Genomic DNA, 63,040 nt, shown 5'->3' on the forward strand with positions numbered 1-63,040 from the left:
GTTAATTAGCCGCTTAAAATAAATGTCAAACGACAATAATTTCTAAATGAAAACATTTTTTGAAAGTTGTTATCTATGTTTTCTTTTTAATTGACGTAGTATTACAGTTTCGATATTCGTACAAATAATTTGGATTTTTTTGATGTTTATCATAAAGTTTATGTCTATAATGAAATAGTTGTTTTATGTCCAGTTTTTATTATACGCAAAATATTTGAGGGGAAGTAATTTCAAATTTTAATCAACATACAGCTCATGATAAATAATAAGTGATAAGGATATCATTTTTACAGTTAACCATCATGTACCCTAATTAAATCGAGTGAATATAAGTTAAGTTTATTAATAAATAAATAAAAGCTCTTATAAATGACTCCAAGGTGGATAAACATCATTTTTTTTCTGAATATTTTATTTGTCATTTTTTATTTATTTTTTTTTTATAGACTTAGAAATTTGTGTTTAAGATCTCGTTGGAAATTCAAACAGTCATGGTACTTACATATTTATAATAAATTTTATTTCTATTATTTAAGGGGTTGAATGAAATAAGTTATTAACTCGCATTTTTAAACATTTTTTGAAATACATTTTTTTTTATCATTTAAATATGTTAATTTTTGCTTAAATGTATGTTTGAATTATTTTTTATGAAACAATCAATTTTTTCAAAAATAGTTTTTAAAATTTTTATTCCCTTAACCATTAAATTGTTTTAAGTATTTATAATATTAAACATGTAATAAATTATGAAACTATTAATTTCATTAAAAATAGAAATATCTTCATTATTCTAAAGAATAAGTCAATTAAATTTGTTTTAAATCAAATTTCTTATTTCAAACAATTAGGACCAATTAAATGATAAAATGAAATCTCTTCAAGTATCTAAATCTGAATGTGAAGCGATTAATTCTAAGGCTATTGTTAAATATTCATCTGTACTTCGGCCTGCTAATTTTGCACATCTGCAATGTAATACAGACCTTAATTTACCACCATCTAATTGGTTGAGCAGTGCAGCTGAATCATATGGATTGCGTCATGTGCCATCTCATTCTGATGGGTTTTCAAGGTATAATCAGTCTTTTGAATACAGTAATAAGTGTAATGAACTTTCATATTGCTTATATTATTTTAGTTTTCAAATGGCACATATGTTTCCTGACTGTATAGGAGAAGTTGATGTTATTTCTGATGCTGAGAATATTAAACGTCTGTTAAAAATACCTTATAGTAATAAATCTGTAAGTATATTAACTTTTTGACTCTTGCTTTATCTTATATGTAACAGCAAGAGTCAAAAGGTTCGTTTATATTATATTTTAACAAATAATATACTTTATTTGTTATTTTTAACAAAAAATATTCTGATTTGTCTAATTTTTATCTATTTAAATATTATAGGTTAGTATGATGATCCATAGAATTGAAAACACACTCCTCATAGATGAATTTGATGTTCACAAGTATCTATTAGTAAAAACTGAAGATGATTGGGAATGGTTAAGGAAATTCTTCTTCAAAAATATTTTGGAATCATTGGAAATGAAGGTAATTATTAACAAAATTAACTTAATAATTAATATTAAGATAATATGTCATATTTATTATTTAATATGTATAACAGTAAATGTAGTTAGTAATATTTGGTTACTTTTCAAAAGTTAACTACTCATATTACTGATCTAAAAAAAACTGTTAAAATAAATGTCATTTATATAACTACAAATAAATTTAATAATTTATTTACATAGGAAAAATGCATTACTCACAAAATAAACACATTTGATGTTATACAACAAAGAAGTTTGAATTCAAAGTTTTTGCATTACAGTATAGCAGATTCATCAAATAGCAATTGTGATAGTCAACTTCCTATTAAAATTTTGCCAAAACCTAGTTCAACAGTAAGGTCTAATTAAAATATCAATAAAATAATATAAATTTCATTTTTATTTCTTTTTTATTTCTTTTCTAAGTCTATTCCACCTTTACCAGAACCTACACCAGAGGAAGAATTTCCTGATGATCCAAAAACCCACAGGTTATTCAATCAAAATGTGTTATGGAACTTTGAAGACTTGCAAATGCTTTTAGGTACAGACATGCCAATTTTTGGTGGTGGAACTCATCCCTGTTTAAGTTTAAGACTTAGGTTTGTATATTAATAATGACATTTTATTATTGGGGTTTTGAATACTATAAAATTAAACACTTTTAGCTAGAAGTTTTATAAATATTTTTCACATGCTCTCTCAAAGAGAGAGCAAAAATTTAATATACAAGTAACACATTGAGAATTTTTGGTGGCCAAATTGAATGATTTTTTATGGAACATCATGAAATATTTGTTTTATAGTAAAAAAAATGTACATAATTAAAAAAGAAACATTTTCATTTTCAAAAGTAGAGGTTAAATCCTCTCCTTCAGCTATACTATTGAAGAAAAATGTATTTTAACTTATATATGATAATCATAAAATTATAAAATTAATTTCCTTATATTTGACTAATTATTTAATTTAATTTTAGAGATATGTCTAAACCCATTAGTGTCTTAACTGGTATTGATTATTGGCTTGACAATCTCATGTGTAATGTTCCTGAAGTTGTTATGTGTTATCATTTGAATGGAATTGTACAGAAATATGAACTAATTAAGACTGAAGACTTACCCTATTTAAATGATTCAAAGTTTTCTCCTAAAGTTATAAGAGATGTCGCACAAAATATACTATCTTTCTTAAAATCAAATGCTACTAAAGCAGGGCATACATATTGGTTATTTAAAGGTACAATACATGTTTAGGGCCATGTACATAGTTTAATCCTAGAAATCAAGTTATTTTTAAAAAATAAACCTAAGATAATTTATTGGTTAATTGTCATACTATTAAACTTTATTAATCATTTCATTTTTATAATAATTTTGATATTTGTAATTTTTATAAATAATTGACTATGAATATGGCCCTTGTGTTAAATTGTATTAAATATTCATTAATATTTAATAATTATTTAGGAAAGTATGAGGACGTAGTAAAATTATATGACTTAACATCATTATGTTCTGAGTCATTAGTAGAGGGGAGATGTGAAGGTCAAAATCCATTTACTATTCCAGTAGCTATGTTGTTGTATCGAGTAGCTCGTAATTTGAAAAATAATCCAGTTGATGGTCAGCCATCAAGTCCAGCTACCATTCAAATTTTGTTGAATAATTGTTTAAATTTATTAAACAAAACCAAGTATCCTCAAGTATTTAAAAATGTTACAAAGCATTAATTAAAGTGTATTAGTAAATAATTTTTTTTTTAGATTGTAACATCAGTTAATTATATGCTATCTGATCTTTATATTCCTGTTAACACAAATCCAACTTCACCCAAATTAGAAGACTTAGTAAATAAAGAAGAAGAAAATAATTTGACATCACCAGATATTACTGATGATGAATCACCTGATTTAAATGAAATGCAGCCAACATATTCTGTAGATGTACGAGATTTATGTTTATCCTACAAAAAGGAAAATAAAGCTAAACGTAATTTAAAAATAATTTATATTTTAATTCATTATTCATTTTTTTAAAATTAATTTTTCATTAGAATCTGAGCACTCTTCACAACCTGTAGTTCAAACTGTGGAAGAACGTTGTAAAAAGTCATTATATCATGTTGGTTCTGGTTTAAGTTGCTTACAATACTTTAAGACTTTAAGACAACAAGAACATAATGTGGTAAAAGTATTAATAAATTAGTTATTTCAAAAATATGATTGTAAAATATGATTTTATTGTATTTTCTAATTATAGAATGTAATGAATGATGAACCTTTTATGGCTGGTACTTCAGATGCCATACCAATGCCTTATAATTCAACTACAATTGAAAATAAACCAAAAAAAGAAGATAAAGTAATCAGTAAAACTTCTAAAAATAAAAACCGCAAACGCAATAAAGGAAATTCTATCCTTAACAATGATGACGACATAGACACATGTGATGTGTATGTACTATGATTTCTTTAGATTATTTTTTATACTTTTGCAGTCCATTAAGGGCCATAGCATCCTCCTGGAGAGGAGATTTCTTAACTATAGATACCTTTGGATGGGTGGTTAATCTATCGTCGAAAAGAAGGGTAAATAACTCTAATTACTGAACTCATCTCTTGCTAGCAAATGAAGTTGTCTGTGACAGGGTCTCGAACCTGAGACAGTGCAAATCAGACACACAGTCCCTCTTTTCATCTTTACATATTTATTTATTTTTTATAAATATTAAAAAAATACCATTTTTTATAATTATAGTCCTGGTGCATTGCTTTGCAAATCAATATCTGAGACTATGCCAACATGGCATAACCCTCCAGATGCCAAAGATAGTGAGTCTTGGAAGAAACATCTTAAAGTTTTACTCTATGAAAAAGCATGTTTGTCTTATGCAACACTCGCAGAGCATGATTTCATATGTGAAAAGTAAAATTAAATTTCCTTTTATGTTATATATTCATTTAAATAATTAAAAATAATAAATTTTTATGTCAGATATGGATATGCATTAAAACATTTTCGTTTAGTATTTGAATGTCGATTGTGCATCGTTAACACTAACGTTAATGAACTAGTGGTATATTTATTAGGAAGATGTGGTGATTGTTGTTTGATGATAGCACAGAATTGGAATAAAGTTAAACAATATACATTAGAGTTAGAAGAAGATGAAGAATATGATAAAGAAATTAGAAATACATTACAAGATGAATGTGCTGTTTCTACACGTGATGGTATGTTATCCATATTATTTTATATTTTATATGTATTATAAATTTTATTTGAACATTTCATAGATTTTAACTTAATTCCAAGTATTTTTCAATCAAAAGAAAATATGTTAGATGCTGCTGCTAAATGCTATACACGATCACTGGAAATGGAAACTAATGATAAAAATAAAAATAATCTTAATAGACGTATTGGAAATGTGTATAATGAAATTACTTACTGCTATATAAATGAAATTGCCAGTCAGTATTATTATAACTTATATTATTATTACTTCATTATTAATTATGAAAAAAAAATTAGTTGCTTTACAAGAAGAAGTAGAATTACCTTTATCGAGGTTACAATGGTTGTTACATCAGTCTGAAAATTATTTATCAATGGGAATAAACAAATTTGAAAGTTCAGATGACCACATCAACCTTGCTTTGTTATACTCAAATATGGGTAGATTATTTAGACATGTTGCATATTATTCATCACTATACACAAATTCATATGGGGACTTAGTAAAGAATAAAGATTTTACTAATCAGGTACAGTATAAATCAGGAGTTGAATTGAACATTTTTTTTTCATTTAACAATTTAATGTTTTATAAAATTATCTTATAATTGAATTTAACACTATTCAACATTTAAACTTTGTACAATTTTTAAGTTTAATTTTTTCATTTAACATTAAAAGGGTTTGAAACAAAATTCACTGTTGTAAACAATTTTTAATATAGATAAATATAGATAGACTACTTTTTTCTTACGTAGTAATTTTTTAAAAATAACGTTTGAAAATAGTTTTTTTATTATTGATCTATGATGTAGTTATATTGACCATTAACTGATAATAGTCACTGAAACTGAAACTATTAATCAATAATAAAAATATTATTTTCAAACGTTATACTTAAAATATTTCTATGTCAGAAAAAAGTAGTCATTTACCAATATGAAAATAATTTATTTTTATTTTAATAAGAATTTTTTAAATTTATAAATAATTTATTAACATAATACAAATATTGTATTATGTTTGACAATATTTTACATTTATTAATATCATATATTATTGGTTATTTGTTATTCATTTTAAACATTATAACTATAATGTTTTCTTTCCCTAGTATAAATAATATTAGGTAACACAAAATTGTTAAAATAAAATTTTTTCTAAAAACAGTACAATTTTTAAGGCTGTAGAAAGTTATACTAAAGCATTAGCAGTGTTAGGTAATCGTCGTTATAATCCTCAATTATGGGATATGGTTAGTTGGGATCTATCAACAACAGTTTATAATTTGGCTATACAATCACAAGATGATCCATCTATGTATGAAGTAAGTAATATAAATACATAATTATTTAATAAAAATAATATATGGGTTTTTACACTCAGGACAGAACAGAAGCTGAGAAGGAAGTTATAAGTTTGTTATTAAAAGCATTAAAATACTGTGATTTAGAAAATGACTCATCTAGAAGGTTATTATATGAATTCCGTGCTGCATATATACATGATCGATTAGCATCATTGTATCACAATCGTTTAAGGTATATTTTATATTTCTGTAAAACAGAATTAGACAAGTACATACACTATAAACTATCCAGAGAAGTTTTATTTTTAGTATTTTTATCATTATAATTTTGAATGTAGAAAAGCATTATTAATTTAAGTTATTAAATAATATAAGTTATTTTTATAAATTTTAAGTAATAATTTTAATACATTAGTATATTAAAACAATAAACCCTAAAAGAAACTATTTTTTCACTTTTCTAATATAAGTTATTTTAAATATTTTATTTTATTAAAACTTTACTTATCATTTATAATTAATGTAGTACATTAAATTTTTAGGTGTTTAGAAGTTGATGCAACAAAATTCAAAACAACTCTACATCAATGTACTTCTCATTATAATAAAGCTTTTGATATGTTTATAAAAATGGATCGTCCATTAGAATGTTTAGAAATACTGATTAAAACTATTGCCTTAGATGAACTACAGATGGACAGTAAGTTATAATCTGTAATGTATAACATGAGTAGTATTAACATTTGTAAACTTCTTATTTTTTAATCTCAGATGCCACAAATACTTCTACCAAAGTAAAATTCATTGTATCTATTTCACAAACTCTTGGAAAATGTTGTTTTGTATTAAATATGCTGCTAGAAAATTATGACGAACAAAAAGATTTCAAACCAATAAATACTGATGATATATGTAAGAATAAAGAAAATATTGATGATGATAAAGACACAAAGTTAAAAACAAAAAAGTTGCTTACATTATTAGAAGAAAGATTGCAACACATTTTAAAAAATATGATAAGACTAGCAATGGGAAAAGTTTCTAAGTAATTCAAGATTTTTTTTCTTTTTCATAAGAAATAATTTATATTATTTATATTTGTTACTATGTTTAATTTATTTAGGTTAGCTAATAAAATAGATGAATTAAAATCAATTTATAATGAACTCCTGAGGAAAAGTAGTGATGCTAAGGGCTATCATTATTTACTTACAGTTATAACTCGTATTAATGAATTAAAATTATGATATTTTTTATCCAGTATAATTGATTATATTAATTATTGATTTATTTTACATAAAGTAATAAATATTGCAAAGTAATAATATTATAAGTTATAAGTATTTTAATTATTTTGTTAAAATAGTGGTATATCATCTGAAATCAAATTTACCTTCTGTTATATTATATTTTTTTGTAAAAGAAAGTTATAACAGTTTAATAACAAAAACCTATTAGAAAATACTTTTTTTTAATGTTAATGAATTTTTTTATTTATATTTATTTAACTATTAAAAAACATATTTAAACTGTAAATTAAGTAAAATTAAATTCATTTATTAATTAATTAAATTTTATAAAAAAGAATTGTTTTTATTTTTAATTATATGACAACTAAATAATTCAATTATTTTTAAGTATAATTCAGTTTTTTCAACATTTGTGACAATATTGATATTAAACTTAATAATAATAATTGACTACAGTGTTTTAGGAAACAGGTTTTAAAAGAAAATAATGTGTTTACAAAAATATGTTAGATAGTATTAAAAGCTATTTCTCTTTTAATTTGTAATTAAGCTTTACATTTATTCCGTTTGGTTTTTAGGATTGTATTAATAAGCTAGATAGTCAAGAGATAGTAGTATCAGATTTTAAATTGCGAGCTAAATTTTACTAAAAATTCTGTTAAATAACAAAGGCGGATAAATATTGGTTGACTTCTTGGAACTAAATTTTTCAATTTTTTTGTATTATTTACCAATTATAAAATCTAAAACGTGAATAAAGTATTGTAAAAAACACATTTTTTACAAAACTTAACAAGGTATTAAATAATAATTAATAAACAAATTTTTAATTGATCTTTAAATGTAAATGTATTTTTGGTTATAGATTTTTAAAAGATCGAACAAAAAAATTGTATATATTTAAAATTAATATAATTTTATATTTTATTACTTGAAAAATTGTTATTTATTGATAAACATAAACTCACTTTTGCAATTATTATAGTAATTATTATTTATTAGGAACATAATATATAATCGAAAGTATAATACCTATTAAATAAATATAAATAATAAATTTAATTAACAACAGTTAACAATTATATACTCTTTTTACAAAAAAAGAAAAAATATATATCATCTATTTAATCGCCCTACTCAGGAGACAGAGGTTCCACCTTAAGTGATGTAGTTGGCGCTATTAACAATGCTGGATTAGTGACTGCAATAATATTTCCTCCACTTGAGGAGGATATGACCTAAAGTAAAATTTCATTAAATAGTGCTATTTATTTGAAATGAAAAAAAAGTAACATAATTACTAAGATTAAGTTACTTGGACTTTATCGCTGAAAAAAGGTTCAACAACATTTTTATCGTTTGGACTACAGCAAAATTCTTCCGTCTCATTTTTATCTGACTCGCGAATACTAGAGAAATTACTCTGAAATAAGAACAATTGTATATTAGATATAAATATTATTTTTTCCTTTATTACATCAAAGTGATTAAATAAGCTGCAATCCAAGCAAAATGTATGCAAATTATTAAATAATTAAAATTTGTAAAAAAACTGTTACGTACCTGATTTTAACAATAAACATAAAGCAAAAAAACTAAAACAAACATAAACTGAACAATATGTGGTTATTAAATTTTAAAAAAATGTGTTAATGTATTATACATGCCTAGTAAAAAAATTAGTTATGTACATAAAAAATTTAATATCTAAGTTAATAACCCCTATTTTGATACCTTAGTTAAAAATTTTAATATTTAAGTTAGGTCTTTTAAAGTCACTGTATCACAGTGTTCCAAAATTAAAAATAGGTTTCTGACGATTTATATATTTTGTGCGCAAAAGACTACTTTGAAAAATCGATAGTAAAATAAACTAGTTGTGACAAAATTATATTTTGTACATTAATTAAATTAATATAGTACACTAATAGAAATATACTATGATAAAGGAAAAATTAATTGATGAAAATAAATTTTAGTCAACTTTTTTACATTTTGATATACCACCGTCCATAGGATCTTTAATGTCGGACAATTTTCATTTTGAATTATAATCAATACTCAAGAAAAATTAAAATTAACTGTAAATTTAGGTAGGAGATTCTGTCTAAAAAATAAATTATAGTCCAAGTAGATGACTGATTTATGTCCACTACTTCTATATTTTGCTAAATTGGTACGAAAACTGAAAGTATTTAAGTCATATTTATATATTACTTGTCCCATAAATCGTTTGTCCTATTATGATTAAAATGTATTTTAAATATATACAATTTGTAGCAATATATCTAATTAGAAAAATAGTTTCCAACCAAAATATATATTACTTCACTTTACTATAAAAAGTCTAGAGACTGGTCCAAGCTATAATTTCAATTACTAAATAATTTTAGTTAATTTACCGAGATTGTCGTTTGACTATTAAAAATCTTACTTGAGTATGTTGTCATTTTAAACGATATATTTACTTATCTGAAAATATAAGAAAAACGCCGACGACATAGTGCTGTTTATTATTTGGTCCAGAAATGATTACAGTAATTTTATGATTTAAACGAATTTTACAAAATCAATAATTATAAATATATATCTTATAATTACGTAAAAACTTCGAAAAAAAAAAACTGGGAAAAAGAATACAAAAAAACATAAACGTTTAATGAAAATGCACTTGACGAAATGAAATTAAAACTTTTGTGATCATGCACTGAGCACTGAGTCAACGATATTGATTTTTTGAAGGTACCAAATTATGATTTTCTTTTTTTAGAAATAATATTGTTATCGTTAATTATCAACAATCTCGGTTCTTTCATTAGCCAATGGATGTTATTTTAAATATTAGATTAAGTTTTTGTGACCAAAGTTTCTCTAAAGCGGACTGGTGCCGCATGCATATTCATCACCGCACTCGCCATCACCGCCGTGAGCACGTTTTACCTGATTACCGGTTGTATTCTGCGAGGATACTTTGCCGTCGTTATTGAAATCCATACTCCTAGACATTGAATCCCTCGAGTCGCCGATATCCTAGAAATAAGTTACCCAAGATAAGTAATGCCCTTAGAGCATACAGAAGAATTATCAACTAACCTGTAATGGTGAACTGGCGTTGCTATAAGAAAGTTGGGAGTCCGTATCGTCTGTGTCAAAATCCCTACAGCTCGTACTATCTCTTCTCGATGATCTGTAACAATAGGAAAATGCATTACAATAAGCGATCAAAGATTTTTAGAGGTGCTAATGAATTGTTGTATAATACTTGTTCTGCTGCAAGTCGTTTTGTTCGACCAATAGCTGAGCTTGTCGATTTTTGAGAGTTTCCAGCTGATATTGTACCGCCGGGTCTTCTTTAGATTTTTTATTTAATTCGTCTCTACGCGAGTTCATCGTAAGCAACTCTTCCGCTATTTGTTCCAAACGTTCCTAAAAATTATAAATTGTAAAATTAACCGTAGGCTTCAGTACGAATGAAAAATTTTGCATACTTGACGCCGGATCTTGTGAAACTCGTCTTGATCGTCCAGTCTTTGCCTCTTGGATCTGTACTCATCACTGTTAGAACTCAACGCTCTATAACTGTGAATACTCCTATAAACAATAATAAGTGGCATGGTAAATGTTATAATTACTATCGAAACTTCTTATTTTTAATATTAAAAAGAAAACAATAAAAAAATACTTAGAATGTCCTTTGGAGTAATGATATCCCGAATCACGAACCACTTGTCTAGCCAACGGAAATAATTCATCACGTCTCGTCAACAGTACTGGTACCAACTTACAAATTTGTGCGGCAGCTTCATTTACAGAGATCTAAAAGTAATTAAATAATGACTATCACTAAATGATGATTTTATTGACTTGTGTGTTTACTTTGATTTAAAAACATTAACTGTATTTGTAAACACNCGGCAGCTTCATTTACAGAGATCTAAAAGTAATTAAATAATGACTATCACTAAATGATGATTTTATTGACTTGTGTGTTTACTCTGATTTAACATGATAAAGTGTTTTAGTTTTGTTATAAGTGTCACTTATTATGTACTTTTACCTACCTCGTGCAACGTCAAAGGTTTTTCTGGTTTTCTTTTGCAGTCAAATCGTCCGTATATAGCAGAATATTTTCTTATTGCTTCTATGCGCTTAGGATCTTCTTCTGACATATTCATAATAGTCTGAAAAATCATGTATAATTTTTAATTTTCATCTTCATTTCGCTTATTAAAAATGAACTTATATTCGACCTCGAGCTCTTTGTTCATTTTTCTTTTAGCAGTTTGCATTTTTGGTTGGTATTGTGGTAACCTATGTACTAGTTGTTTTGCAGACGTTGCTAATCTACATATTTGCGATTCATCCAAAGCTGGAGATAACTGTAAAGGCGATCCTGGACTTTGAGCTGGACTATTGCTATCTCCGTAATTTTGTCCGGCTGAAGTGGTTGCTTCGCTGGTTTGGGCAACCTATCGGTAAAAAATATTTGTGTTTATAATTATATATTATTAATATGTACACACCGTATCTTCGTTTGCAAGACATACATACAACTTATTGAATAATCTTGCATTGTAATGACAATGCTATCGAAATGTATAAAAAGTGAAATATACCTGTGGTAATTGGTTGGTGGAGCTAGGTAATGGCAATGGTGAAGCGGGTGGTTGATAACCATATCCCAAAGGCGTGTAATATCCATGATGAATGGACGTCTGAATTAAAGGATTAGGACAAGCACTGAGGTAAGGACGAATAGGATTAGAAGGAAGAACTACTGTGGAAGTGGCGGTGGATACTGGAGACGACAAAGGAGTCTGGAACATGGCTGTGGAAAAAAATATATATTGTTAGTAATATTGATTATTGATTAATTTTATTGTATTGTATGAGTATGTTCAAATTTTAAAGCTATTGAACTCCAAACAATTTTTTTCGAACTTTAAGTAAACTTTTCATGATGCGTGTTATAAACATAAATTTTACTTAAGTAATTATCATTCACACGAAAAAACAAGTCATAACGCAGGCAAGTTCTGTGCTGTAAATTCTTTAGTGCGCATTTTTTCTATTGCTGCGGGAAAATTGATCGAACTAAGTTTTCCCTGCAGTTATTTTTCTCGTTGCTTTTTATACGGTTTTTTTTTTTTACGTTACAATAGGCCGTGTCGTTGAACACGGTACATCGACGAAGTAGTTTTGGAAAACAACGAGGAAGTAGGAGCAGAACAACAGGATAGAGGGTTTTATGATTCGGATTTTTTTTCTGTCTTGCTCATACTGAGCGATTTTTCTTGTACAAAAAAAAAAAAAATAATAAATAGAGGAGAAACACCAGACTTTTATCGTACTATGCATTGCGATATAGATATAGTTGATAAAAAACCTTACTAATAGGAAATCCTGATGAAAATCTACACCACAAAAATATTTTATTTGCAACTGTGAAGAACAGAATGGAGAGGAAAAATCGTATATATTTTTTTTTCACTCAAAAAAAGTTCACCTTGAGATTACAGTTTGAACTCATGAGTTAATGCATGTAATCATTGTATGAATAAACTCAAGATTATATTTGGGACAAAAAATGAAAATATCACTGAAATAATATTCATTTTTTCAAACGCATGATAACAATTAAATAATTTTTTTAGTGTACGATATTTGAAAAGAAAAGAAAAATCCCGAAAAATTTTTTTTTTTAATTTTAGGGTATTATTTATTCTCAGATATTAAGTAGGAAATTATATTTGAATTTATTAGAATTATGACTATAATTATAATTATAATAATTGATCAAGTTAAAATTAACTGTTTGTGTAGTTTTTTAATAGGTTTAAATTTTTTTCACTTAAAACATTAATAAATAATTAGTTTTCTCGTAAGCTTTGAAGAAACCATAAAATTCAATTAAGTTCTATTTTTGTTTATAGTTTTTTTTTTTTCATTAAAAGAACATCATAAGAGACAAAACATTAATGCACTCTTTTTATATATACATATATAGATCCGATTTGTCGGTAGCAGATAACACACGATAAAAGCAAGGACTGATCACAAAAGGGTTAACCTAGTGGCTCACCAACTGCTCTCGTACCGATGCCTTATTTTTCATTGTCATTCTCTGATGCCACTACGCGTATTAAAAAAATAAGTGTGCTGTGAAGAATACGACATGATAGTAATATTAGCGATTATTAGTCGACCTACATTGTAATAACATAATACATGCACACAAGGTGGTTTATATACGCTCCACGTGTATCGTTCTCGCATAATGACGATGCTCTAGGTAACCCTTGTAGGAAAGGTGGGCTTATAATTATAATAGTAATGACGAGCCGCGACATTTGGTCAATGAATGCATCCGGAATCAGCGATCGATAAAAAAATATCACGTGCCTGTTATTTAATTTAAACATTTTTTCTTAACAGAAATCCGGTCCATTGGCAATCTGATCTAACTTTGTAATTACAAAACATTAACAGTATTAAAAAAAAAAAATGCATTTAGTACCTGGATTGCTGACCCACTCGTGGAGTGCTTTTTGAAGGCGTCTAACATGCAGAGGTTTAGATGCCATGCCTACCAACGCCATTATTTCCAGAAATTCTTCTTCACCTGCATCGCAAAGCTGTTGAAGATCATCACCTCCTGTTCACAGAAAAAGCTTTTTAGTTTGAACAACGAACAATTTTAATAAAATACTTCATATAACAAATTCAATGACAAGTATACATGACTTATACACTAAGGTAAACTATGACAAAATAATAAACTAAGAAATACAATTTTCAAATTATATATCTTTTCATTAAAGATAGAATATTTTAATATCACTAGATTTAAACTATCAAAATAATTTAAACACATGTAACCTTACCCATTTCCAAAAGCGTATCATAATAAGCCAATAGACTCGCTTTTTGCATTACCCTGTAAAGTTGTAATTCAGCCTCGTTGCTTGGGTTAGACGTCATGATCACTAAAAAAAATATATTTTATAAATATAAATATCAACCAAAAATTCTTTAATGTATCACATTTAAAGTACGCTGTTTATGTTCCTTAAACTTTTAGAGCACAGCTTTAGGGATAACGGACAATAAAATCTAAATAGCTAACATTTTATTTAAGTTTTTATTTGGCTGTGAAGAAATAAAATTATTTTATATAATTTTGAAATTTTCATAACTGTGTAGTAACACTTAGAAGTCATGTCACTGATAATAAATGTGCCTGTGCACTCCTTAAATTCTTGATAAGCGTTTATACAAATTGATCCGTTTATCATAATCCACTCGATTACTCGCAAAATAAATACAATATTGAGAAAAAAAATCTTAGTTTTTTAGCTACAATTGTTTCTTGATATAACAGTTGTAACATTAATTACATTTTGGCATCATCTTTTACACCTTATAAGTGTAAAAAAATATTTATATTTAATGACAACATACATGTTTAACTAGTTTAAATAATAGAAAATTACTTAATTAATAAAATGATAGGCTAATTATAACTTTTCGAATCAGTATTTGTAACTAATAACGTTTTAAAATGTAGATAGGCGAGGTTATGAATATTTATATCATTAGACATTTCTTGACCGCTTATCTTTCGCCCAGATATAAAAATGTTAATAACTTCCAAAATTGTATATCGATCAGTCATTTTCTTAATTAGATAATTTCCTATTTTATAAGCTAATTAAATATACGTTGTATATATTGCCTTTAAATAAATAAAGTTGGAACTCTTATAAAGTATAAGGGATGATGATACAAACTAACTAATTGCTGACAAATCAAGAAATATATTTTACTTAAAAAAAAAAACAAACATTTTTTTCTCAATATTGTAATTATTTTGGGTGTAATTGAATGGTTTATGATAAACGGATCACTCTGTATGTATGTATACATATACATTTTTTTTTTTCGTTATTGAAACCAATATTTTATATTATAAGGTCTGTGGAGAGTTTCTTTTTTTTGCCTTAATATTCTTCAATCTTATTAATCTTTAAAAGTCTTTAAAGAAACTACTCGAATGTTGTACACAACGAATGATGCGACAAAAATAATGGCATTAAAAAAAGAGGGCAAATAAAATGTAGCTGTTATTTTTTTTTAGTTCTAAACGCATAAATATTGTAATGACGTCATAAAGTCGTGTAGCCGCTTGCACTTGCATTATACGAGCCTATTGGAAGTTTTAACTTATTCAATGGCGCCAAAATAATTTTAATATACCAAGAATGATGAAAAAGTCAATTTCAATTTAACGAAACATAATTTTTACATAATTATTTGATTAAAAGTTAAACTTCTTCGAACGTTAGTTGTTTAATTTTAAAACATAGATTGGAAAAAATTCTGTTGATATTACACGTCAGAATTAAAAAATAAAAATTTTTTTATAAAGGTGATAAAATTGGGAAAAGTTTTATTTTGTAATTATAAAAATTCCAGTATATCGTCAACTGAAAACATTTTTATTTTGGGTATTGCAACATTTTATATAAAATTTATTTTAAAATTAATTGTATTATTATACTAAAAGAGGTACAAAGAACATATCTTAACTTGACATTAACATAATGTGAACCAAGACGAGTATTATTCACTCTAATGGTTATTTTGTTTTTTTGTCCGATAAAAGGGTTGATGGTCAGAACAGTGATGGTTATTTTTTTCACAAGAATGCCGGGGAAGGAAGGGTCTCCTTCTGTTTACAAACCTGCATGTGTCTTACGCCTGTTTTATATTCTATAACGACTTCCTGGGTCAGAGTGACCTGGGGGCCACAGTTTGATGTAATTATTGCACAACGCGCGTTGGACAGCAGCTGAGGGTTGAACTCGTTTTCAAGGCTGCATTACATACGACATCCACCACTGTATATGTGTTATTTTTAAAATGGACGAACTAAAGTGTTGAACTGTTCAAAGATAAAACAGTTTTAGGGTTGTTTTTCTGTCATTAATTTATAATTATGTAGGGTTAAATTAAAAAAGTAATTGTTTTACAGCTTTACATCTGTACTAGTGTTTTTATATTTTGTAAATTATGTGTGATTAAATAATGTATTGTTTTTTTTAAAATCATTTTTACTTTTTAGAAATCTATTTCAATAAGATAAAAACTTTTTTTACTATTTAATCTTTGCTATAAAAAATAATGAACTAGAGGACTTAACAATTTTCTGAAAACATTTCCAGTGAAAAGTACAAATTATAGTTCAGGGGTAAATTATTGAATAAGTATATGTTTATATCATTAAATTCAAATGAGTATAGCTTAAACCAATAAAAAATAAAGTGTTATTTTTATGACTTGTTGTTCAGTTTAGCGTATTTTGCAAGATTATTTTAAATCTAAAAATTTTTATAGTCATAATTTACACTGAAAATAAATAAAGGCAAAGTAGAGTAGAAGAAAAAACAATTATTAATTTTCTCCTAATTAGAAATAAATAAGCTAGTTTTTTTAATGTAATACGATTTATTTTTTATTTTTATAAAATATTAGAAGTTTTTAAAAATTTTAATTACTATCAAAGTTTAAACTGTCGATAGATCGATTCAATTCTATTAAAAAAATAATATAATTACAAAATTACTTTTATTATTGTATTTCAAATTCCTTAAAAAAGTAAATCCGAATGTAAAACAGCAGATGTATGACATGATTTTGACAATAAACGTCGTCGAGATATTGAAAAAAGACAGAATAAAATCTTTTAGACCATAACGTAAAAAATCATAGGTATATATCAATTAGGGTGCATCCATCTGTCCTCGTAGTACTATATAAATGAACGTTTTTTATGGCCTCAGGGTCATCTTCGGGTATACGATTTGATGCGTTAACTGATCAAATACTATTATACAGGCGTTTTATGACGCGAGGTCAACAGTCTGGTTAAAATAAAACACCTTTTCGTAAGTAGATTAAAATTTTTTGATAAGTAATTGTGGTCGAGTAAATAATAATATTCAGTATAAAGTAATATAATATTTAATCTACGAGATTTAAATAAAATGTGCTCATTTTATTTATATGTTTATAGAGAACATAAAATAATTGCTTATAAATATAAGTCTGTGACTTTCATTTTCTTTACCAACACATTGCTAAACATTTTTTTTATTCAGAATAATTCAAAAACGTATACGAATCTCATGGTATGACAATTAAACAGAAAAAAAGTTGTAAAAAAAAACACCCAGAATATGTGAACCCTTCAGGCAGAACCGGTGTTTCTTTTTGTTTTGTTTTTTTTTAGACCGAGGCCATTAACATCAAAATTTTTTATCATTTGAAAGTCCAAGAATATCTTTATGTGTGGGAAACAGCAGAAAAAATATATTATTCAGACAGAAAAAAAAAATCAATATAGGCATACCTGTGTTGTTCTTAGGAAAAAAAAGATAACTAAAATAGGGTCCGGGTGTCTTGGCGGTACACTCCGCTGCATAATAATGAGTTTTAATAAATTAGTTCCAGCTGTTTTGATGGTGAGTATTTTTTTTTTAATAGAAAAAATGTAGGATTATTTTCTACTCAGATCATATTGTTTTAACATTTCAATAAAACACTTTTCGAATAACTTTAAGAAATTTCTAAATTTAAGGTTAAATTATAAAATAGTTATTATGGATGAATAATTAATTGGAAATAAAAAATTTCTTTTTATATTTCGTATCAAATTTATTAGTTATAAAATATTTTAAGTTAACTAAAAATATATTTTTATTAATGAAACAAATATTATTGTGAACATATCAAAATACTAAGTATATTGAATATTGCACGTTTTTCTGAGACAAGACTATAAAAAAACATGAGGTTACGATAATATCTACTTGGAGAAATACAATAAATAATTATTCATTTTTCGACAAAATCATCTTAATAATTTAATGACTATAAAATAGGTTATTCACAAATTATTTTCAGTTAGTAATTTTACTGTGTACAACCCACCAACTAAATAGTAATTCAGAATTATCGTTGCCTAAGTATCATAAAGTAATAATACTTATACATTTAATAAACTATTTTCATTCATTTATAATTATTATTATTTGATAATATGCATCAGACTATTCTACTTAGCATACGATAAATTTTGAGTATGGTTACCTTATAAATACGATATTGCACCATAATAAGTGACTTACTATAACTATAAAAATAAGTATTATCTTAAAAACCATTTGAATAACATTGTTGCAGTACTAGTTAAAATCGGTCTTTCATATATCATGAGAACTTATTTTTTGAAGAGATCCCAGAACCAAAAAAAATATTGACCAAAAAAACCAACTTGAATGTTGTTCACGTACATGCAAATATCTTTTTAGAAATATATAGCACTAAAAAAAAAAGAGTACTATCTAATTTTCATATTTCAATTTTTTTCAATCTAAAACAATACTCAGCTGCCGGCAGTAGTGTACAAGAAAACAGGGCGAACGCATGAGAACGTGAGAATATATTCACAGGTGTTTTACATGGATATAATCTGCCTGATGCATGCAAATGCTCGTCCACGACCAAACATTATAATATATTATGTAGTAGAAAAAAAATTATACCCTGCGTGAGATCCGCACAACAGTGTATTGTCTTTATGAATTTTTTTTACTCTTCAACCCTTTCTCAGGTCATCTCTTCAAGTTAGCGCAAAAAAGAACCCTTTTGCATAAAAAAAAACTATAATGAAACATTTTTTTGGCCACCCACCAAAAAAATTAACTCTGGGGTTTAGGTAACAGGGGTCGGCGCTTCAATGGATCACTGTCGGTGAGGTTGGGTTTTTTTGACCCGTTCATACTCGAATAATTAAGGGTGAGCGCTACAACGAGGGTAACGTCCGCCATTTCGCTACCCTCTATCGGTATTGTTTAGGGGTGGATGCTATTTTTTGTTGTTATTTTTTTTCAACGACTCGTCTACTCTCCGGACGGCTTACCCGGTCCAATGGAGAAACGGCAGGGTGAGTGTAATATTATGGTTGGACAGTATCGGTTGCGGGATCAACGGTTTTTGTAACGTTTTCGCAACGGTTCTTGGAAAAACAAAAATGGACGACTTAAGCGTCAAACAATTTTTTTTTTTTATTTCAAGTACAAAGAATGTTTTAAAATTGTTCGATAATTCCTACGATGCTTTTCCATAACAACTGTATTCATTATAACTGATTAGTAGTTATCCGCAAAATTAGTATTGTTGTAAATCCTTAAGGAGAACAAAAGGCCAAGTGATTCAGTTTGAAAGTAATTTGTTTTCTTTTAAGTGAGATAGTAAATTTTTTTAATTATTTAACAATCAATAATATAATTTAAATGTAATTCAATGTATTATCATACGGTTAGAACAATACCACATGTAAGAATTTTTTTTACAATGAGTACATATTTATAACAACCCTAACTTATATGGTTTGTTAAATATCCAAAGTATACTTATTTAGTTAATAATATAATAATTGATGTAGATAAGAATCGTTTAAGTTTCATAAATTATTACATTTTTGAAAGAAACATAAAATTTATTTCCGGTGTATTCTTAAAATCTATATAATAAATAAAGAAATGAAAAATATTCTTTTAACTTAAGTAACTAATATTTATGCAATACTATTATTGTATTATTTTACTGTATTATATTATTATTAATGCTATGGTATTAATAATGAAAAACTGTTTTTATATTTTAAGATAATGAATAGGGTTGATATGAGAACATTATTAATCAGTTAATAATTGATATTAATGAAATCCTGACTAGCAGTGTAAATCGACAGGAGACTTTTGTAAAACTTAAGCGCCTGAGGCAAATATCATTGCGCGCTCAGATTTCTTTTATTATGACTGAAAAAATACTTAAGATACATCAACCGATGCCTTGAACTACAGGAAGAAAGAAAGTAGGTCAAATATAAAGTTCATAACTAACTTTTAAACAACCAATTGTTATTACTTGTCTCAAAGACGTTTTGTTTTAGAAGAAATATTTGATTACAATGAGAAATCGCTGTTGTTTTGACTTATTAGTTACATCTGTTTTTACAGTATTGGAAGTTGAAATTTTAACCATATTGTTTTGATGGTATATTTATTCTTTTGAAAGCTAGGAATATTAAAATTTAAACATCTAATAGAAAAATTATATTCGTTGTAATATTATTGCATAAAATAACAAATAATATTCATCAACAATACACCATTAAAGGGGTTTTTTTATTTTAAAATAAGATATAATGTAAAATTATTTAAAGAAAACTTTAAATTTCTTGAATTTATATAAAAAAAAAAATTTAGCTGCGTTCAATCAGAAAAAATCTTAAATTTATAAAACAACATTTATAATTATTTTTTGAGTTTCATAATGTTTAGTATATGTTCTAAAAAAATTAAACAAAAATATTTCTAGGAACTTTTTAAATATCACCGATATAATTAAATTTTTTTGTACTGATTGTTACTATCAATTAAATATAAGATACAGGTCACTTGACATGGCATTTCTATAAAAATGATTTACATTAAAAGCATTTTTCTCCCTTTGAGCATCCTGAATAGTAAAAAAGAAAGTTCATTCTAAAAGTATATATTCTAACCATTTAATTTTATGTAGTTATTGATTACTCGATAATTATAAAATGATCAGATTGTTAATACTGAATACAATATTTAATTTTTCAGTAAAAATTTTTCTAGTTTATTATTATTATTTCATTATATTAAGGAAGATTTGTTTTAATGCTACTAGGAAGCCATACATTAAAGAATATTTTTAATAATCGAAAATGGTGGAAAATATTCAATTAATGATATATTTAAAATTTATTTTTCCTTGGCGAAAGCTGAACAAAATCAAAGTTTAAGTCTATAAAAGTGGCTAATTTATTAACCTTTAAACGGCATGAACAATTTTAAGTGTTAAATAAAGCAATTTTACAAAACACTTTTAAAGAGCTATATTACTGGTTCAATTTATAATTTGATTCTACTTTTTGGTGCTAAATTTAGTATACTCAAGCATTAGTCGACTGTAGACAATTATATACTTGTATATAATATAGACGTATATTTAGTAGTAGATTTTATTAAGTTTTTCATTCTTACTCAATTTAATTCATTACATTTTAAAGTTTAAATAAAAAATAGATATTGTTGTTACATGTGTTTTAGTTTCTCTTGTCAATTTAAATTATTTCTTAAATACATTAAACTTATTTTTGTCTTTGCCGTAATTATTTAATTGAATGGAAATTAATGATCATGTGATTACTTAATTCAATATACTATTTTAGATAAATAAACATATATACACAAATAAACTTAATTTCATTAAAATAATTGATCCCTTATGGCTAATTTTATTTAAAATTAAAAATATATTTAAAATATAGTTAGTTTTATTCAACCGAGTACTTGGTTCAGTATTTATAATTATATTGAAAGCAAATATTTGCAAATTTAAAACCATTTAGGTAATTTTTATAATGTTATTTAATTTTTTAAATATCTCTAATGGTTTTTGTTATTAATTAAATAAAAAATGAATGAGTTATGCTCAAGATTGAATAGTAAATCGGTAAAATATAATTATAAATATGCATAATATTAAACACAATATATGTATTTAGTCTCTCTTTGATATAAAATAAAAATGTAAATTTAGTTTGGACTAATACCTAAAAATTCGTTAAAATATTATTCAGTTAAAAAAAACGTTTTGAGTTCTGAATTGACAAAAATATACTTTAAACATATCAGTTTATATGAGAAAATCAGAGTGAAATTTTAGCTGATTGTTGATTACAAGGCTAGATTAAGACTTATATGGACCTGGGGTGGTAACTTGAGATAGAGACTTTACCTCTGCGGAAATATTGCTACCATTTAAAAGTGATTAGTAAAAAAAAAAATCAGAATAATTATAATTAAATCATTAATTATAACACACTAGTAAAATTAACTCAAAGAGCCCATTTTTTGAGCTCATGAGTTCATGGCGTTCACCCCCTCCTATCTTGTCAATCTTAAACCGGGCCTGGATGTTTAATGTTTAACTATTTGGAAAAAATATTTTTCTATAATATGTTTAACTTTTTAGCTAATATATTTTAAACTATTAAAAAAAAACAAATATTTTGTACTAAATAAAAACTACAATTTTATTCAAAACTGATGAAAATAGTTAACATTAAGAAAAAATCAAAACGCAAAAATATCCTATACTTAAAATGTTTATGGCACAGTAGCGTTTTACGTAAATGGACTGTAATAAAAACTATATTATGGCCTAAAAAACGCAGCATGCCGTTTGAGTCTCAAGAAAAACTTCAACTTCTATATCTATACATTTGTTACATAATGTACAAAAGAAATATTTCCCGCCGTCGGAATTAACTTTAAATTACGCATTTGGCTTTTTTTTCGTGACGCCGAACGCATAAAATACTTAGAAGAAAAATGAGTAACGAGATAGAACGTTATGAAAAAAAAAAATTATGTACATAATGACGTGAAAAAAAATACATTTGATTCAACCTCTACGCTTCGAGGCATATCATCAGATAAATCAGTCGAAAAGTATATTCATAAAAAAAAAGAATGTTGTAAAAAAAAGTGAAAAAATTACTTAATGTCCTATTTATTGGTTGATATAGTTTGTTTTTTATGACTGTCTTCTTTCTTAGCATTGTGTATATGTTTGAAGTCAATTTTAACTTGAAAAAAATCGACTCGCATAATCAAATGTATACTGACGTGGATAAGACCAAATAAAAAACAAATAGATTTTTTAGAGGGAAATCGATTCGTTTCGATACCGTAATCATAATTACATTACAACAATTTTTTAAATATAATGAAAAAATCCTATCGCTCGTTTTCACATATCAATCTAAAATTATTCATTACTTATCTATTATCTTATCTAAAAAATCTCCGCATTGAGATCATAGGCATTTAAACATTTTTTTAGAAAAAAAAAAAAAATTAGAATATAAAAAACCAATGATTATATATGAGATCATGAAAGTTTATATTTTTCAAATATTTTATATGAAAATAAAGTCTTACATTTGTTGTCTGAAAACGTCAAGATGAAATTACAAAAAAAATTTTTATCAAAATTTCCCTAACTTACATAAAAATTTATTTTAATTGCAACCAATATTTCGTGATGGTGCTATAAAACAATGACACTTGTAATGCTAATTATGATAATACTTAAAGCTTCAAAGAGTTAACAATGAAACAAATGTATATCATTTGAACATAAAAATTGAATGTTAGATTTTGTTGCACACTTATTTTTGAAGTATAAAATATATTTAAAAAACTCTTAGATAAATGAAGAACAGAAATAAAACGCACCCACTTTGTGTCAAACCCATAGAATTAACGAAATAAATACATGAATTCAAACATAAGCAAAATGTAAGTAATAACTGAGTACAAAGAGATTATTGAAATATTTTTATTTAAGATACAAATTTATGCTAAAAATAAAAAGTGTATGAATATTAACATTTTTCTCATTTCTTCCGAGTTAACGGTAATCTAAAGTTTTATAAGAACTTGGAACCATCCGAGCAGTTTTTATTCAATATTTTTTCTCAACTTAAACTTCTTACTGGGAAGTTTCCCGTCGTGTATCCGAATCTTAAGAAAATTACTTACTTGTTCCGTTTGAATTTTTACTGAGAATTTTCAAACCAGAAGAAGTATCCGACGTTTTGACCCCAACAGACGAGCTGCAACAGTTGTTACCGTTGAAAGGCGGCGTGCCGGTAGACCGAACTTCACTGCTGTCGTTAGCTTCCATAAAAAATTATAGCGCACGAAAAACAGTGTCAAGTAAATTTAAATGTCTAAAACAAAAGTAAAACATACGTAACTACAAATCACAACGCATATTATCGAATAGGAATTAAAAAATAAATAAAACAAATTTTAATCAATTTCACTCTCGACTTTTAAGTTTCGGAGATAGTGCCGTCGTCACAATAGCCGCATGGCGACTCTTCCACAGGGAAAATTTGGAAGCGCGCGGTTATTACAGAAACGGTCCGTCAGTGTAGTTGGTGCAGCCATCTGCCGGATCGAAGCTGAGGCAATGTTTATATGGTTCACATGTAACCCAACATGTACTGGGTAGAAGGAGAGGGGTGCTGCTGTTTAAAATAGTAATAAAAAAATCGACGCCATCTCTGACCGCCACGAACAAGGCAGCTGCCGTCGGGTACGAGGAAAAACGCCGGCCAAGGGGTAACCGTTAAAACGCGATGAGAATGAATTTTTTTTGCTACGTTTCTTCTTTCCAATCCTGTTATATTGCTTTGCTCCAAGAGCACTGCTGCTTGTTATTTTAAACATAAGAAAACGACTAGCAAGAATAAAATAGCAGATCCCAATACGAGGGGAAACGACAAACAACCAGAATTGTAAACGTTACTTAAAAAAAATCGTTTTCGAGGAAGATTAAAAAAACCTGAAGTCAAAACGGCTTTGGTTTACAACAGGAGTTTAATTATTTGAATTAAAAAAAAAAATTGTGTACCCAAACGAAGAAGTGATCGTTGTGTAGAACAAAAGGGATTGAGTTCGGAGGGAAATAGTTCGTGACTATTTGAGTTTGTTGGGAATTATCAAGAAATCGTTACAAGACGCTTATATTATATCAATTGCGAATTACCGTTGCTCTTTTAGATCTTAAGATGACCCTAAATTAATAGTATTTAGATGTATAACGGATTACTTTACAAAATTATTATTCATTTAATGTCAATGGTAACTATATGGATTTTCAAAAATTTAAAAGAACGGCATTTAATATTACAGCAGCAAGTTTTTAAATTTTATTTAATTGTAAATATTGGTTTGTTAACGTATCTAATTACATCATTATTTATGAAATTATTTTGGTTACTCTAGTATCTGGATTACATATGAAATATAAGTTTGAAAAAATGACACTTACGGCATATATAAAAATCTTATTCAAAAGATAATGAATTTATTAAGGAGTCATTTTTTTTTTTTAAGGAAAACCATAATTATTTTTTACTGAATTCCTGAAAATTTAATTTTTAAAAAATGCCTAATTTCTAAAATATCAGAAGATATAATAAATATTAACATAATTACAATGAAAAATAAAACTGTAGTTATAATTTAGAAGATAAATTGAATGAATTTATAAATAAAACAAAACATTCACATATACGATTTTATTATTTATAATATAATAATTAAATACTTATCATTAGAAGTTATTGTTCATTAATAATGCTAATCGTTGACTTCTGATGACACTATTAAAATCTGGTTAAAATAAACAAAATGGCACAAATAAAGTACCATACTATGACTCATTTTTATTCATTGAAAACAAAATTGTTTCATTTAATCTGTGCTGCACATTTTTTATTATAATAAATTGTATAAGTTTTACTAAAATGAAAATATAGAATAATGCAATTATAAATTAGTTGCGTTTTTATCGTTCATAGATCGAATATAAGATTGTATTATGTTGACATGAGCATCACGCAATAACTTTTTAATAAATTCTATGAACATTTTTGCATTAAGTATGCAATGTTTTACTGAATCCGGTGAATCATCAAAGGGTACTTGTATATTATTTTTTGCGCAAAACGTATACAATTGATCAATTAAAGTCTTATCGTCTAAATTATCTAAATCTATTTTAGTGTGATTGTCTGGTAAAATATCATGTAACCTTGTTTCAATGATAAGTATTACCATTTTCACTCTTCCTGCAGCTTCGTCTAAATATTTAATATCTCTGTTTTTGAGAATGTTAATTATTTCCTCGATTTTTTTGTTACGGTCAACATTTTTAAGTAACGGCGTGAAGTGTGCTGTGAAGTCGGTTAAAATATTTGACATAACAAAATTGTTGTCTATAAATTGTTGAGACACGTTACTTTTGAAAAAACATTTATGAATATTCACCCAGGAGATGGATTTGGGTTTTTCAATTAACTCTTCGACATATAAAATATATTTCCAAGTAATTTTTAACATTATAAATTCAAACAAGTCGAGGAAACAATTAATGAATATTATATATTTACCAAAATCAAGTTTTAAATTTAGTTTTTCTATTTGGTGTTGTCGAATTTTATCTAATATGGATGAACCTTTCAAATGTACAGCAAATTCGTTAAGTAGTCTGTTCATCGACGTATCATTATTTATAACATTCTTCAATAAAAGTGTTTCAAGGGTAATCAAATTGCTGTTTGTTATATAAATTCCATTTAAATGATTATGGGTGATCAGTTGGTCTATTTTTGCTTTGTTTGCAACCGACAAACGAACCCTTATATGCAATAGACTTGGATTATTCTCAAGCATAATTATATCTTGACGACGATTTAAACCAATTTTTTGCCAATTGAAAACATTTTCTGGATCACAACTCTTACCAACAAACATATTCAATGATTTTTTGAGAGAGTAATGTGTAAGAAAAACATTTTTTTTGTCGAAGGATTTATCTGAAACAGCTGCCCATAAATAGTTGTCCAATTTTTCGAAATAAATAAGAAGTTCCCAAGTTTCTTTTAATAATGCGTTCAATTTTACACTGTTCAACATAGTGGCCAACATTAATTGTATTTCTTTTTTAAAAGAAAACTGCGTTACAGATTCCCTGTCCATCATATGACCTAAATTGTTATTAAAGCTTAAAAAATGTGATATTAAATTAAATTGAAATAAAACACAATATGCGTAACTACATAAGAGGTCATTATGAATTATCTCTATTTTATGATTAAAATGATCGACAGGTACTCTTTTTACATCTTTATTTTCGTGTAAAGATTTCATTTTATAACCTGTTTCAATTTTTTGCAACTGAAAAAATTCTTTTGCTTTTTCTTCGCACTTACATAGTGCCAAATTATCCACTAAAATAAATTTTATCACTATTAGTAATAACTGACGAATTAACGATACCTTCGATGTACTATGGATCATTATTATCAACAATTAACAATAAATACCACTGAAATTATTATAGTTTTCAATACGATTATTAAACTAAATATCAAATTATTAAAAAAATATAGTGTATAACATCATTAAAGTTAGTAGAAACTTTCATGTGAGCAATTTTTGATAAATTTACAACATCAATATATATTAAGTATGTCAATATGAACATTAATAACATAAAAACAATCTAATAAAAAATCATCATTAAAAATATTTCAATATTAAATAATGTGAGAAAAATTCGAAATATAATTGTGACAATAATTAGTGGATTTTAAAAGTTTTCTTATCAAAAGAGATTTTTTTTGATAAAATTAATAAGAAATATGTGGTACTACTTTATCACTATTCTTAAATAAGCCAAAAAAATATAGTGGATAAAAAAAATGTATTTGGATAATCTTAAGNTGTGGTACTACTTTATCACTATTCTTAAATAAGCCAAAAAAATATAGTGGATAAAAAAAATGTATTTGGATAATCTTAAGTATAAATCAGTGTAATGAATAATTAATAAAAAATATTAGAACTTTTTATTGATAAAATTAAAAATAATTTAATTAAATATATGCTATCTAAAATTGAATTTTTAACTTCATAAAATACATTTAAAAATAAAGTTGGTATACGAAAAATTGCAATAATACACATATTAATGTATGTCTTAATATTGTTTTTACAGTTTAAATATGCAAACATAAAAATTAAAATATTTTAAATATAGATGATGATTTCAATTATTTGCATCATCATCAACAACTTAAAATTAATTCATATGAAATTAATTTGAATTTTTAGTAATTTCTTTCAATTACGATTAAACTGAGGATAATCTCAAAACATTATTTGATGTTGATTTTAATTAATTGTTATTCGAAATTTAATTGATAAATAATAAAATTTAATCCAAATGTACTTCAATAAATTATTCAAAAAACATTTATTTAATAATTAATACCAAAATAATTTTATAACTAATAAAAATCCTCATACAAAAACTAAATTATTAATTTTTATGGAGCCATAGTCTAACATAATAATAATTGATGCAATAAAAGGTAGTCCTTTTTAGAAAAAACCTTTCATTTTTTTTTTTTTAATGACTAAAAAACAATTTTTAATTTTAGGTGACCCTAGGATAGACAAAAAATAATTTTTATAAAAATCTATATTTTAACTTCAACATTTTAAACTTTGAACTTTTAAATTTTGTTACTTACACTAATTAGCATCTTTTAATATTGAAAAAATTGTTCTAAGTTCAAAATTACGGTCACCCATAAACAAAAAAAATTATTGATACACAAGAGTTAATCAGTCTCTGAAAGGCTTTAAGATAAAAGAAATAATCATAATAGTAATTATAATATATAGAAATTATAATGATAATAATTAGTCAAAAACAAATTACTTGGTAGTAATTATTATGTATACATTATACATTATGGTAAATTGATAAATGAATTAATTACATCAAAATTTATTCCGCGGAAAGTATATTTTACATAATTAATGAATGTATCAATTCTAAGTAAACTGACATTCATCCAATAGCATAAATCATCTTCTGTCCAATATAAATCCTGTTTCAAGTTCGTTCTGTAGTATTTAATAAACTGGCTACTTGACTCATCGTCTTCAATTGATAAAGGTTCAGCTTCAATATTAAAGGCGAATTTTAAAAGGATTTCTTCCGATGCTTTTCTTATTTCTTCGATGATCTCCTTGGAAGCTGATCTAATAAATGTGTTTTTTTTAGGACTTCCAATTAAATTAAAAATTTTTTTTAAATGTTCATCATTTTCTAATTTAAAGAAGTCTATGAAATTATTTAAATGATTATACAGTAAAAAATTATAATATGGTAATAGGAATACTAATTTCGACAAATAAAAACTAGTTGCTTTGGCAGATGGTAAATCCGTTATGTATATGTAGTGTTTCCATATAATTCTTAACACTATAATTTTCATAAAATTAAAAAAATCTAATTGAAATTTACGTAGCATATTTATTTGGGTATCTATATTTGCTTCTCTTAACACAGAGTTATGATTATCTTCCATTTTCTTAAAAACTCCCGTCAAATCCATTTTAATGGCAAAGAAGTCTTGTAATTTTGTTTTAAATGAATTTCTTTTGAAAACATCTTTGAGATACAAGTTCTCTTCAGAAAAAAATACATTACCATCAGTTGATACACCAAAACTTTTATTGCGTTCTATTAAACTAGTTATTTGTTGTTTATTCATAACAATAAAACGCACCGCTTCATTCCAATGATCTCTGAGGTTTTCACTGTAAAATTTTTCATAATTTATTTTAAACTTTGAACTTTCATGCTTGATATTGAAAGAATTTTCCTTGCGACAAAAATTGTTTACTAATGAAGTTAAAGGCATTATTATACTTTGTAATGAGCCAAATATTGTTGGACACATCATTTGTGACTGATTGGTATATTTTAAAGATCTAATACAGTTATGCAACACTGACATAAATAAATGAAGTATCCAAAAAATTCTTATATAATTGTTCAATTTTAAGTTGTACATAGTGGTCAGTAATAATCTCGATTGATTTTCAAAAGATAAATTTGCCATAAGAATTTTTTCGTTCGGTACCATCTCATAAATTCGATTTCGATGCTTAAGAATTTTTTCGACCATTTCCAGATGCAACAGGGCACTAAAAGAATACCCACATACAAGGTCTTTGTAACTGTGATTAACTGCGTTGATAAGTTCTTGGTCGCTAAAATCATTAACGTTGATAATTTTGTTAGGGATACTGTACCCTGTTTGAGCATAAAATAGCTTTGAATATAACACTTCTAAAGATGCACGTAAAGTTTCATTTGGTTTCATAGGCAAGAATGTAGTTATGACGGTTAATAATTCACTTACGTTCATTTCGTATTATTTTATTTGATATAAAACTATTGTAACTATTAGTTGATAATTGAATGTAGTTTTTATAAACTACAAAATATATATAAGACATATGGTTGGCGAGAAATATTATTTTCATTTTATTCAATGACGCGAGTGTGCATTTATTTTTGTGCAACCATTAAGTGCTTTACTTAATATCACTGATAAGTGTTTTTTTAAAAAATTAATGTTAATACAAATAAAATAATGTATATTCATGTTATAATAAAATTTTTAAAGAATAAAAAGGATGTTAAGCTATATTTTATATAATTGTATTTAAAATGTCCATTTGATTTTATAAAATTACAAGTACTTTCAATTAAACACGCTATGTTATGAATTCCCTGCGGCTTATTTCACCAGGAAGACAAAAATAATTTGTTTAGCTATAGTATACATTTTAATGTACTACGTATATGTAAAAAAAAATAATTAGTAGTAGCAGTAGCAGACAGCTTAAACAATAAAATGTCGTATTGATTGTTTAAACTTATCCGTAACTATATGAGTTTACTAATTACTTTTTGAATCTAACACAGTACACGAATTTCTTGATTATACGTCCGCATTAAGGATGGGAAAATTGGCTTAGAAAGCTAATAGTCCAACCATATAATATTGATCATTGGCTAATAAATATGGGACTATTAATTACAGTAACTCTCGCGATAAAAAATAATGAACATTTAGTTTTGTTCTTATCAAACAATATATATATATATATAATTATGATAATATACATGTAGATGTATAAAGTATAGTGTTATGAAAGCTATACATGAGATGAATATTGTGTAATTATCGATTTAATAATTATTAAATCGATAATTGATTATAATTAATTATAATGGAATTAATGAGCATTTTTTCGTATAAAAGAGCGTGGAATCGTTGATAAAATCAGTGTTAAGCTCATGGCGAACGTAAAACAACTCAACGTTTGGTCAACGCCCGCTATTTTTGGCCAGGTATGAACGCTGAAATTGCTGAATGGTTAAAGACGTGCCTGCAATGCCAACGCAGTAAAATCTGGTAACCAGATCGGCGTTTTGGCCACATTAACTTGGACATTGTCGGACTGCTGCCACCTTCGAAAGGAAACAAATACATCATAATATGTATTTCGTACGAAGCAGTTAGATCGTAGGACGGCTAGTTGTGCCTTGTACTAGAATGCCGTTTTACCTTATGCCTGTTTAAATCGCTATTATTGAAGCGGTGTTCAAAAATTACGCGTATTGCCCGGTAAAGCTCCACGTAGCTTATAATCACCCATTCTCCCTCTCGTAACTTGACCAACGACAGTCATAGTAGTCGTGTCCGGCACTATCGATACCTAGGTCATTAAGTACGTGTACGTGTTTGGAGTTGTACCGTACCATTGGGTCCGTTAACTTGTAGCCAGTGATCTGGCGTGTTTTTATTTGTTATTGGTTGTTTGTATCGGCCTGTTTAGGCGGCAACCAACAGTTCCTTTCATCCGTTACGTGCTACTACGGTAGTGCACAACGGAAATCAAGATAAGCGAAAGCTGGCATTTCATATTTCAAAGTAGAATTAATTGGGAAGCATTCGGCAGGTTTCCAACATCAAATGACAGTATGGTTGGCTAATGGCTGGGTGATGTTTTACCATTTGTTTTGTTAATGTATCAATATATTGAATCTATTAGTTTATGTATGTATATATAATAAAAATACTGTCTGTAATCAACCTTTAGTGGATTATCTTCTCGTTGCTTGCCTATTAAGAGTAGCAGAAAACACTCAACCCGTCATTTATAATAGTTAATTAAGTTAATGTTTATATAAAGTATTGAAAGGTCTCTCTGGGACCTAGATTTCAATTATATTATTATTATACAATAATTAAATAACAAATAACCATATATATTAGAAGTTTATCAAAGAGTATCTTAAATTTAAGGGGTAACGGGAGGGCCCTTAAATACTATTAACCGGCGAAGTGGCATAAAACAAAATAGTTAAACTCAATTAAACAAATAATAAAGAACATTAAAATATAATATAAAAACTCAGCTGAATAGATGAAGTTGTTGATAGTGATGAGTGAACTGTATGAGATCTTGTGCTAATGGTGTCAAACATCTGAGTATCACGAGACAGAGTGTAGATCCAGGCACGAATGACAGATGAAAACAAATTGCGAACAAGTGACTACAGAAATGAAGTTATTTAGTAATGGTCTGGGCCCAATCACTGGTGGCGTGCAATGGCATGAGAACTTTGAGCACAAGGGTGCAGTAAACAAATAAAAATAACGGCGTACAATGGCCGAACAATTTACCATTCAAGAAAAGGAGTGTGCTACATAAAAAAAGATGAAACAAGAAACAATTGACTTACTGACTTACGGCAATGAACTGTAAGTGGATGACAGTTGACACGGAGGCCATCGATTTGCCATGCTGGGTGGACAAGGGGATGAGTAAAGCAAAGACGCTAGAGATCAGTTGTCACACGATATAATATAATAATCGGTGTTTGTGACATCTGGTCCACTAGGTCTTTGTTAGAGGCGTTCTCTACCAAACAACATGCATAGACCGTTTCACCCGTTAGCCAGAAGCATGGACAATATGTTGCTCATACGTCACTACTTCACTCGTCACAAACTGGATTTCGCGTTTCGGGCTACCTGATCTTATAACGACGGACCAGGGACGACAATTGGAATCAGAACTGTTCGGGGCACTAGCGAACACGTTCGGAATACGGCATATACATACATCACCTTAACAACCTCAGTCAAACGGTATGGTTGAAAAGTTCCATCGTACGATAAAAGCCGCTCTCATAGCACACGGGTCAATCAGCTGAAGTGGGAAGCTACCTGACGTGTTGCTCGCGTTAAGATGTACCGTGATAGAAGAAATCAACGCGGCCCCGGCAGATTTAGTGTACGGTTTGTCACTACACCTTCCGAGCGAACTCTTTCTCTAAGAACATGCAATAATTCACCCACCGGACCTAGTCAGTAAGTTAAAACAAGCTATGTCTGAGTTGCGGCCGACGGCGGGAACTAACCACGATACGCACCGCGCCATTTTTGTACCTAAGTCAATGAAATAGGTCAGCCACGTTTTTATTCGTATCAGCGATGTTCAACCGCTCTTACAGACAAAATATGAAGGACCTTTCACGGTGTAGGAACTTGGAGATACAGAGTTCAAAGTATAACCTGCAAACACAATTCCACGGATATATGTTGATCGCTTAAAGTCTACTTTCATGCTGCTTGAGGACCCACTGTTTGACCATTCATACACCACTCAGACAGTGGAAGTGCTAACAAAAAAACGAGTTCGGTTTTTCTTTACCAGGGGGAGTACTGTGGCTGCCACTAGCCACCACCTTATCTAATCATTCAGTGCTACCGTTTTATGTCACTTGAATTGTTATTGTTTGTAAATTTATGTGTTATGTGATCGTCCATGCCCATGTACCTTTGTGATTGTATATTTAAATTTATTAATTTAACCGTCCACCATCCGTCAGTTCCTGTTCCGATCGCTGAGGAAATCGACTTCCTTATTATTAATATTTTTTCGATTGTTAATATTATCGGTGTTGTTTATAAAATATTTTTATTATCAATTTTTAATGATTAATAATAAACTAAAATAAAATCATATAATTTTATTTTATTTTAATAAAATAATTATTCAAAAGTTTACAAATTAATTATGGAAATTGTGGTTAATTATAAAACATAAATGTAAAACAAAATTTAATTTTATTAACATTTAATGAGTTTCAATTGATATTGGCATTGGAGGCTCTTCGTCTGTTGCTTTAAATTCCAATTCTAAATTCATAAAAAAAAAAAATTCATTATATATTGAATTGATATTTTAATTAATATTTTTTTACTTCAAATACCTAATTTAATTAACTCCTTTGGTGTTGGTACAAACGTTTCTTCGGTTATTGGATCAAATTTAAATCCGAGTTGAAAATACTTTTGTATAATTACTGTCTGGATATAATTCTTCATTTTTTTGGTTAAAAATTTGAAAAATATTAATTTAAAGCCTTGATCTATAACGGTTTTGTACTCTTGATTCCATTCATTCCATAAATAATTCGTATCAAATGGTACAAATTTACAATATTTACTAGTGTCATAATTTATATCTATCATTATGTTTTTCAAAAATTTATCTAGAGTGTTTAATATCCAAATGTATGAAGAAATATCATTACGTGATAGAATTTGTTCGGTTAAATCACCAAGTTCATTTTCAATTTTCCCTAAATGAGGACTTATCATGTAGGTCCTTATTTGTAATGCCAAGGGTTTAATATGTAATAAATCCAAATCATCCATGGCTCTTTTCATCAATGTTGCTAGTGGAACAATTAATAAGGATATTATATTTATGAGTTCTTCGGTGAAAAGGCAACCATTAATTAAATCGTTTTCTTCATTCATTTTTTTTTGACAAATTTGTATCATATTGCTAATAATTGAAAAAAGATTATTAATAACATTTGCGTATGTGCATCCAAGATATACTGTTAAACATCGTATTTTTTGCTTACTTTTATTACGATCTTTGGTTGTTTTAATCAAATTTTGAAGATAATACATTTTACTGGTATGTTTTATAAAGATCAATTCATTTAAATTTCTCCATCCTGAATACTGTAGTAACTTATTAAACTGATTATGTTTATCTTTTAAAATTGAATATGCTTTTATATACAAAATCACAGAAAGTAAAATAAAACCAAATTTGGCAAGTTTTAATGAAATCATTTGGAAAATAATTAATTTTAATTACTACTGAAATTTTTGATCAAAATATCATTCGTTAAAGTAATAAAGGACACTTATATATATTCTATTTTACATTTATAAATAACAAAATAAAAATTAATAATAAAACATCTGTTGTTTTAAAATAAATTTCTTTAAAATTTTTAACTTTAGAATTATTTAACTAACTAAACATTTGCAGACAAATGTTCAATTTTTGTTAAAATATTATAAATAGTAAATAATAAAATTATAAATAATTTTAAAATATAAATTAGTATAATTTAAACAGTTCAGAAATTAGTATTTGATAATATTTGACAAATTCTACTAACTAAATATAATTGACCGATTGTTAACAATTTTTGAATCAATATTTTATAAGATATTACTATTTCTATACAAAGGAGCCAGATTTTTTTTAAATCATAAAACAAGAGATTGTGCTATGTTATATTATTATTATCACATGTATATGAATAAAACAAAAATCTACTAAGGAATGTTTTTTTGAAAATCATAAAACAAAAAATAGATTTTATTTCTGAAAAAAATAAAAAATAAATATATTTTATATTTTGAATTTTATGAGGCAATTAAATGTTACAATGATGCTGCCGAACATGGGGTAAAGTTAATGGAAAAATTCAAGACCTGGTTCACTAAAAATGAAAATCAAAAGCAGTATGTGTTGAAAATATATTCTTAAGTAACAATTTTTTCGAAAAACTAAAGTTACATTGCAATTTTAGCTTCGATGCGAAGCTGAGAAGATATTAATTTTATCATGATGTGTTCTTTTAGCTTCGGTGTAAAGCTGAAGAAGTATTAATTTTACCATTATGTGTTTTTTTTTTATGTCTGTTGCCACATTTTATCAGCTCTCAATGGACCTATTTCTTTCAACAATAGGTCAAATAATCGAAAATTGTATCTAGTTGAAGACATTACCTTCAAAAATGAAAAAGTTTTCCCTCGTTCCCCGCAAATGAGGGAAATCTCTAAAAAAAATACAATATTAAAATCTGTAAATTTTGACACTTTTTTTCTTAAAACTTCCATAACTTTTTCAAAAATCAACATCATTTTTATTATATTAAAACCTTAGATATTTTATTTTCATTTGACATTTTTTTGAAAATCAAACACTTGTTCTACTCACAGGGGGGATTTAAAATAATAACTTTTTTACAAAAACTAACTTTTTCAACTTAACTTTTGAAAATGTTCCGGAAATACTGCGTCCTTTAAACATACATCAAATCAAATTTTATGTCACGTACTATAAAAAAAAAAAAAAAATAACAGCTATAGTTGAACCGTTACGTGATCAAGTCAGCAATTTTATTTTTAATTTTTACTTTTTATATAATACAATTTTAAAATACTTCTAAATATATTTTCAATTTACATAAATAGTTATTTTCTAAGATAAAAATACTATCATTTGTTTAATATTTTATATTTTAGCTAATATTTTTTTTAATCGAAATTATTATTATTGTACTTCAAAATTATAAAATATATAAAACAAAATAAAAATATGAGATGCTAACTTCATCATGCAACACTTCATTAATAGATTTTAATTCTCAATTAAGTTTATAATTATTATAAAGTTCACTGAATAATTATATTGATCCATACATCTTTCAAAAAGTTATAGCATTATAATACATTATAGCATTATTATAGCATTAATTATTTTTTTTATAGATGCATGATGTCTTTACCTATCATTTGGTNAGATAAAAATACTATCATTTGTTTAATATTTTATATTTTAGCTAATATTTTTTTTTATATCTGACCATTTACCTGCCCACAGGGGGGGATTGAAAATTACAACTTTTTCACAAAAAATTTACTTTTTCGACTAAAATTATGAAAGTCTGACACTTTTATATATATCTTAAATTAAAGCTAATGTAATTTACTTTATTATGCAAAAAAAAAATTTCGGACTTTATTTTGTCTTCACGGTGAAAATGGCTACCAAATGCTATTATTGTGTGAAAATTCGCGATTTTATTTTTTACATTTTTAACATTATAATGCTATAACTAATTGAAAAGTATATGGATCAACATAATTTTTTTTTGAGAAATAATATTTTTTAATATTCCTTTTTCATTTGACATAATTTATCTTAATTAGGATATTAATAAAAAACTAGAAGATCATGTAGCTTTTGGAATAATACACCATTTTTTTAAAATTAAACACTATCTAAAGATTTGCATCGAAGCGTCTTTTTTTGATAGTGATTTTAATCACTGTCAGATATCATTATATTTGATCCAACTATGGATTAAATATAAATAAAACTATTTAAAAAATGAAAAAAAATTATTTTTCGTGAAAATAGTTTATTTTTAACCTTCTAACCACAAGGTCAAATGAAGTTACATATAACACAAGGTGGGGTGTTTCCATACCCCAGGCATTTCTTATTATGATTGATGGGTGACATACAATTATTTAAAAAATAAAATGTTGTAAAATGTTTTCCAGCACTTTTAATTCAATTCCCTTTAGATTTTGACGTTTTCTTTGAATAGCAACTTAATATGAGAAAGGTTTCTTTCATTATACTTTTTATACATTTCCGAGGACACCAAACATTTTTTAACGCGCATAATTATACTTGACTAAGTATTATAAATAATTAGGATCATTTATTACAGGTTGGTGATTAAAAAAAAAACTTTTATTCAGAATATAATATTAATTTCTTTCCTTGTAACACTAACAATATTAGAAAAAAAATTAGACCAACATATAAAATTTATAAAATAACTATATCAGACTAGTAACATCAAGAAAAAAAATTAAACTCTACTTATAAAATATAAAAATAATTAAATCAGACTAGTATCATCAGGAAAATCTTCAAAACATTTATAACAGTACTTAGTTACCCTCTCATGCTCTTTGCAAATCGGTAATTTGCATTTTGAACAGGAACCGTTGTCCTTTTGTCCTTCTTTCGATCGCAAAAGTTGCACCGCTTATATTTTTTAGAACCTGTCAGAGGCTGCTCTGTCGCAGAAGGAACTGCTATACCCAAAACCTTCCAAATGTCATCCTTAAGTGTCCTAGGGAGCTTCTCATTATTGATTACTATTTCTGGCTTTTCTGTAGTTGTATTTACTTCTCCTGTATCGTGCATCGTGCTCAATAAAAAGACGTTATTATTATTTTTTTGATAGTAGGAAACCAATGTTTTGTCTGGCTGATATACAAACTTTGACGAATTCAATGGTATACGTGTTACTGAAACCATGGATGGTGGAATTTCCTAAATCTAGTCCAAATTTCCCGAAACGCTGCAAATTTATCATTTATCTTCCTTTCCTTCCTAGTAACTTTACTATCAAACCTTAAAGTATTAAACAGGAATTCAAATCTATTTCTGGATATAAAAGACCGAAATAGTGGCGGGCCAAAAATATTTGAGTACATATCGCTAATGTTAAGTCCTGAGTCTTTCAAAACACCACTAAAAAAAAGGAGGCCAAGCAAAGCTTTTATTTCAAGTTTTTCTGTGGGCCCAATATACCACTGTTGACTTGTAAAATTTACTGCCTGACGTGTGATTTCCTCATTGGTGTATTGGACAAGTTTGTCCAATATAAAATCATCAAAAAAACAACGCCGATTCATTATTTGCAGTCTTAGCAGGGCCTCTTGGTCCAGGAAGATGGCTTACGAGGTTCCGCGCAGGAACTCTAGTTCTCTTATTTTTCAAGGTTGTTGTGGTCCATATCGTTTCTTCATCTTTCCCCAAAATAAAAATTCTATCTTCAGATGATGTCGGCAGATTAGCATTTCATCACCTTCATCGATGACAAAAAAATCGTCAGGTACGTTGTCATCATTTGACAAGACCAAATCTTCATTCTCGCTCTCCTCTCCTTCATTATAAATTGTTTTCTCTTCACGTTCATTATTGTCAAGCCTATGCAGCTCTGCCAAAATGTTCTCGGGACAAGTGAACAGTAGTAGTCTTTTAGCCATTTGCACAAAATGTCATGAAAATTGAGAATAAAATATAATAATGAGGTATAAAGATATATAATCAAATGTAAAAATATGTAATATTAATATTTATAATATATTACTAAGTGATAATATTAATAATAAGTAGATAGTTTATACAAAAATATGTAGCATAAACAACAAGTTGGGTACCAGCGCACCCCAAAACATTTTTTTTTTTAGAAAGTAAAAAAAAATGAAGGTAATACTGACCATATAATACGATGCTACAGCACCAACGTCCACAAGACAACTGATAACGAGGCTACTGAGATCCTCACCACTACTTGAAGTAGTAGACCGCGCATGCGCATGAAAACAACTCCTTGGGGTGCGCAAACATCCTACCTTGTGGTGTGAGGGTTAATTTTATGCTTAAAGGTCAGTGATACAAATATTTTTTTTAAGGACTTTTTATTTTACTAATATGTTTTCCTACAAGATTGATTCCATTCTTTTTTTGGCATCTTAATATTTAAAAAGATGTATGCAGAATACTATATTTCTTTCCCTTTTCGTCACTTTACTACTTCTTTGAGGGTTGACTTACAATTCTCAAAATTTATGGAAAATTTGTATTTACCACATAGAACAAAATGTTATGTCATCTATGAAACGATCAGCGACTTCCTCCGGTTTGCTGTTTTTTTTACCTCTGTATATTTTAGGCATTGTTTGAATATTATACTATTCTAACAACTCTTTAGGTGTTCGATGTTCTTATTTTTTTTCCCATGACTCAAATTTTAACATCCTTCTTCGGGCATACAGGTAAAAACGAATTATTTTCACCGCAAATTTTTTATGTTCTTTCAGTGCTTAAACACTATGTGGTTTATACTTATTAAGTATAAAGTTAAAGTTTGTGTTAATACCAGGGGCGAGAAATTATATCACGCTTACTCAGTGATTAATAAGAAAGGATTTTAGGACATTTATATTTGTTTTGAAAGAAGACTGTGGTCGCTAGTTCACACAAAATTGCTTATATTTCCATACAAATAACAATAATTCAAATTGTATTAAGTATTTATAATTTACAATAGCACATTGTGCAATTTAGTAATAAGAGTTGACAACTATAACAATATATATATCTCAGTATTCTTAACTATGAATTTGATTATATACACATAGATATAACTAAAAAAGAGATTCAATATAAATAATAGTGTTGGATATATAATTAATATATACTAAGATTATTTGTATGATTTATGAATTAAAATTGGTAATTGTCATCCGTGTGACTTACACAATTTTCCTAATCCAGCCGTGAGGAATATAACAACAAATAAACCATAAAATTGTTACCTTAGATAATCCGACAACGTCATCCGTGTGACTTAAATAATTTCAGCTAATATTAAACATCAAAATACACTAATCATATAATACAATATTACTTATGCTAAAGCAGCTAACTACATAAACAAACTTGAATAACATTTATTTTAGCAAAAAACGTTAATATAATTTTTACTAAATCGTATAAGCAACAAAACATTTTCCTAATTTTATACTAATCTAATTACATACACATGTCGACCGGCAGTGATAACCGGCCGACGCCGCCCAGCGACCGTGAGAGGAGGGAAGATGAGTGGACAGAACCGAATAAGCGTGCTATCTAGTATTTTTAAGCAGCGCGAACAGCTTGTGAAACACCGATTAAAAATTACTATATTTACTGTATTTTTAGTCATTTGCGATTGGACCGGTTTTCCAAAATCTGTATTGTATACATAATGACTGACCCTTTTCTATATAGGTAGTAATTACTACCTATATCTGCAAAGTTGTCTTGTTGTTTTAATAATTTTACGCACGACAAATCTACAGCATGATCGATATCGTACTTGTTAATTAATTTAACCGATGACGTTTTAACGATCGATTTTCGCATTTGGTTTTATTATTCGGAACCGTATAAGTTCTCTCCAGTTTAAGATTGAATTTTATCGGCCCTATTTTTTCAATGCAGTCCCGTGATTTTTTTAATTAATTCATCTCTTGTCGCATACAAAAACGATTGATATCTGATTATGTATATTAAATATTCTTTTGGTTTATTTATATTTCTTATTGTTTTTCGTAATTATTTTTCATTTGATAAACTTTTTTTAAAAATCGAGTCATTAACCCAACTACAAAAAAATTTAATTACACCTATGACAAGTACTCCTAATGTTTTGTCCTATAATATACAATGGGATTTTTTAATTATGATTTTTTCATAAAAATTTATAGATTAAAATTTAATTTATTTTTATAAATTATTGTAAATATAAAGTTTATTGTAAAAAAAATTATTTCTAAAGGTAGATTTTAGAGGTAACTTTTGAAAGTTAAATGGAAAATTATTTTTACTATTAAATACATAATACATAATGGTCAAAATAAAATTTTGAATAGTCGATAACTAGTTTTGTAATATTACTTTTTGATATATTAGAATTTAAAGATTTAGAAAATGCGGGAAACAGAGTATTGTTTAACAACGCTCTATTTGTATAAAAAATGGGGGTATCATTCTTAGAAACCACACTATATATCAAATATATTAAAAGTATTACACGAAAAAAAATTGAAACAATCAATAGTCTACTATATAAAATCCATTGTCAAAGTAAAAAAATGAACAATATTTTAAAGAAAAGAGATCCACACAACAGTATGCTGTGTCTCTACTCTCGCGGTGACTGCTATAACCGGAACTATTATAGATTAAAATCTGACAGCTACAAAATCACTATCACAAAATGCTTCGGATGTGATTGTACTTAAAGAGAGTTCGATTATTGTTAATTACGTTAGCTGCTTATAATTTCAGTGCAAATTAAAAATGTAATTTGTCATAAACCATTGGTAGTTAGAACAGATTAGTTTGCAATGGTGGAGATTCCTTCCAATTAATATGTTAATTGAATAGACAATAAAATCTGAAAAACTATTTCTTAAAAGTATTTATTATTAGCAAAATTTGAATCTTATTTAAATTTTTTCTCTTTCGTGGGAGCTATTTTTAAAAATAGGGATATTATATTCTTTAACACCTCTATGTCTATAATTTTTGACCAAAATTATAGGCACTGAAGTTGAAAAAATAATTTTTAATTAAATTTATTGAAATTATATTGTTATAATGAATGTATCCTAAACTTTTATTTTTATATTGAAAACAATGTGATGCTATCACGTTACCATTATCGTGAGAATTATTTTAATAAAATACAGACAGCACATTCGCTGCCTGAGACTGATGAATTAACAAATAATATTTATTGCCAATTTGGCAATAGTTCTAATTATTATAAAAACCCAAAAGACCTGACCATCGTTGTCAGTCGACTCCAGTGCCTTGTGTCATTCATCAGCCTCGGTACTTGGTTGTCGCTGTCCGGCTTACTGCTTAAAGTAAAGTCATAGTTTATTCCTTTTTAAACCTATCTACTCTCTTCCACAACGTTTCAGAGTACTTGTGTCTTTCACTTCGTCTACACCTCATTCTCGGCTACCCCGTTCTCTCTTTGAAGTACTAGTGTCTTGCACTTCGTCTGTACCTCGTATTTCATTATCCTCTCCTATACCCAAAGTATTTGTGTCTTGTACTTCGTCTGCACCTCGTATTCTGTTATTTTCCTCACCTGGTACGCCTAGTATTTGTGTTTTGCACTTCGTCTGCACCTCATACCTAGGTGTTACTCTTATTCCCTTCCTATAACAACAGCCTTTCGATACCCACAGCTAACCCGGAGTGTCAGTCGAGCACGGTGACTGCTGTACGACAACACGCACGTGAATACCTAAACAGCAGGCACCACATCCTCATATTCATCTTCGCATCACAATTACATTTACACCTGTTTCATTTCTTTTATTGTGTTACGACAACAATAATTCACATAAATTCTGTATTTATATATATTTAAGTGTAATTAGTTTTTTATGATTATAAAAAAATTATTTATTTATTTTTAAATTTATACTGTGGATTTTTTTTTTCAAAATTGTTTTAATATTTTTAAGAGACTTGCATTTTAATATAAGGAAGTATATTTCAATTTGAATTTTATACTAGACAAATACTAAAGACCAAAGTAACTAAATATTAACAAGTTTTAAAATGTTTGAGTTTCCAAGAGTTAAATAAAAAAATTTGCCTTAAGTGTTTGTCACTTTTGTTAAAAGATATTTTAAGATAATTTCAACTGACACAGGTAATATTTCAAGGAAACTTTAAAGCTTTTATTTAATCTCAGAAAATATTAATTTATGAATACCAAATATGCGTAAGCCACTTGATTTTAATGCGCATATATATTGTCTTCACATAAACGTTAAAATTATAATAATTCGTTCCACGTATGTGTTTAGCTATGAATGTAATACTTAAAATAATTATTACTGAAATCGGATGAAAAACAGTAGCATTTAGAATTGTTTTGGTAATAGAACATACATAATTACACAAAATGTATCAGATACCTACGACACACACTATGGTACAGTTTATTCCACAGGGCTCTATGACCAACCCAATCAAATTTTGACTCTATACGTATATTTTCTAATTATTCTTTTATTTATTTTTTTAAATTTTTTTGTAATTCTATTATAACATTAAGATATATTTGATAGCTAATAAAATAGCTTATCAATTAATTCACTTTTGAAATTAAATTGTAATTTTCTTCATATATAATGATAATCTGTATGTTAATTTACGAGAAAATTTAATGTTATAGTTAATTTTTATTTTTATAAGAATTAAACGTGAGAAACCAAAAATCTTTAAGCTTTAATAAAATCTATTATTGAGCCATGAAAAAATTTGTTTTTTTAAATCGTATTCTGGATAATGATTTTTCCAAGGAAAACTTTTTATTATATTTAAAACAATAACTACAACTGTTAAATATAACAGAATGTTTACAAAAATAGCACTTATGTCAATGAATTCATGGTATATTTTTAATTTATTGCTTTATTGCTAAACTGCATTTAGTTTTACAGACATTAAACGTTTGTAGAGTACATTGATAAGAAACTTTTATGGTATTATTATTATTTAAGTTTTACTCCATGGTTTTTTTTTTTTGTTATAAATTATAATAACGATTAAGATAATATAAAACGTTAATTGAGAAAAAATTATAATTTCCTTTATTTTTTTAATTATTTATTTTTAAATATATTCGGTGTTCTGAAATTTTGTTGTATTATTAATATTAAAAAAGTTATGATAAAAAATTATCTTTCATAATAACAAAAAATGATTAAGATAATATAAAGCATTGATTGAGAAAAAAATTTACTGATTTTGAATAAAACGTAATTAAATTATACAATTTGAAATTTTATAAATATCATTTCTAGATATTTATCATTTTATTATTTTTGTCATATGCTGACAGTGTTATCAGATTTTTAGAATCTAACACGAAATTATTAATGACACTAAATTGTATACCTTTCAAAATCCAAGAAATATATTCCACAAAGTATTCAATTTTTGTAACATAAATGTCTATCCAATATTTTATGTCTTCATTTGGTGGAATTTTTTTCAATCCCTTTGATTTGTTATAATATTTAACTACGAAATCATCCGCCGGAATATCATTTAGAACTAAAGGTTCTTTGCAAAATTTATATTTCTTGCTTAAATCTATTATCAAAGTTTTGGTCACTTCAGCTATAAGTTCTGCATTTTTTTTAGCTGAACTAGAACTTCGGTTTTCAAGCGCATCCAAGAGTTTATAATAGTTATCGTTTTGCCTCAAGACAAAGAACTGAATGAATATAATAAGATTATTATTAACTCTTTGATTATAGGAAGATATTGAGTAAATTACTCTTGGATAACTCATTAACTTTGCTGCATATTGCCAAATAGATCTAAGCATTATCATAGTCATTGTATGAATGAAAGTGGTGTGGAATTTTGCTAATCGTTTAATTTGCCGATCTGGCCAATATTCAGCTCTAGCTTTTTCATACTTTGCTTTCATTATATTCAAAATGTTTTCTAATTTCACTCCCATGTTAACTATCTGATTTAATTGTTCCATGTATCTATCGTTGACTATAACACCGTTCAAGTATAAAATGTCTTTAGAAAAATACTCATATCCTGCCGTAGTTAAACCATAGGAAGCATTGTCAGTAATTTGCTCTTCCATAAGTATTTTATTTATGTCTGTAAAATGTTCTTTGGTGTAAAATTCTTTTTCAAATTTTATTCGTTCTGAAATTTTAAATTTCCTATGGAACAAGGAGTTTTTAAAGTGATAATTGAATATATTTTCATTATCACAAATTGCGTTTGTTCTTTCTCTTAAGGATAAAGCAATAATACCGTGAATCATTACCAGGTTTTCTCTCGTTTTAATTTGTGTTTTATAAGAAGATCGGAAGAAGTCTTGGAGCTGTTTTAGGTACACATAAAGAAGCCATAATTCATTTGCATCTAATCTGATTATAGTTAAATTATTTATTGTAGCCAACATAAGTTTAATATGTCTTTCAAATGAAAGATTAAACACAATATCTTTGTGAGGAACATCATCTACCAATAAGCTTTTGACTGAATGCATATGTGTTAAAGAGCTAAAAATGTAGCTACATTTGATATTTACGTACTGGTGTTCTATCAATTGTAATATTTCGTCATCTGAATACTTCCCAATATTTTCGTCGTTTTTCGACACTTCATCTACGTATCCAGTTTCAATCTTTTTTAGCTTCATGTACAATACATTTGCTTGTTGACGTTCTTCGATAGTTAAACAATTTACACAATCAAAACTCAATAGGCTGGCTATTGTAATAACTAAAATTGGAACTAAGTTCATTTTTTTTACTTAATAGCATTAATTAATTGTTTTTAAATGTCGCCTCAATATCGCAATTGTCTCTATGATACCGTCATAAAATGTATAATTTGTTAGATTATAAATATAAAATGCGTAAGTTATACTTTTTATCGTTTATTAGTACAATTGGATTTAAAAAAAAATATATTAAAAATTGTTTTAACATTGCAAATAAAATAAATGGTTTATTGAAAATATACCTACTGTATTTTATCTTATAATATATTTTTATTCAAAAGGTCGATTGAAGTAAAATGTAATATACAAATTAAAAAATTGCAAATTCAAAGTTTAAAAACTTTAATTCATTTGAAGTTTTAAAATGTTATTATTTAAAAATCAACAATAAATTTAAATATAATTTTTTTTATAAATCTGATTAACTTGTACATTTTTATAAAAAGAATAAAGTTGTAACACCTATATAAGGTATAAGGGATGAATAAAAAAAGCAATTAATAACTGATAAATCAAAAAATATATGAAACTACATAATACCAAAAATATTTTTTTAAATATAATTATTAGAGTGAGTTTGGATAAATTTAAATTAATAGGGTAATTGTAAATTCATTTTTTTTTTCTTAGAATATTTGACAGATTTTTTTTGGATTGAAAAGTTTTAGTCCTTATATGTGTTGCTATCATATAATATGTAAGTTCAAATTACAAATTTCTGTATTTATCTAGAGAAATTCATTTACAACTACTTAAGCTCAGCTGTATTTTCATAAGGAAATAGTTTAAGCAATCTTTGTATACACTAATAAATCTGTTGTTCAAAAAACTTAAATTTAACTCGCATCTACCCTATATCACTATGTGGACGACTGAAAAGACATAGGCCACTTGTTAATAGCTTTTTGCACAGGTTAGTAATGTTATTTACAATCTTTCTGATGGTTTTGCCAAAGAAGAACAAACCAAAAAGGGTTTACATTAAATACCAAAATTATATTAAATTCCATTCTAACCTATATTTAATATAGTGTTGTGCTGCAGAAACAGTTACACGTGAAATAATATATTAGTAAAAGTTTTATGTGCGTATATGGACAATCACAATCGTTGACATAAACTATAACAGTCATCGCAACCAAATATTTATTTAAATTAGAGATAAGTAAACATATTTATTTATATAATAACTCTACACCTTCACCGAACGATATTAAGTAGTAACAATCAGAGTAAGGTAGGTCACCTGAAATGAACTAACTAAATAATTGCATAGAAAAAACACGCTATTCACAGCTCATACAGATTCGTGTATATATTTTTATGAAGGATCCAAGTAGTAACCATTTGTTGTATTTTAATCCTGTATTCACATATATCAGACGTACTTCTTTACGCATACATAAATCGAGATCCTTTCACTTCAATTCTGTTATTGTCAGTGATCTTATGTCTACTCACTCTTGTGATGACGCTCTTATTCACTTTGTGTTTATTACAAATACTCGTAACTAAATATATTTCATTAGAATTTGGTAATTTGAATCTTGTTCGCTTTTCTATTTCAATTCCATAACACTAAATATCTTACGGATATTTATAGTAAAAGAAACTTAAGTTTCTTTAAGTGTTAAAAAAAACATTTAATTAAATGCTTTTCACAAATTGTATAAATCTCTAAATATTTGACGATTATTTGGTAAGTTAGCGCCAAGGAAAAAGCCATCTTGAGCCAATGAGAGTAAAATCAACTTCAAAGCAAATTGTTTGTGACTAAAAATAACCGCTATGGTGATTCTTGTAATTAGTATGTAGTAATAAAATTCATTAAATATTTATTATAACATTCATGTTGAACGAAAAAAAAATACAAAAATGAGTCAGTGAAATTATTAAATGCAATCACTTTATAAAAAGTGGCTTCTAATTGATTAAAATATTGCGACCAAAAATAAATTATAGTTAAATAATCACAGGAGAGTTCCGTAAGTTTAACCTTGGTAATTCAAAAACCTCAATAAGGCAAAATTAATTTTGTTCTCTTGATAAAACCTCGTTTACTCGAAAGAAAAACAATAGCTAACTTAATGGTATTATTTATAGTTTATTATAAAGCATTGTATTTTTTTATAGCCATTTGCTTATATATATCTAGTCAAATTAATTTTAACAATTTGAATTAATTACTTTTATCACTATAGTTATTTAATGGAACACGGAAATTTTTTATAGCTTCATAAAATTTAGAATTTTCAATTGGGATCGATCGATTACTTATATGTGTTTAAGTATTAATCAAGTTAAAGATGAATAAAAGTTGATTTTTTAAATTAATCTTTAATATACATATTTTATAAATATCAATAAAAATAGATAAAATCAAATTATCTTTAAGATTTAAATGTAGCAATTTTGATAAAAAAATATACAATCAATGATTTTTATATAACTATATGTGTTTACATACATTATATTATTATATTAAATATAACAAAGTGTAGATATTAAATTTTATTTTTTACACCGACAAAGTAATCAAATTTTTAGAATCCAACACAAATTTATTAATCACGCGAAATTGAATACCCTTTAATATCCATAAAACGTATTCGACAAAGTATTCAATTTTAGTAACATAAATATCTATCCAATATTTTATGTCTTCATTTGGTGGAATACTATCTATGTTATTCGACTTATTATAATATTGGATTATTAAGTCATCCTCCAGATTTTCGTTTAATACCAAAGGCTCTTTGCAATATTCGTATTTCTTAGATAAGTCCAAGTTCAAATTTTGCACAATTTCGGTTATATATGTTGCATTACTTTTAACTGAACTAGAACTTCGATTTTCAAGTGCATCAAAAAGTTTATCGTAGTTGACATTATGTCTAACAACAAAAAAATGTAAAAACATATTGAGTTGATTAATTACTCTTTGATTAAAGTTTGACATTGAATTATAAATATTTTGGTAACTCATCAGTTTTGCTGCATATTGCCAAATCGATCTAAGCATTATCATAGTCATTGTATGAACGAAATTGCTATGGAATTTTGCTAGTCGTTTAATTTGCCGATCTGGCCAGTATTCAGCTCTAGCTTCTTCATACATAGTTTTAAGAATACTCAAAATACTATCCAAATCCACTCCCACATTGGCAATATTCTTTAATTGCTCCATATATTTATCATTAACTATAACACCATTTAAGTATAATGTGTCTTTTGAAAAATATTCATAATCTGCCGTAATTACACCGTAAAAAGCATTGTTAGTAATTTGCTCTTCCATAAGTATTTTATTAATATTGATTAAATGTTCTTTTGTATAAAATTCTTTTTTAAATTCACTACGTTTTGATTTAGAAAATTTTATATAAAATAAGGAACCTCTGTAACAATGACTAAATAAATTTTCCTTATTACAAATAGCGTTTGTTCTTTCTCTAAGATTTATTGCAATAACACTATGAATTTTTAACATGTTATCCTTAGTTTTTTTCTGCGTCTCATTAGAAGATCGGAAAAAATTATAAAGCTCATTCAAGTATACATATAAAAGCCATAACTCGCTTGTATCTACTCTGATCGCAGATACATTGTTTAACGTAGCAAGCATAAGACTTACGTATCGTTCAAATGAAAAATATACTAGAGTATCTTTATGAGGCGAATCATTTTTAAGAAAGTCTTTTATTGAATTCATATGTGTGAGAGAACTAAAGATGTAGCTACATTTGATATTAACGTACTGGTGTTCTATCAATTGTAATATTTCGTCATCTGAATACTTCCCAATATTTTCGTCACTTTTCGACACTTCTTCTACGTATCCAGATTTTATCTTTTTCAAGTTCATATAAAATACATTTAAATGATAACGTTCTTCAAAAGTTAAGCAGTTATTACAGTAAAAATATAACACATTAACTAATAATATAACTAAAACTGATATTACTCTCATTTTAAGATGTTTCTGTATCAATTATAGTTAGAGAATTTAATTATATTAACCAACAAAATAATAGAAGAATTTGCTATAAAAACTTTGGTACATTACGTATTACGTTTTTGTTGTTATTGGTACAATTGGGTTTAAAAAAAAAAATTATAAACAAGGCCATTATAACAAAATACTACTTATTTACCTTTGCTTTTTTTATCTTTTAAGAATTATTTATCATTATTGATGTAATCTAAGCTCGGTTTTTATTTTTCTTTAACATATTTTTGCTCTGTTATAAAAAATTTTTTCAAATATCTATCATTCTCCAATATTTTAAATTTATTTAATACAATATTATTAATTATATTAAAAAACTTACAAAAATACTAATATTAATTAGTGAAATTTAAATAAAATCGACCCTAAAAACTTAANATTAATTAGTGAAATTTAAATAAAATCGACCCTAAAAACTTAAACTAGGAATCCTCTATATTTATTAACCACATAAAAAAAACATCTTCGGAAATTTATGTTTAAAAAAAAAAAAAGTTAACAGTTCATGCAACGAGGATTTTCGTTTTTTGACCAAAAATGTCAATTATTAATTTATTTATAATTTAAAACATACCAAAAATATAATTATTGAAAATGAATAAAATAATTAATTTTGGTCAATTATAATTATCAGCATATGTAAAATGTAATTTTTACACGGATATTACTTGTATTATATTTTGAAATTTTTGTTTTGCAATTAAAAATTTCTAATTAAGGGAGGAATTTTTATGCTTTTAGAATATAAAATATGATTAAGAAAATTATTTTATTTTTCCTCGTTTTAGAATAAATCGATTCATAAATATTATACAATTTTTAGATCAATTATATATATATTTATTATAGGAACATATTTCCTTTTAGCAAAAATTAACCAAACTTTGATGTTTACTGATATGTATTACAAGTTTAAAAAATAACAAAATAATTTTTCATTTTTGTATAATAAGTATAAATTTCGATTACTATGAGTTAATATAAAATAGGTGATTTATAATGTTATTTTTCTTAACTCAGATAACAATGTAAGCAATAAAACAATTCAATTTAAACAATATTATTATTTATGTTTGATATAAATGACTAATTTTGATTTGTTAATACATTATTTAACTTTGATATGCAGGTGAAAAGGTATAATAAATTTTACTATTGATGTGTTTTTTTTATATCTGGAACACTTTTTATTAACTCTCACCAGACCGATTTATTTCAATGGTACGTCAAAAGATCACAATAATCGATTCTATTGTACGAATATTGTGTTTATATTTTTTGTAAAAAGTTTTTGGATCCAGCGATTTTACTTTTTTTCAGCAAATAAAATATTATTAGTTTATCGTGTTGGGAAAACACCACATATTTCTCCTTCTACCAAACATTTTTTACTAGGTAAACCTCTAATATTTTTTCATAAGCAAACTACAATTAATTGAATATACCATTGCAGATTGTTGGTATTTATACTTTCAAAAGTAAAAAACCCACTACAGGGGGGTCGCGACACAGTGGTGACGTGGCATAGTTGGATCAAGTATAATAATATCTGACGGCGATTAAAATCACTATCAAAAAAACGTTCCGATGCAAATCTTTAAATAGTGTTTAATTTTAAAAAATTGGTGGATTATTCCAAAAGCTACATGATTTGCTATATCCTTATTAATATCCTGATTAAGATAAAGAAAAAGGGATATAAATATTATTTCTCATAAAAAAATTGTTTTGATCCATTCACTATTCAATAAATTATAGCATTATAAAGTTAAAAATGTAAAAAATAAAATCGAGAATTTTCACACAAAAATAGCATTTGGTAGCCATTTTCACCATGAAGACAAGTCCAGAGGTCAAATTTTTTTTTTTCATAATAAAGTACATTTCATTACCTTTAATTTAAGATATATATAAAAGTGTCAGATCTTCCGAAACACTTTCAAAGTTAAGTTGAAAAAGTTCTACTTTCTATATGCATTTTTTATATTTGAAGCCCCCCCGTATATAGGGAAATGGTCTGATCTAAAAAATAAGTATGTCGAATGAAAGATGTATATAAATACTACTGTTCATCAAAAATTTGTATTGATCCATACATTTTTTAAAAAGTTATAGCATTTTAAAGTAAAAAATATAAAAAAAAAATCGAGAAATTTCACACAAAAAGAGCATTCGGTAGCCTTTTCACCACGAAGACAAGTCCAGAGGTTAAATTTTTTTTTTTCATAATAAAGTACATTACATATAATAAGAAATCATAGAAACGGTATTTGTAAACAAGTTATCTAAGAAAAAATATGGTTAAAATGATAGTTTATAAATATGTTGATAATATTTTTTAATATCTTTTAAAAAATTACAAACCGTATAAAATTCATAGAATAAATTTTAGTTAAATAGATTCTAAACAATTTTTTAGTTTCAATGCAAAGCCGAGAAAGTATTAATATTATAATGATTTGTTTTATGTCTGTTACAATTTATTCTTAGAGATTACCGGACCGATATTTTTAAATTATATGTCAAAAGATCACAAATAGGAACTAATCCAAGACATTACCCTCACTAATTGAAAAATTTCCCTCGTTCTCTGTAAATGGGGAAAATCCCTAAACAAATGTAAAAATTGTTTCGGTTAGGTTTGCTTGAACGTGATAGTATGAAGAATAGATATTTTAAAATGATCAAAGAAATAACATTTAAAAAAAGTTAAGAATAATTACAAGTATGTAATTTGGAAGACAAGATTTCGCTAAAAATAAGATAATATAAAAACTCAGAAACAATTACATGAAATATATTAATCAATTGTATTTTTATGTGTAAAAGTCAATATTATATTTGTTACAACGATGTAGTGTATAAAAAGCGAATGACTTAACTAAATTATACAAAACATTTTACATAGAAAAATGAAGAAGAAAACTATTATTGAAAAGGGTTTTTAAATCAAAATCTTATTATAATATTAATTTTTTGCAATTCTCAAGAATTTGTTGATATTGGAGCTAATTCTTTAGACATTGATATAAAGGAATTTATTATATCAAAATCTACACCTTGCAATATCCATTTTACAAATTCTACAATATACTGCATTCTAAAAATACTCAGTTCAAACCAATATCTTAAGTTTGTTGTCGGAGGAGTATCTCTGATATTGTGTTTTGTGTTGTAATATTGTACAATTAAATCATTCGATTTTTTATTGATATCATCTATACTAAGTGGTTTCGTTATATCACAGTACTTATAATTCGATGAAATATGTTCTAGCCATTCTTCGACTATTTTAATAACTTCAACAGCGTTAGTTTTGTAAAATAATGCATTAGTAACAAAGTCACCAAAATTTCCATCGATAACAAGAAAGTGTTCGTTGTAAGGTAGTTTAAATATTGAATGAAAACTACTAAATTGAACGATTATTCTATTTAGAGAAACAGGCAATGTTATCACCGTCATAAAAGTTTTCAACATACTTACAGAACATAAGTATATGGATTGCTCCCATAATGTTCTTAGCATAATTACTAACATGGTATTAATAAAATCAGAGTGGAAATTTGCTAGTCTTTTGATTTGCCAATCTGGCCAATATTCCGATGTAGCTTCTTCGTATTGTATTCTAAGTTTTTTGAAAACATCTTTTAGATCGATGCCAATATTAATCATACCTTCGAGCTGATTTAAATGTCTTTCATTTACCATGATACCGTTTAAATAAAGAGTGTTCATGTTAAATTTTTCGTAATTATCAAAAGTCAATCCGCATTTCACATTTGATAATATTTGATTTTCCATTAGATACTTATTCATGTTTATATAATGTTCTCTCGTAAAAAATTCTTTATTGAAAANTCTCGTAAAAAATTCTTTAGTGAAAAATGGGCGTTTTGATATTTCAAAGTTCTCGTTAAACAATGATCCACCATAATGAAAATTGAACGCATTCTTTTCGTCGCAATACTTTGCACTTAAATCACTTAGGTATTTATTGGTTATATCCTGAACTTTCATCAAATTATATTTAGTTTTTTTTTGAGTTGTGGTAGTTGAAGTGAGGTACTCTCCGATTTTTTTCACAAACATATATACAATCCAAAGTTCTCCTATTTGATTTGTCCAGCTTTTGGAATTATGTATTGTTGCCAACATTAATGTAACGTGTCTTTCGAATAATAACTCTGAAATTGTATCTTTGTGTCGAGGCTTTTCGTCTTTTAAAATATCATTAATGGCATCCATATACAGTAGAGAACTATAAATATAGCTACATTTAAGATTAGCATATTGGCTTTGTATTATACTTAACAATTCTTCATTCGACGCCTTAGATATATTATAATTAGTGTTTTTATCATATCCTGTTTTAATATTTTTCAATCGTTCAATGAGATTAATTGCTTTTGAACGGTCAAATATATCATTACAATTAGATAATACTAAATAATTCAATAGAAAAATATATAATCGGACTATCATTTTCTGTTCACTTACAAGAATCGTAAGAGTTCTAAATTAAACTAAAAATTATATGAAATTTAATTTCTATATATTATGATAAAAATAATTTAATACTTTTAAAATAATTACGTATGTTCATACAATTTTAATGATTGGTTACGCAATTTGATTTTATTTTTATACTTTTCGCCTTGAAATTAAATTGTGTATCAGTTTTTATTTAAAACATAAAAAATATGTTAGCATAACTCTAAGAAGGGTAAAATTATATATCGATGTTATAATGTCAAAGTCAAAAAAATATTTTAGGAAGATTTATACATATTTTTCTTACTACAAATAACATTTTTATCATATTCTTGCTTTAAAATTTAGTATACTTTATTTATTTAGTTAATAGAAATAGAGTAACTTGATTTATATAAATTTGTCAATTTTTTTCCTTAACACATTTGAACATTATTTGAAGATATAATAATTTGCTTCTTGTTTTACAGTCTTTTAAATGTTAGTTCAATGTTTTAAAATTCTTATTGTTTTATTCAAGTTTTAATTTACATTTAATTTTTGTATGAAATAAGAAAATAAAAAAAGCTTTTAGAGGAAATATTGCACTTAACTTTTTATTGTTGTATGTTGACCAGTAATTTTCTTAATTGGATTATTTTGTAATATATAAACTAATAAAATATATATGTTGTCATTTAAAATGATGAAATTGGTACTCTTATAAAGTATAAAGGATGGATCAAAAAAAAAAATTAATTATTTATAAATTACTAATATATAACACTTAAATTAGCAATATTAAACAATGTATTCGATATTGTCCATTTTAAATTAACAAGATAAATAAATAAACATTGATGGGTGTTTATAATTAATAATAATTTTAAAATGCGTGTATATAAACATAGTAGCAGTCCCAGAAATCTAATTTTGTTTTTAGTATAGGGGTGTCATGAACAATTATTATAATAGTTAACATGAATCGTTTAACTTTTTCCTATTTTACTATCTTTATGAAGGTCTTCAAATACATTTTTAGGACGACAAACTTATGTTTCGATAAGGTTTTAAGGTATACACTAATATAGTAAGAATGTTTTAATTATTTAATGTTATGTTATGTTTAACATAAGTTACGTTCATTTTAGCATCGATGCTGCGCTGAAAAATTATTGTTTACGCCGTGGTGGTTTTTTTTTTGTATCAATCGCCATTTTTTCTCAGATACAACTGGATCGAATTTGCGCAACGTTATTTCAAAATATCGAAAATCGTATCTAGTCAAAGGCATTACATTCATAAATTTAGAAAATTCGCTTATTTCACATGAATGGGAAGAAACGCTTCAAGAAAATTCTAAATTTTCTAATCCTTTTTGTTTAAAATTGTCATACTTTTGAAAATTGATGACTTATAATAAAAATTCTTTATATAAACATTTAGAGGTTTTAAATTAGAAACTGAACTTTTAAAAATGTTTCATAACTATTACGTCCTCCAAAAATGTTTTTAATTAAAGATTATGCAATGTACTGAACATCGAAAAAAAAAATGTTTTAATTTACTTTAAACAATTTTTTTTATATTCAAAAATTTGATTTTTAATCATGTTAAATTTTTTTTTTTTTTAATTTATAAATGTTTAAATTTTAAGTACATGCAATTTTTTAGAAAAATAATATTAAAACATTGCGCTAGAAATATAATATTGATGTCTAGCCTTTTTTGGGGAAATGTATTTAAAGTTTTAATATCTATCAATTCTAGATACCTTATTAAAATAATTTTAATTTTTAACTCACCTTTTCTTAAAACCTTCTTGGTGTAATTTTGTATTGAATTGATTTATGGATTTATCTATTTAAATTTAATTGATTTATTTAAATGTATAGTTTCATTATAAAAATAAAACCATTAAGTCATCTGGAAAGCCATTACAAAAAAAAAATCAGCTGTTTGAATATTTCAATGTTATAACTTATAGATTCGTAAAATTAGTAATATATGTAAATTACTACTATAATTTAAATATTTGAAATTTTCAGGGGGTACATTATTTATTTCTTCTCGTGCTGTAATATGTTGTAGGGATTAACAAAGATGTTAAATAACATGTCACAATGAATGCGTTTATATATATTTATATGTTTTATCTTAGATGTACTGCAGTACGATAACACTCCGTGTATTTTTTTTAGTCTCGCGCTGTTCGTCAATCCAGTGACACTTTTTATTTGTACTCTTTTTTTATGTTGTATAAAATCATTTTTCATTATTAAAAATTATTATTATAAATTTTAATTGTAGTATTTTGTAATAAATATAAACACCAAAACACTACAATGTATTATATAAAATTTTTAAATTAAACAAAAAATATAAAACACTGTAATAGAAAAATGAAACTTGGCTAGTAAATAAACTATGAATAAATGCATACCTTTCTAATATCTTGTAATCTTATCGAAACATAATTTTACGGCCCCTAAAAATTTATTTAAATACCTACATAAAAATATTAATAAGCCAAAAGTTAAACAAATAAACTAATGTTAACTATTGAAATATTTGTATATAGTAATCCTTCACTAACTATGTTTGAAAAAACATAATTAAAATACTTGAAATTATAAATCAATTGTATTTTTATGTGTAAAAGTCAATATTATATTTGTTACAACGATGTAGTGTATAAAAAGCGAATGACTTAACTAAATTATACAAAACATTTTACATAGAAAAATGAAGAAGAAAACTATTGAAAAGGGTTTTTAAATCAAAATCTTATTATAATATTAATTTTTTGCAATTCTCAAGAATTTGTTGATATTGGAGCTAATTCTTTAGACATTGATATAAAAGAATTTATTATATCAAAATCTACACCTTGCAATATCCATTTTACAAATTCTACAATGTACTGCATTCTAAAAATACTCAGATCAAACCAATAGCTTAAGTCTGTTGTCGGAGGAGTTTCTCCGATATTATTTATTTTGTTGTAATATTGTACAATTAAATCATTCGAGTTTTTATTGCTATCTTCTATACTAGGTGGTTTCGTTATACCACAGTACTCATAATTCGTTGAAATAAGTTGTAGCCATTCTTCGATTATTTTAATACTTTCAACAGCGTTAGTTTTGTAAAATAATGCATTAGTAACAATGTCACCAAAATTTCCATCGATAACAATATAGTATTTGTTGTAAGGAAGTTTAAATATTGAATAGAAACTACTAAATTGAACTATTATTCTATTTAGAGAAACAGGCAATGTTATCACCGTCATAAAAGTATTCGAGAGATTAAAGGAACATAAGTATATGGATTGCTCCCATAATGTCCTTAGCATAATTACTAACATGGTATTAATAAAATCCGTGTGGAAATTCGCTAATTTGTTAATTTGCCAATCTGGCCAATATTCCGATGTAGCTTCTTCGTATTGTATTCTAAGTTTTTTGAAAACATCTTTTAGATCGATGCCAATATTAATCATACCTTCGAGCTGATTTAAATGTCTTTCATTTACCATGATACCGTTTAAATAAAGAGTGTTCATGTTAAATTTTTCGTAATTATCAAAAGTCAATCCGCATTTCACATTTGATAATATTTGATTTTCCATTAGATACTTATTCATGTTTATATAATGTTCTCTCGTAAAAAATTCTTTATTGAAAAATGGGCGTTTTGATATTTCAAAGTTCTCGTTAAACAATGATCCACCATAATGAAAATTGAACGCATTCTTTTCGTCGCAATGCTTTAAAGTTAAAGATTTTAGGTGTTGATTAGTAATATCCCGGACTTTCATCAAATTATATTTAATTTCTTTTTGAGTTCCTACAGTCGAAGTGAAGTACTCTCCGATTTTTTTCACAAACATATATACAATCCAAAGTTCTCCTATTTGATTTGTCCAGCTTTTGGAATTATGTATTGTTGCCAACATTAATGTAACGTGTCTTTCGAATAATAACTCTGAAATTGTGTCCCTATGTCGCGGCTTAGAGTTTTGTATAATATCGGTAATCGCGTCTATATACAAAAGAGAACTATACATATAACTACACTTCAAATTGACGTATTGTTTTTGTATTAAACTTGATAGTTCTTCGTTTGTAGTTTTAGATACATCATAAAACGTAGTTTTTTCGTAACCTGTATTAATTCTCATTAATTGGTCAATCAGTTCAATAGCTTTTGAACGGTCAAACAACTCATTGCAATTGGATAATTGTAAATAACTCAATACAATAATAACTAACCGAACGATCATTTTTCATTTACATACATGTAACACAGCAATTTTTAGAAAACTAGAAGTAACAAACAATTTAAAAACTTTTGTACATAAAAAACAATTTGAATCTTTTACATGATAATTTAAAATATTTGCCTATTGCCATACAATCATGAAAATTTATATTCGCAGGTGCAAAATCATTACGCATTTCTTTGTATTATTTACTTATCTTGCTTTAAAATTTAAATAACCTATCTTTTTTTAAGCATTAAATATAAAAGAATAGTTACAAACAATCTACTGACTGTAGTTAATTTTGAGACCCATAAGTTGATATTATCGATTATTGTACTTAAATCTTCGCAAGCTATTCTATGTATAAATATACAATGCGATTTATTAAGAATAATTTTTATTAAATTATTAAGTTTCATAGTGGGGGCTCGTGGGTGCTGATGGTGTGGGTGCGACTTTAAATATATTATCGCTAATTATGGGTATAATAAATTGTGAAATTAAATATAATAATATAAAACACAATACACGTATTATTATTTTAAAGGTCGCAGTAGAAAATAGAAATGAAAATAATAGCGATTATACTATTATAGCAAACGATAACAACGAGCGTACACGTAGTTAATTCTAAAAATAAATTATCAATATAGTAATATACTAATATTTAACTGTATGGGCGACGCCGCCGGTCGTACAAAACCTGTACATAAGATCGCAGCTTTACCGTACCCGCACGCACACGATTGGCCGCTTCGTTTATAAATGCGTTTCAAAATATTGTTCGGACGACGCTATTGGTCGTCCAAGCACTGCTCGTGTGTACAAGGATATACCGAGGGAAACAACTTAAATGTTCGCAAAGGACAAATGTATTGTAACTATTTAAGAATTTGCATTTTTAATAAAAATGTAGAATTAAGAATATACAATTAATTTTCTTCTTTTAATTAATTTTAGTAGGGGTGCGATCATCACCTCCACATAATGTAAAATGAAAATTTCAATTAATTTTATAAAATATGATAAATGTTAGGTTTATTATGAAAAGAAACTTTTTTTAAGAGCTATTCTTAAAAATGATAATTATAATTATTATTTTTGGCAATACATTTGTTATTTGTCATGATTCGTAAAAATTAATTGAATTTTATTCAGTGCATTTTTATAAACAAATAATATTTCTATAAACAAAAAGATAAAAGAATTCCAATGAGGCTGAAAGATAAATTCTACAAGACTGTAGTGAGACCAGCTATGATATATGATATATATTCAGAGTGTTGGATGGTTGATAAAAAAGTAGAGCAGAGAATGAGTGTAGCAGAGATGAGAATGCTTAGATGGATGAGTGGAGTGACTAGAGTAGATAGGTTAACAAATGAGCATATAAGAGGGAGTATAGGTGTAACATCAATCGTGGATAAGATGACAGAAAATAGACTTAGATTGTTTAGTCATAATATGAGAAGAGAAGAATCGGAAGCAGTAAGAACAGTTGTAGAATTGAAAGTTGTCGAAGGAAAAAGAGATAGAGGAAGACCAAAAAAGAGTTGGAAAGTTGTTATTGAATGCGATATGAGGACAGTTGAAGTGAGCGTAGAGGATGTGGGAGATCGTGTCAAGTGGAAGTTTAGGATAAGGGTGGCCGAACCCAAGTAGTTGGAATTAAGGCGAGGAAGAAGAAGAAGACAATTTTTTTTTATGCTTAACAAAATTAATAAAAAAAAACCCAGCAAAGGGGGATCGCGGCACAGTGGTGACGTGGCATAGTTGGGACAAGTATAATGATATCTGACAGTGATTAAAATCACTATCAAAAAAAGACGCTTCGATGCAAATCTTTAGATAGTGTTTAGTTTTAAAAAATTGGTGGATTATTCCAAAAGCTACATGATCTGCTATTTCCTTATTTATATCCTGATTAAAATAAAGTATGTCGAATAAAAGAGGGATATAAATATTATTTCTCATAAAAATTGTATTGATGTAAAATGTAAAAAAAAAAATCGAGTATTTTCACACAAAAATAGCATTCGGTAGCTATTTTCACCGTGAAGACAAAATAAAGTCCGAAATTTTTTTTCCATATTAAAGTACATTACATTAGCTTTAATTTAATATATATATAAAAGTGTCAGACTTTCCGGAACACTTTCAAAAGTTAAGTTGAAAAAATTAATTTTGTTGATGTTGGATCACTGCTCGGCTTGATTTTTGAGTGTTTTGTGTTAAATTCACCTTAGGTACGTTGATTAATACGAATTGATGCTCAAAAACGGTGGGTATTAGAAATCAATTCTTCAGCGACCGAAGTATATATTTTACAATTGATTGCGTCGGGTTCGACTATAATAAGTAATGGACTAAAGATTGATTGGGTATTGTCCGATATCATCCTTCACTATATATTCATTTTTTGTAGTTGACATTAAAACTTTTTTTCATCTTGGGACGAATAAACATAAGGTTAGATTGTACATTATATGTTTTTTTTTTTTGTATAAATATTAGTTAAGAAAATTTTTTGTTGTTATATTTTAATATATTTGTATAAGTGTAAATTATTAACTATAGATTTAAGGTATAAATTATTGTGGTTGTTACATTGAATAATACCAAGAGGGAAATACAAATTACAGTCCACAATATTTTATTTTATTCTTTTTTTATTTAATTTAAAATGAACCGACAGAGACGAGATTTAACTTGTTGAGTGGTCATCAGAGTATTTTGAGTCGCACAGTTGCTATTTGAAAAACTAAAGTTCATATTGATTAAGGGTTAAGAAATGGAGAAAGAATCTTTATTTTTCTTGTCAAATAGCTGAATAAAGATTTATAACAAATAAAATAATTACATATATGATAATACTGTTATTATTAAAGAAAATTAGTGAGTCACAGTTAATCAATCGCCCTGTACATAACTATATTATAAATGTATTGTTATAATCAGATATTTACATAGGTGTCTTTATAGGCGACGGGTCGTAGTCTTTTAAATTAATAAAAAAAAACATTCAAGAAAAAAGTAAAAAATATAATGTCTAATTAGTTAAGTTTTGATTATAAAAATAATAATATCAATCACATATTTTTTAAATTAATATGAAAATTTAAAAAATTATTACCTTATAAAGCCACAAAAGAAATTACTTAAAAAATAAAATCTCACATACGTGTTAGGGAAACGTTACTATTGTGGTAAACTGGATTTTCTACGTCCAATTTGCCCACGCGGATGAGTGTAATCGAGAAGAGTCAAAATAATAACTATAATGTAACATTCATCGATTGTACACTGACCACCGAGTGAGTGGTCAGGTCCCTTTTTATTAGAAATAATAATCAATTAACAATACAATTAACAATGCTTCTAGTGTTAAACTTTCTAATGCGATTAATAATAATCTATTATTTACTTTTACTTTCTAATAATAAAAATTCCTTAAAACTAATATTTACATATAGTTATGGGTTCATGACACCATCACCCTTAAAGAGAAATAATATCTTCAGATATTATTTCTTACAATTTTAAAATATATTATTTATTATATTTAATTAAAATACAGATAATTTTATGTTAAATTTTCTAGTAACCTACGTCTAAATCTAGTATTATAAATAAATCGTTCTTGTCTATTTACAATTGGATTTTCTTCTAAGTTTAAAGGTTCTAATTCTATTGTGGGTTGGTTATTAACGGGTTTTTTCTTACAATATTTTATATAAATATATACAATTACAACCACTAATAGTAATCCGAAGGTTTTAAAAAGTAAATTTATTATAAACTTATTATCGTTATAAAATTCGTAAACGTGTTTGTTTGCTAATAAGTCGACGATGCGTTCTTGGTAAGATAATTGTTCATTTAATTTATTAAGGGCTGCCTGGTCGAGTTTCACATTTTCCATTCTTTCGAGGTGTATGGGTTTTTGTGCAATTCTATTATGTATATAATTGCAACAACTTGAGTCCAATAGACTAAACTCCAAAGGTATCGACTCAAATTTTGATTCTAATTGAGACTGAGTAGCCTCAAGAGTAACTGATGGTGTTATTGCCATGCAGTTCTCTTTTAGGGATAGCCTTCCACTTTTATTTATAATTATTTTTTCAACTATAGTGTGTGCATTGCATGATATAGTTACTACGGTATCCTTTACCATGACAAAATACTAATTATTTGGGAAGTAGGAGTGATACCAACTTTCCGAGCTAAGTTGTGATATATAAACATCACAAGTCGACGGCAGGCTATATTTATTATT

The 63,040-nt window shown here is 26.6% G+C and overlaps 4 protein-coding genes across 11 annotated transcripts; 1 reads left to right on the plus strand and 3 right to left on the minus strand.

The window, feature by feature from the left end:
* The first annotated feature begins 281 nt into the window (after positions 1-281).
* LOC126906690 (erythroid differentiation-related factor 1) lies at positions 282-7,509 on the plus strand. Of its 3 annotated transcripts, XM_050687428.1 has the most exons (21): positions 282-380; positions 447-494; positions 852-1,075; positions 1,142-1,247; positions 1,408-1,554; positions 1,758-1,910; positions 1,983-2,158; positions 2,536-2,795; positions 3,026-3,261; positions 3,322-3,547; positions 3,612-3,748; positions 3,818-4,011; positions 4,316-4,483; positions 4,553-4,791; positions 4,855-5,031; positions 5,093-5,325; positions 5,979-6,122; positions 6,182-6,336; positions 6,647-6,804; positions 6,876-7,149; positions 7,228-7,508. In XM_050687428.1, the coding sequence occupies exons 2-21, from the start codon at positions 492-494 to the stop codon at positions 7,349-7,351; spliced, it is 3,534 nt and encodes a 1,177-aa protein (XP_050543385.1). In that variant the 5' UTR covers positions 282-380; positions 447-491; the 3' UTR covers positions 7,352-7,508. The 3 variants fall into 3 exon arrangements, with proteins under 3 accessions (XP_050543385.1, XP_050543387.1, XP_050543386.1); XM_050687430.1 differs by having other exon boundaries at positions 329-494; positions 3,612-3,742; positions 7,228-7,507; XM_050687429.1 differs by lacking the exon at positions 282-380 and having other exon boundaries at positions 7,228-7,509.
* A 788-nt stretch (positions 7,510-8,297) lies between these two features.
* Positions 8,298-24,425, minus strand: LOC126906691 (NGFI-A-binding protein homolog). Of its 5 annotated transcripts, none has more exons than XM_050687431.1 (13): positions 24,064-24,424; positions 14,239-14,340; positions 13,872-14,009; positions 11,971-12,182; positions 11,605-11,823; positions 11,416-11,535; positions 11,037-11,170; positions 10,843-10,945; positions 10,617-10,780; positions 10,448-10,541; positions 10,295-10,384; positions 8,670-8,777; positions 8,298-8,592 (listed from the first exon to the last, which is right to left on the minus strand). In XM_050687431.1, the coding sequence occupies exons 1-13, from the start codon at positions 24,206-24,208 to the stop codon at positions 8,488-8,490; spliced, it is 1,734 nt and encodes a 577-aa protein (XP_050543388.1). In that variant the 5' UTR covers positions 24,209-24,424; the 3' UTR covers positions 8,298-8,487. The 5 variants fall into 5 exon arrangements, 4 of the variants coding, with proteins under 4 accessions (XP_050543388.1, XP_050543390.1, XP_050543389.1 ...); XM_050687433.1 differs by lacking the exon at positions 24,064-24,424 and adding an exon at positions 14,399-14,417; XM_050687432.1 differs by having other exon boundaries at positions 8,470-8,592; positions 8,656-8,777; positions 24,064-24,425.
* Positions 24,426-33,994: 9,569 nt separating this feature from the next.
* Positions 33,995-35,158, minus strand: LOC126906945 (uncharacterized). Of its 2 annotated transcripts, XM_050687901.1 has the most exons (3): positions 34,916-35,158; positions 34,253-34,833; positions 33,995-34,178 (listed from the first exon to the last, which is right to left on the minus strand). In XM_050687901.1, exons 2-3 carry the CDS (start codon positions 34,827-34,829, stop codon positions 34,117-34,119), a joined length of 639 nt encoding a protein of 212 aa, XP_050543858.1. In that variant the 5' UTR covers positions 34,830-34,833; positions 34,916-35,158; the 3' UTR covers positions 33,995-34,116. The 2 variants fall into 2 exon arrangements, with proteins under 2 accessions (XP_050543858.1, XP_050543857.1); XM_050687900.1 differs by having other exon boundaries at positions 34,253-35,158.
* Positions 35,159-52,814: 17,656 nt separating this feature from the next.
* On the minus strand, positions 52,815-59,103 carry LOC126907138 (uncharacterized). Its single transcript, XM_050688231.1, has 2 exons — positions 57,381-59,103; positions 52,815-53,077 (listed from the first exon to the last, which is right to left on the minus strand). Exons 1-2 carry the CDS (start codon positions 58,777-58,779, stop codon positions 53,004-53,006), a joined length of 1,473 nt encoding a protein of 490 aa, XP_050544188.1. The 5' UTR covers positions 58,780-59,103; the 3' UTR covers positions 52,815-53,003.
* Between the last annotated feature and the right edge of the window lie 3,937 nt (positions 59,104-63,040).

This window comes from Daktulosphaira vitifoliae, unplaced genomic scaffold (genome assembly GCF_025091365.1).
Source record: "Daktulosphaira vitifoliae isolate Bord-2020 unplaced genomic scaffold, ASM2509136v1 Scaffold_5, whole genome shotgun sequence".
NCBI lineage: Eukaryota > Metazoa > Arthropoda > Insecta > Hemiptera > Phylloxeridae > Daktulosphaira > Daktulosphaira vitifoliae.

Bases quoted from the DNA above. Each gene is read 5' to 3' on its own strand.
- LOC126906690 (XM_050687428.1), top strand. The intron at 1,911-1,982 runs GTAAGGTCTAAT...TTCTTTTCTAAG, and splicing joins TGCCAAAACCTAGTTCAACA to TCTATTCCACCTTTACCAGA. The intron at 6,805-6,875 runs GTAAGTTATAAT...TTTTAATCTCAG, and splicing joins AGATGAACTACAGATGGACA to ATGCCACAAATACTTCTACC.
- LOC126906945 (XM_050687900.1), bottom strand. From the start codon at position 35,132: ATGATTTCATTAAAACTTGCCAAATTTGGTTTTATTTTACTTTCTGTG. The intron at 34,179-34,252 runs GTATTTGAAGTA...TTATGAATTTAG, and splicing joins AAAGGAGTTAATTAAATTAG to AATTGGAATTTAAAGCAACA.
- LOC126907138 (XM_050688231.1), bottom strand. From the start codon at position 58,779: ATGATCGTTCGGTTAGTTATTATTGTATTGAGTTATTTACAATTATCC. The intron at 53,078-57,380 runs GTGTAGATTTTG...GGATATTGCAAG, and splicing joins TGTAAAATGGATATTGCAAG to GTGTAGATTTTGATATAATA.
- LOC126906691 (XM_050687431.1), bottom strand. From the start codon at position 24,208: ATGGAAGCTAACGACAGCAGTGAAGTTCGGTCTACCGGCACGCCGCCT. The intron at 14,341-24,063 runs GTAAGTAATTTT...TATTTTTTTTAG, and splicing joins TAAAAATTCAAACGGAACAA to TGATCATGACGTCTAACCCA. The intron at 11,824-11,970 runs GTATATTTCACT...TTTTACCGATAG, and splicing joins CCACCAACCAATTACCACAG to GTTGCCCAAACCAGCGAAGC.